The sequence below is a fragment of the Aotus nancymaae genome, unplaced genomic scaffold (genome assembly GCF_030222135.1).
Source record: "Aotus nancymaae isolate 86718 unplaced genomic scaffold, 86718_ANA_hifiasm-v0.15.2.pri h1tg000029l, whole genome shotgun sequence".
Taxonomy (NCBI): domain Eukaryota; kingdom Metazoa; phylum Chordata; class Mammalia; order Primates; family Aotidae; genus Aotus; species Aotus nancymaae.
In genome coordinates, this window is record NW_026988442.1 from 29,357,554 (window position 1) to 29,428,230 (window position 70,677).

Sequence of the window (70,677 nt, forward strand, 5' to 3'; positions counted from 1 at the left end):
CTAGGCAGGTGCTTGTCACTTTCCCGTCTGTGAAACGGCAGCAGCAGAAGCATCTTCCTGGTGGGGTGAAAAAAGTTGAACCTTGGGTTCCAGGCCCACCCTGAGCACAGGGCAGGGACTTGGTAAAAACAGGGGCATCTCTTCTCTTTCCTGAATGCCACTCCCCTCCCGTGAGACCTGGCTTAAGCCCCTCATGGCAGCTTCAGAAACAGAAGCCTTTTGGCCTCTGGGGCTGGCAAAAGGTCTCAGGGCCCAGAGAGGGCAGGCATTTCGTGTGGGATGAAAGGGGGACACGAGGCCACGTGACCTTGGTATACCATGCTATGCCCCCTCTGGGCCTCCAATGGCACAATCCGTGGGGGTCCCTTTCTCTCCAATGTGCAGCCTATAACGTAAGCCTCAGTTAGGTCTGGGAGTCTGTGGGAACAACGCCACCACCGCTGACAGTAGGGACACCCTTCATGGACTGCAGCTGGGAGAAGTGAAGGGATTCACCCAAGGTCACACAGTGTGGCAGGCCCGAGCGCCCCCCAACTCCACTCCCATCGCAGGGCCCAGGTGGGGCGGCGCAGCGAGGGGTAGGAGAAGACCCGGGTGTCCAAGCCGAGAGCAGGCGGCAGGTGCGGTGGGCGGGGCTGGGGCTGGGCGCCGTCGACCAGGGTCCAGCCCCCAGAGGAGCGCGCTCCTGCCCTGTCCCCCCACTCCCCGATCCCCGGGGTCCTCGTACTGGTGGTGGCTTAAGACGGGAGTCGTCACAGGCCTGGAGTCTCCTTTCTAGAGCCGGGGGACCTGGGGAGGGGGTGGGAGTTTAGGAGAGGAAGGGCCACGGGGATGGGTCGCTTATCCAGGAGCTAGAGCTGCCGCCTGGGTTCTCCAGGGATCGGCCTGGGCAGCGTCCCCCGGTCGGCCGTCGGGGCTCGGCTCGGCCCTCCTGAAACCTCCGCCTCCTCCAGCAGGGGGCGGGCCGCGGCCGCGTCTCGGGGGGTAAGGCGCTCGGGTTGCCCCCTCCTCGGATTCCCCCGCCTTCCAGGGCAGCCTCCAGCCCAGAGGGGCGGTCCGGGGGCGGGGTCGCGCCGCCCCCTCTCGCTCCCAATCCCGGGGCGGCGCAGCGAGGGTGGGCAGGGGGCGTGAGGCCGCCCCCCCGCGGCCCGGGGACCCCCGGAAAACGCGCTCCGGGTGCCCGGTTCCTCCGCTGCGCCCCGCCACCAGCCTCCCGGGGGTCTCGGGCCGCCGCGGCCGTGTCCTCCGCGTACCGGTGGCGGCGGCGGGAGGGGCCGGCGTGACGCACGGTTGCTACGGGCCGCCCTTATAAATAACCGGGCTCAGGAGAAACTTTAGCGAGTCAGAGCCGCGCACGGGACTGGGAAGGGGACCCACCCGAGGGTCCAGCCACCAGCCCTCGCACTAATAGCGGCCACCCCGGCAGCGGCGGCAGCAGCAGCGACGCAGCGGCGACAGCTCACAGCAGGGAGGCCGCGCCACCTGCGGGCCGGCCGGAGCGGGCAGCCCCAGGCCCCCTCCCCGGGCACCCGCGTTCATGCAACGCCTGGTGGCCTGGGACCCAGCATGTCTCCCCCTGCCGCCGCCGCCTGCCTTTAAATCCATGGAAGTGGCCAACTTCTACTACGAGGCGGACTGCTTGGCTGCTGCGTACGGCGGCAAGGCGGCCCCCGCGGCGCCCCCCGCGGCCAGACCCGGGCCGCGCCCCCCCGCCGGCGAGCTGGGCAGCATCGGCGACCACGAGCGCGCCATCGACTTCAGCCCGTACCTGGAGCCGCTGGGCGCGCCGCAGGCCCCGGCGCCCGCCACGGCCACGGACACCTTCGAGGCGGCTCCGCCCGCGCCCGCCCCCGCGCCCGCCTCCTCCGGGCAGCACCACGACTTCCTCTCCGACCTCTTCTCCGACGACTACGGGGGCAAGAACTGCAAGAAGCCGGCCGAGTACGGCTACGTGAGCCTGGGGCGCCTGGGGGCCGCCAAGGGCGCGCTGCACCCCGGCTGCTTCGCGCCCCTGCACCCGCCGCCCCCGCCGCCGCCGCCGCCGCCCGCCGAGCTCAAGGCGGAGCCGGGCTTCGAGCCCGCGGACTGCAAGCGGAAGGAGGAGGCCGGGGCGCCGGGCGGCGGCGCAGGCATGGCGGCAGGCTTCCCGTACGCGCTGCGCGCTTACCTCGGCTATCAGGCGGTGCCGAGCGGCAGCAGCGGGAGCCTCTCCACGTCCTCGTCGTCCAGCCCGCCCGGCACGCCGAGCCCCGCCGACGCCAAGGCGCCCCCGGCCGCCTGCTACGCGGGGGCCGCGCCAGCGCCCTCCCAGGTCAAGAGCAAGGCCAAGAAGACCGTGGACAAGCACAGCGACGAGTACAAGATCCGGCGCGAGCGCAACAACATCGCCGTGCGCAAGAGCCGCGACAAGGCCAAGATGCGCAACCTGGAGACGCAGCACAAGGTCCTGGAGCTCACGGCCGAGAACGAGCGGCTGCAGAAGAAGGTGGAGCAGCTGTCGCGCGAGCTCAGCACCCTGCGGAACTTGTTCAAGCAGCTGCCCGAGCCCTTGCTCGCCTCCTCCGGCCACTGCTAGCGCGGCCCCCGCGCGCGTCCCCCTGCCGGCCGGGGCCGAGACTCCGGGGAGCGCCCGCACCCGCGCCCCCGCCCCCGCCCCCGGCGGCGCCGGCAAAACTTTGGCACTGGGGCACTTGGCAGCGCGGGGAGCCCGTCGGTAATTTTAATATTTTATTATATATATATATCTATATTTTTGTCCAAATCAACCGCACATGCAGATGGGGCGCCCGCCCGTGGTGTTATTTAAAGAAGAAACGTCTATGTGTACAGATGAATGATAGACTCTCTGCCTCTCCCTCTGCCCCTCTCCAGGCGTCGGCGGGCGGGCCGGTTTCGAAGTTGATGCAATCGGTTTAAACATGGCTGAACGCGTGTGTACACGGGACTGACGCAACCCACGTGTAACTGTCAGCCGGGCCCTGAGTAATCGCTTAAAGATGTTCCTACGGGCTTGTTGCTGTTGATGTTTTGTTTTGTTTTGTTTTGTTTTTTGGTCTTTTTTTTTGTATTATAAAAATAATCTATTTCTATGACAAAGAGGCGTCTGTATATTTTGGGAATCTTTTCCGTTTCAAGCATTAAGTAAGAACACTTTTAATAAACTTTTTTTTGAGAATGGTTACAAAGCCTTTTGGGGGCAGTAATTGGCTTTTGTTTTTTTTTCTTTATTTTGGATTTGTAGGGTTTTGTTTTTGCGTTTCTGGTGTGTAGGGGGTTGTGTGTGGGGAAGCTGCTGTTATTTTTGGAGGTTTTGGTGGTTGGGTGGGGGTGTTGCAGCTGGTTTTTCTGCCTCTGCTACTCCTCCCCCCACCCACGGGGTCTGCTTGGAGGTGGGCTTCCAGCCCTGGGGGAAAGGGGAGAACAGTGATGGGTCAGGCTTTCAGGCTGACTCAGAGCCCCTGGGCGCTGGGACCGGTGGCTGGGAACCCTGCTTGAGAAGGGAGTCCAGGGCCTCTGGCTGGTCCGGAGTGTCAGGCTTGGGTTTGGAAGGGCTGGGACGTTTGTGACCCCTGTCCTGTGTTTGGGGACGGGTAGGCACGCCTGTGACTGTAGGAGGAGAGGGTTCAGGTCTTGGTCCGAGTCAGGGCAGATGCTTTTGGTAAGTGTAGTAGGGTGGGTTGTTTAAAACACAGTTTGTGTATACGTGTGTATTTTAAAGAGGGGAGCCTGGGTGTGTGGGTGAGTCTGTGTTTGTGTGTCCGTGGCCAGCAGGAGCGGAGAAGCCAGGCCAGGTGGAGGGAGGTGGGGGAGGGGTTCTCACACTTAGATTCCCTTTCCTTGGGATGGGAGGCTCATCACTTGCCCTTTTTGCCCAAACGTGGACGCTGAGCCCACCTTACCTGCTTGCTCAAGGTGGCTGAGCCCAGGCACGAACCTGGGGCTGCTAGCCCTGATTCCCTGGGACAGGTTCCTCTTCCCTGCCCCCTGATCCCTCTGCCTCTTCCAGCTTCTCCCTGCACCCCCACCCCCATCCAGACCCGGATGGCATTCCTGAGAGTTGAGGATGTAGATGGATGTGAATGGATGCATGTACAGCGTCCCACAGTGCCTGGCATGCAAGAGGTGTTATATAAGCGCTTGTTCTTGTTATTATTTTTTGCTGGGAAGCTGCTGGCATTTGGCACCCCAGTCTCCAGTGCAGCGCCAGTGTGGCCACTACTTGCCAGGGGCCGGCATCTGGTAAACACTGGACCTGCCCCATCCCATTTAGACCTCACAACAACCTTTGGGGAGGTGGGGACTGTTATGATGCCTGTTTTTAGAGTTGGGGAGCAGCTTTGGGCTGTCTGATCCCTATGGGCAAGACAAGGTTGGGGGTTGCGTTGCTCTGAGGAATTCAGGGGCGGCAGGGGTCGTAGATTAGCCTGCCAAGGGCCTGGGGCAGTCTGGGATCTCAGGAGCAGGTGCTGATACGGTGGTTCATGGTTTGAGAATGGGAAATGTGTTGCCCCTCCTTTTCCCTTTGAGGGGCTGGTTGTGCTTTCCCATGGGAGCCCGGGGCATGGGGAACAGACAGCAACACTCGTCCCCCACCATCGCAGGGCCGAGGATTCTGGCAAGCTCCACCTCCATAAAGCCAGTGTCTCCTGATGGTGGCTCGAGGGCTATGCAGATTGCTGGACACAGATAACCTCACTTCAACCTGGGGCCTGCAGTGTGGCCCTGACCACGTCTCCTCTCAGCCCTGCCCAACTGGACGCCTGGCCGGGCACGCCTTCAGAGCCTCGACGTCAGTCCAGTCCCAAGCCCCACTGTCTCAATGGTTTCCGTCAGTACCAGCGACAGGCACATTGGCTCAACCTCTAGGATTTACTTGTGAAGGCAGAGGCTGGGGAGCTGGACCTAGGGAAGGAGGGCCTTGGGGAGGGTCGAAACTTAGGAACAACTCTGAAATCCCTGCTCCCTCCTTTGTCATCGAGAGTTGGCTGGTGGCTGCTGCTCACCCAAATGAGGTGAGAGGGAAGCAGCGTGGTCAGAGTCATCCCCTTCCAACCCGTGTGCCCCGCAGCTTGTTTCCCCAGCGCTGTCTCGGAAGCAGCAGCCAGCCAGTTCTTCACACACATCTTGCTTTCATCTACATAAGCGCCCCATACAAGGTATTACACCCATTTCGAAAAGTGCAAATTGAGGTCCACAGAAGTGAGGCTTGTGCTCAAGGTGGGCTGGGCGGAGCAGGTTACAAAACTATTCGACTCCCAAGTCTGTGGGGAAAGTCTGGGGCTGGGAGCCTGGCTAGTGATCCCAGTTCCTGTTTCAAATCCCAGGCCTTTCTTGGAGGGCTCCTTGCCTGGCCTCAAGTTCAGGCACCCCAAGCCCCGGAACTGCAAACATCAGTTTCACAGTTTGGAAGCAACAGAAAGTGAATTTGAACCTGAGCCCTCAGGCTACCTCTAAAGAGGGCTGGGAAAAGGAGTTCACAGGCTGAGGGCTTTGCCAGTGGTCTGGGTGGCCTGGTGTCGGAACACTGTGGATGGAGCTGTGCCCAGAGGACTTGGGGAGGCGTCATAGTCGGGGCGACATCCACCCCATGGTTCAAGCTGCAAGGGCGAAGGGCTTGCAGGGAGGATCCAGTCCATTCAGACGTCTAGAAACAGGTGAGTGGGATGGGGTGAGGGGGGCCCAGGCTGCCAGGGATGAGCCTGGAGGAATCACCATAATACGGGTGTGAGACTAGATGTGCAAAGCACCACGCCAAGCCCTTGGCACAGGTGGAGTTGCTGGATCCTTAGATATTCGGGAGAAAGCCAGTCATGTTAACCACAGACCCACTTAGTGGGTTTGACCACTGAGGCTAGCTGGGAGGTGGGAGCCTGGAACCCCAACTAGTGTTTGCTCAGGATGAGAGAGTTCACGAAACAAGACACATTCACACCTCATAATCTCATGCAGTTGTCTCACAGCCTGGTGATTTTAGCAGGGAGATAAGTGGATGTCAGAAATGAAGGCTGGAGACACTGCTGGGTGCTGGCTGGGTGCTGACACTGTGCTCCTTGGTTAAATCAACTCATCAGCCTTTTGGAGGCTGTGGCTTTTGTTAACAGCATTTTCCTGCCGAACAAACCAGCTCAGAGAGGTGAACTGACCTGTCTAAGGTTGCACAGCCAATAATGGCAGAAGTTGGAGTAGGAGTGAGAAGGAGAACTCCTTCTGAACACCTGAAGAATATTCCCCTGCTGGCCAGGTGCAGCAGCTCATGCCTGTAATCCCAGCACTTCGGGAGGCTGAGGAGGGCAGATCATTTGAAGTCAAGAGTTTGAGACCAGCCTGGTCAAAATGATGAAACCCTGTCTCTACTAAAAAAAATACAAAAATTAGGGTGTGGTGGTGGGCGCCTGTAGTCCCAGCTACTCGGGAGGCTGAGACATGAGAATTGCTTGAATCACAGAGGCAGAGGTTGCAGTGAGCTGAGATCGCACCACTGCACTTCAGCCTCGGCGACAGAGTGTGTCTCTGTCTCAAAATAAAAAAAAAAAAAAACCAAGAACAATATTACCCTGCCTTCTGAGTCCTGTCCAGACCTCTCTGAGACCGTTTTGTCCTAGTTTCCCAGTTGTTTTATTGCCCATTTATATTTTTCATTTATTTGACATTTATTGAGCACTTGCTGTGTGCCAGGCCCCTTACTGGGTGTTGAGGACATCCTGTGGTGGCCAAGATGGAGGTGATAATTTTCAGGGAGACACAGATGCTAAGTACCCAGTGACTGGAACAAGATAATGGCACGTGGAGACAAGGCTCTATGGGAAGGAAAGTGGGGCAGAGGTGAGTGGGAGCCATCCTGCGAGGTGCCTCCTAGCAAGTGGCATCTGAGCAGAGAGCCCTGAGCCCGGGGAGTCAGGGTTAGGGCGGGCTGCGGTTTATCAGGTGCTTACTCTGTACCAGCTGCTGTCCTGCATGCTCTATCCTTAAAATCCCAACCATGTGGGAGCTACTTTTTTTTTTTTTGAGAGGAGTCTTGCTCTGTCACCCAGGCTGGAGTCAGTGGCATGATCTCAGCTCACTGCAAGCTCTGCTTCCTGGGTTCAAGCAATTTTCTTGCTTCAGCCTCCCGAGTAGCTGGGACTACAGGTGTGCGCTACCATGCCTGGCTAATTTTTGTATTTTTCATAGAGATGGGGTTTCACCATGTTAGCCAGGCTGGTCTCAAACTCCTGACCTCAAGTGATCTGCCCACCCCGGCCTCCCAAAGTGCTAGGATTACAGGCATGAGCCACCACACCTGGCCATGAGTGCCCCGGCCTCCCAAAGTGCTAGGATTACAGGCATGAGCCACCACACCTGGCCACAAGTGCTACTTATTACTCCCCTTCCCCAGATGGGGAAATTGAGGCATAGAGTGGTGAAGTCACCGGCCCAAGAGCTGCTGAGTGGACAATGTGAGGTGTGAATTCTCGCCTTGCATTTGAATCTGAGAGGCCTTCTCTGCCTCTTTTCCCCCATGGCCCTGAGCCTCTCCTTTGCTTTTTTCCTGTCCTGCCCTCACAGCCCCACCGGAGTTCTTTCTCAACTTGTCCAATCTCCTGGGGGGCCCATCATGGCGTCCCAGAAGTCTTCGCTTCTTGTGGGATTTTTGACTGTGCATTGGCCGGGCAGGGTAGTGAGGGAGGCCTGGGCTGGGCGGACCCAGGGGAGGCCAGAGTGGGCTGGGGAAGCCAGGGGCTTTCTGGGCTGGTGGTGTGAGCCCTCCCAGGTGTCTTCTGAGACAGAAAGGAAAGAGTTCCATTTTACAGAGAGGAGACCTGAGACTTCAAGAAGGGCCAGCTCCTGTCCCCAGGACTGCAAGGTTGGGATTTGAATCCAGGCCTGCCCAAGCCCCAAGCTCAGCCACTTTTCTGTCAGCTTGACTGCTCTGGGGCCAAGAGGTGGGCAGAGTGCACTTCCATACTTCTGAGGGGTAGGACAGTTGAGTAGGAAGGCTCTAGACTTCGTCCTTTGCTTGCAGGGTGACCTCGGGTGAGGCACTTGGCCTTGCTGAACCTGGGCATCCTCACCTGTGGCACGGATTACGTGTCAGCCGGTGTCGAGGGAGCGCCCACTGTGAGCCCAAGATGGTCCCTGCCCCTGGAGCTGTCATTCTGTGGAGACAGGCAGTGTGCAGCTAGCAAATCGGCAAGCTCATCGCAGATTGTGATCAAGGCCCTGAAGAAAATAAAGTGTGGGAAGTGTAGGAGGGTGACTGGGAAGGAACGCTTAGAGAGCCTTCCAGGCCGGGGGGCAGCACACGCGAGGGCCCGGAGGCAGCACCCAGCTCCGCCTGTGAGGGGAAGAGCCAGGAGGCAGCATGGCAGGAGCGGAGGCAGCAAGGGGAGGAGTAGGGGAGAGGAGGATGGGGGGCACAGGCTCCCTCATGCAGGGGGGAGTCGGGGAGAGGAGGTTGGGGGCACAGGCTCCCTCATGCAGGGGGGAGTGGGGGAGAGGAGGATGGGGGCACAGGCTCCCTCATGCAGGGGGGAGTGGGGGAGAGGAGGATGGGGTGGGCACAGGCTCCCTCATGCAGGGGGGAGTGGGGGAGAGGAGGATGGGGGCACAGGCTCCCTCATGCAGGGGGGAGTAGGGGAGAGGAGGATGGGGGCACAGGCTCCCTCATGCAGGGGGGAGTGGGGGAGAGGAGGATGGGGTGGGCACAGGCTCCCTCATGCAAGGGGGAGTGGGGGAGAGGAGGATGGGGGCACAGGCTCCCTCATGCAGGGGGGAGTGGGGGAGAGGAGGATGGGGTGGGCACAGGCTCCCTCATGTGGGGGGGGGGAGTGGGAGAGAGGAGGATGGGGTGGGTACAGGCTCCCTCATGCAGGGGGGGAGTGGGGGAGAGGAGGATGAGGTGGGCACAGGCTCCCTCATGCGGGGGGGGAGTGGGGGAGAGGAGGATGGGGTGGGTACAGGCTCCCTCATGCAGAGGGGAGTGGGGGAGAGGAGGATGGGGTGGGCACAGGCTCCCTCATGCAGGGGGGAGTGGGGGAGAGGAGGATGAGGTGGGTACAGGCTCCCTCATGCGGAGGGGAGTGAGGGAGAGGAGGATGGGGTGGGTACAGGCTCTCTCATGCAGGGGGGAGTGGGGGAGGGGAGGATGGGGGCACAGGCTCCCTCATGCAGAGGGGAGTGGAGGAGAGGAGGATGGGGTGGGCACAGGCTCCCTCATGTGGGGGGAGTGAGGGAGAGGAGGATGGGGTGGTTACAGGTTCCCTCATGCAGAGGAGAGTCGGGGAGAGGAGGATGGGGTGGGTACAGGCTCCCTCATGCAGGGGGGAGTGGGGGAGGGGAGGATGGGGGCACAGGCTCCCTCATACAGGGGGAGTTGGGGAGGGGAGGATGGGGACACAGACTCCCTCATGCAGGGGTGGAGTCGGGTAGAGGAGGATGTAAGTGGCATCTGAGCAGAGAGCTCTGAGCCCAGGGAGTCAGGGGTAGGGTGGGCTTCGGTTTATTGGGTGCTTACTCTGTACCAGCTGCTGTCCTGCATGCTTTATCCTTAAAATCCCAACCATGTGGGTGCTACTTTTTTTTTTTTTTGAGAGAAGTCTTGCTCTGTCACCCGGGCTGGAGTCAGTGGCATGATCCCAGCTCACTGCAAGCTCTGCTTCCTGGGTTCAAGCAATTTTCTTGCTTCAGCCTCTCAAGTAGCTGGGATCACAGGTGCGAAGGCTCCCTCACGCAGGGGGGAGTGGGGGAGAGAAGGATGGGGAAGGGGGCGGGGTAGGCCACATCTTTCATGCAGGGCATTGGAGGCTGCGTGGGCCGGGAGGTGGCTTTGAGGATAAGCGAGTGGGTCTGGCAGCCAGAAAGGCCTTGACAAGCCTGTGGAGGGAATGAAACAGGTCCCTGGGCCCTCAGGAAGAGGTAAAGTGCAGTGGGTGAAGGGCACAGGGAGGCCTGCCCGGGCCCAGGAGACCTTGTAGGCGAGGAGCCTGTGACCCAGGGCCTGGAGCCACGGGGAGCTGCTCATTGTGCAGGAATGAGGGGAGGGCTCACCAGGAGGGGAGCCGGAGGAGCCAGGGCTGGGAGCCAAGAGAGGGAGAGTTCTTCGGGAAGCCCTGACTGCAGGGGAGAGGGCACCAACCCGTGCTAGGAGAGAGGCGAGGCTGGAGATAGAGGGGCTTCGGGTGGGATTAGTGAGGGAGTGGGGGCAGGCAGGAGACAGGACCTCTGCTGGGTGTTTGCTTGTTATTTGATTTCCCAAGTAATGCGTGATTGTGATGGGAGGATCAGAGACTGCAGAGTATCAATAAAAGAAGGAAATAAAGAGCACTACTCAGAAAGAAACCTGTTAACGCTTGCTGTGTGGCTTTGGGCAAGGTACTTCACCTCTCTGTGCCTCCATTTTCTTGTTTGTTAAACGAGATAATTAATAGTACCTGCTTCATAAGGTTGTGGTGAAGCTTAAGTGAAATAATTCACACAACGAATTTAGAGCAGTGCCAGCACACAGTAGGTATTAGCCGTCATCATCATTAATAGCTTCATTAGCATTTTGGTGGGTTAGGAGCTCAGATGCTAGAATTAGGATACTGGCATACTAGTTCCGAATCCACCATTTTCATTTTCTTTTTTCTGAGATGGAGTCTTGCTCTGTCACCCAGGCTGGCGGGCAGTGGCATGATCTCGGCTCACTGCAACCTCTGCCTCCCAGGTTCAAACAATTCTCCTGCCTCAGCCTCCCGAGTACCTGAGATAACAGGTACCCACCACCACGCCCGGCTAATTTTTGTATTTTTAGTAGAGATGGGGTTTCACCATGTTGGCCAGGCTGGTCTTGAACTCCTGACCTCATGTCCGTCCGTGTCGGCCTCCCAAAGTGCTGGGATTACAGGCATGAGCCACCACACCCAGATGGAATCCACTATTTCCTAGCTTGGTAGTTTGAGGCAAGTAAATGTGTCTTGCTGGGCCTCAGTTCCCCCATCTGTAATAAGAAGATGCAAAGATTTGACAGGATAACTCACACAGGGTGAGTAGTTGTTAACTTCCAGAATTTTCATTCCATGTGTATTTTTCCTCACTGTGGCTGAAGTGGCTGATTCAATATTCGTTCCCCTACCCCTACTTACCAATGAAACCCTTCTGTTTTTGGGGGGCAAGTACCCGAGTAAGAGCAAGTGCTCACTAAGAGACTACAGTTTCCAGCTTCTCTTGCAGCTAGGGATGACCAGCGAGATTAAACAGAAGTGGTAGGTGGGGCTTCTGGGAAACCTCTTTAAAGGGGGTTGACTCAGCTGTGAGGCACTTCCCTTCTATGTTCCTTCTCTGCCACTCCCTAGCCCCTGCTTCTTTCTACTTCCTGCCTGGAATTCAGATGTGATGGCCAGAGCTCCAGGGGCCATCCTGAATCATGAGGCAAACTCTGAAGCATGGAAGCCACATACTGAGGGTGGTGAATCCAAAAGACAAAAGGCGCTGGGGTTCCTGATGGCAGTGCAACAGCCGCACCCATTTTTACCTGCATTGCTCTGGGCTTGTTTACATTAGAGAAAAAGAAATCTCTGCTTACTGAGGTCTCTGTGTCATGGGCTTCCTGTTGCTGGCAGCTGAATCTATTTCTAACTGATAGATTTGCCAGAACGGAATCAACCTGTGCGGGCTGTTTTGCGACCTGCATTTTTCAGTGATGCACCGGTGCTTCCTTGTTACTGACACTATTGTACATGAGCACAGAAACGAACGCTTTGCTCGGGAAAAATAATGTCCCTCAGATGCGATGGAAGGATTTCTTTTTATTCATTTTAATTACAGAAGTAATGCACAAAGACACCCTGTCATGAAAATATCCTGCCTGTCCTCAAGTGTCTTGCCCATGACTCTGAAATTTCAGTGTGCCTCAGCCCAGGCTTGAACCAAGCCCTTGAAATGGACAGAAATTTCTCTGCTGACGTCAGTGAGCTCCAAGTTTTGTAGCCCCAGCCTGCATATGTGATCCACTAAGGGGCCCCTCTGTTTGGAAACAGAGAGGGTCAGGCCCTGCTGCAGCTCACAGAGCCTGTTGGCAGCTGTGCTGAGACCAGATGCCCCGTGCCACCCTGAATAACCCTTCTGACCCACGCTGCCCGCCACCACCTGCTCCACCGAGGCTTTGGCCTGCCAGGGCTGGGAGGCACCTTTGCCAGCCTGCCTGGGGCCAGCCCAGCTGAGATTTCTGCGAGGTAAATCTGGAGGCCAGGGAGCCGGCCCGGGTGAGCTTTTATTTTTATAGCTGTCACCAGATCCCTGCCCTAGCCCTGGAGCCCTGGCAGGGACAGGGGTGGCCAAGGAGGAGGAAGCCTCCTCAGAAAGGCTGGTGGGTGGGAGGCAGCAGGCTGGGGTGGAGAGAGGACTGGGGCAGGTGCCAGGGCAGCCTGGGGCACCTGACTCCAGCCAGGCCTCAGTCCTCTCATGGCACATGGCACCAGCCATCAAGCTCGCCTGGCTGACCCTCTTGTGAGGTGATGAGGGACGAAGGGACAACAGGGACCCTTTCCTGCTTTTATTCTTGCAGGTCAGGTGCAGAATAATTATGCTTTCCGGTTCTTAGGACACGATTGCCACCAGTCCTCGCAAAGCCTGCGCTGCGCTTCAGCTTGTTTTCCTGCACATTATGCTTTTTCTGTCTTTCTTTCTTAGTGAAATACACACACACAGCGATGTGCAGCTAACACAGATGTACAGCTCTGTGAATTTTCCTGGTGTTGACCCACCAGTGTTCAGACCAAGAAGAGATCATTCCAACACCCCTGAAGCCCTCTGTGTCCCTTCTAGCCACCCCTCCCCCACACCTCAGGGTAGTCATTATTCCCATTTCTAAAGCAAGCATTAACTTTGCTTGTTCTATGCTTTATAGAAGTGGAATCACACAACAGGCACTGTTCGTGTCTGGCTTCTTTTATTCAGTATTATAACTAACATTCATTCAAGTGATTGTGTGTATCAGTATTTATTCCTTTTTATTACTGAGCAAAATGACATTCCATGGACACACTGCAATGGATTTACTCATTCGATCCCTCATGGACATTCAGGTTGTTGCCTGACTGAGATGAATATTTGACGGGACATGTCTTTTTTTTTGCTGTTTGTTTGTTTCTGAGACAGAGTTTTGCTCTGTCACACAGGCTGGAGTGCAATGGTACAATCTTGGCGCGCTGCAACCTCCGCCTCCTGGGTTCAAGCGATTCTCGTGCTCAGCCTCCTGAGTAGCTGGGATTACAGGCACCCACCACCATGGCTGGCTAAGTTTTTTATTTTTAGTAGAGATGGGGTTTTACCACGTTTGCCAGGCTGGTCTCAAACTCCTGACTTCAGGTGATCCACCCGCCTTGGCCTTCCAAACTGCTGGGATTACAGGTGTGAGCCACCACGCCCAGCGAGGGGACATGTCTTTTGATGAACATATTCACATATTTCACTTAGGAGTGGCTTGCTAAGTCATCAGAAATCCTCAAAGTATGTGTTTTAATTCCTGTTAATGGTATTCAAACTTATCTCTCATTCTGCTTTTTACCTTTTTACTGTGAATGTTTTAAAAAATTTTTAGTTTGAGAAATATCTAAAATTGGTAGAAAAGTTATAAATACAGTACAAAGAACATTTTCTCTTGAATTATTCAAGAATAAATTTCCGACCAGTTGCCCTATCGTCCCTTAATGTTTTGATACATAGCTTCTATGTACTGGGGAATTTTCCTAAATAGCCACAATATAACCATCATAATCAGGAAATTAACAGGATACACTATGAATGTCTATCAAGACCCAGTCAGGTTTCATCAGTTGCCCTGATAACGTTCAGTAAGGGAATCCAGTTTGGGATCACACTTTGTGTTTATTTTTAATTTAATTTTATTTTGAGACAGGGTCTCACTCTGCCACCCAGGCTGGAATACAGTGGTGTGATCGCAGCTCACTGCAGACTCAACCTTCTGGGCTCAGGTGATCCTCGCACCTCAGCCTCCTGAGTAGCTAGGACTACAGGGATGTATCCCCCTGCCTGGCAAATTTTTGTAAGTTTTGTAAAGATGGGGTTTCACTATGTTGCTCAGGCTGGTCTTGAACTCCTGGGTTCAAGCGATTCTCCCACCTTGGTTTCCCAAAGTGTTGGGATTACAGGCGTGAACCACCGAGCCCAGCCTACGTGCTGTGTTTAGTTGCCACATCTCTTTAGGTGCCTTTAAGGTACAACAGTTCCTTAGTCTTTCCTTAACCTTCATGACCTTAACACTTTTGAGGATACAGGCCAGCTGTTGCACAGCATTACAGCATGTCTTTCCCTGTGGGTTTGTCTGATGCTTCACTGTGGTGAGATTCAGGTTCTGCAACTCTGGCAGAAAAATCAAAGAAGTGGTGTTGTGTTCTCTTTGTCCTGCTGCTGATGGTGCACTCTTTGATCACTTGATTGAGGAGATATCTGCTAGACTTCACATCTGTAGAGTTACTTTCCCTACTCTTTGTAGTTAATAAGTATTTGAGGGGAGGCACCTCAAAACTGTGTGAATATCTTGAATGTCATCAGACTTTCAATTGAGTGGATTGTAGTATATCATGATCAACATTATTGCTGTTAATTTATTTATATGCTTAAATTGTCCCAGATTTAACTAACTTCTGTGTCACTGTCATTCTTTGAGCATTTCCTTACTTTCTGGCACAGTGAGGTACTATCAGCTTATCTGGTATTTTTCCTGCTCCAGCTCTGGAGTCAGCCATTTCTCCAAGGAGCCCGGGTTCCTTTTAGTGGAGAATGGTATTTAGGAGCCAAAATTTCAGGACAAAGTGCTCATTGCTGCTGGGGTGTCTCTCTACTCCCTGACTCACACTGTGGACAGAGTTAAGGACTATATACATGTATATATAGAGACACATATTTACATCTGTGTTATTTCTGTATCTATTATCTATCTATCTATCATCTGTTATCTATTTAGAAAAAATATTAGTTTACACTGATAACTTTAATTCCCATTCAGCATCACAGAGTTTATTCTAATTTTCTCTCTTTCCATATTTAAAACTCTCTTGTCCATTATTGAGAAAATTGGCTTCTACTATTCTTAATATATTTGCTTATTTGACACAACCCCTGTATGTAACCAGTTTGCTGTCACTGCCAACCCCCTGTTCCATGATTGGTCACCCTCCTCACCCTGTTTACCCACACTATGCCCTCTTCTTCTTCCTCCTTTTTTTTTTTTTTTTTTGTAACAGAGCCTCACTCTGTCACCAGGCTGGAGTACAGTGGTGTGATCTTGGCTCACTGCAACCTCCCCCTTCCGGGTTCAAGTGATTCTCCTGCCTCAGCCTCCCAAGTAGCTGGGACTACAGGTGTGGGCTACCACGCCTGGCTAATTTTTATATTTTTAGTAGAGATGGGGTTTCACTATGTTGGCCAGGATAGTCTCCATCTCTTGACCTTGTGATCTGCCTGCCTTGGCCTCCCAAAGTGCTGGGATTACAGGTGTGAGCCACCTTGTCCAGCCCTATGTCACCCTTCTTATGGATGACCTCAGATCAACGCCACCATGGCCTCTATACATTTTTCCTTTTAATTTGAATACATAATATGTGCTCCTTGTTCAAAATTCAAAAGGTGTGAATGGATTTGTAATGAAAAGTCTGTCTCCCTCCCTCTCTTGTCCCCACATTCCCAGGTCCCTCTCCCAGAGGTCACAGAAGTTTTCAGCAGCTTTCTCTTGTTTCAAATGGTCTATGTGAGTGCACACAAACACACACATATGATATTTATGCACACTATAGCACATTTTTCACACTGGCCCATGCTTTACTTTTCTCACTCAACAATGTATCTTGGAACTTGTTCATATCAGTACTATAGAGCTGCCACATTCCTTTTAATGGCTGTGTAATATTCCATTGCATGGATGTACCATAATTATTTAACCAGTCTCTTTCTGATGGGCGTTTAGGTTGTTTCCAGTCTTTTTCTATTTCACACAATGCTGCAACAGACAACCATATCAAATTTGGCAATCAAATAAAAAATCAGGTCACATTTTACATGAGTGCAGCATATATTTCTGGAAGAATATGCTTTAGAGATGCCTCCAGGTTGCTGTGTGTCCCTCTAATTCATTGCTTTTTATGCAGATGCATAACATTCCTCTGTATGTATCTGCCACATTTTAAGGAACCACTACCCTTGTGGTGGACACGGATGTTGCCTCTAAGTCCCCTACAGCCATAAACACTGTTCTGGCAAACATTGTTGAGTGTACCTCTGTCACAGGGTAGGTTGTCTATATACTGAAATAAAGTTTGGGGTGCAAGATGTTTGTTGGGGGTCAACATCTGAGAAAGGGAGGAGTGCAAGCAGGACTGGGCAGATGAAGTCACCCAGCAGCGATGCAGGCCTGCAGAGCCCGGAGCAGTCTTGGGAGCAATGAAGAGGGACTTGCCCATTGGAGTGCCCTGTGTTAGACCACAGGTTATGTCCCGTGTTGGTCTTTCAGGCTGCCCTGGGAAGGATGGCTGGGGCGAGATGGCTCTTTGCAGCTGGGGCAGCTGTTGGTGGCTGGAGGCCGTCACCTCATCATACACCCTGCAGCTGTTTCTCCCCAGAGGGGACCTAGGTGGCACGTCTTTGTGTTTACCAGCCCCCTAATGGTCTTCTCAGAGTGCCTCTGGGGTATTTACCCAGGAGCAGGATTGCAGGGTCTTCATGTCACTGATAGAGCCAGATATCCCTGGTCTTAGCCACCCCACAAGGATCAGAGATCTGCATTTTTGAGGTAGTGAGATAGTGATCAAGGGGTGAAATGAGGCTGACTCCCTAAGGCCCCTGACCTATCCCAGACAATTCCTTTTCATTGCCCCTTGCTCCTTCATGATCTCCCTACAGGGCTCATGAGTGGGATGGATGTGAGTCCACATCTCAGCTTTGTCACTTAGATGTTCGACCTGGAGTTAGTAAGCTCTTCTTTCTGAGCCTCAGTTTCCTCATCTATGCAACGGGTCTTGTCACACCCTTGACTTTTGTGCATTGTGGGTCTTTGTGGAGAGTAAGCCCTTGAAACATGAGAAACCATGTCCCAGGAACACAGCGTCACTTCCGCCCTATCCCGGTAAAGATATATCAGACGCAGAGCCTGAATCTAATCACGGGAAACACCCGAGAGATCTAAAGTGAGGAACACTATAAAATAGCTGGCCTGGATCCTCGAACACGTCAAGGTCATGGGGGTCAAGGAGAGACCGAGGAAGGAACTGTTTCAGGGTGAAAGAGCCTATATACAACTAAAGGAAGCTACATGCGATCCTGGGACATGATAGGGTCCCCATCACATGAGGGTCCCCGGGTCTTTGTGTTCCTAAGGCTGGAGCTTGGGCTACCTAAGGCTCAGGACTGGGGACAGTTCCCCTTAAGCAATGAGGAGAGAGGCTGACTCGGAGAGAACAGGGAGCTGGGCTGGGATTGTTATTCCCCAAGAAGAATTGCAGTTGGACTTTTGCTTCAGTGATGTTTAAAGGAAAAATGCTAATCTAGATGGGGACTGCCATCCATCCATTCATTCATTCATGTTCCTCTTAACAGCTTGTAACTTTGGACATGTGGCTTAATTTCTCGGTTCTTCAGTTTCCCTTTTACAAAATAAAGATGGTAACAAGTACCTATGAGTGCCTATCGCCTAGAGTGTGGAGAGGAGTAAAGGAGATGATGTGTGCAAAGTGCTTAGAATAGTGCCTGGCATATAGTAAATGCTCAATAAATATCAATTATCATCATCAGGAATCTCTTCAACAAATCACTTACTGGGAATCTGCAACTTGCCGGGGTTAGTTGTCATTCTCCATCTAGAACTAGAACCACAGGAAACCTTAGATTCCATAAAATCAGAGCCTAGCAAAGATGACAGGATCGTGGGGTGTCACTACCATGCCCAGCAATCTGGCTGCCAATGATGGTTTAAGATCCCACGTCCCCTACAAGTTGAGAACAAGGCCTCCTGACACCCCTGTGAGTGCCCCACACCTCAGTTCCCCAGATGTTGTGACAGCCTCAAACCCTCTTCAATGGCACTGATTTGAACCCTTGTGAACTCAGAAAAAACCAAGACTTGGGCGGCCAAACCCCATTTGTGCAATGTGGACTCCCTTCCTCAAGTCCTGGGTGATGCCCAGGTTCTCAGTCTGCCTTTTCTTTGCAGCCTGTTGGACCCTGGTAGAAAGTGGCAGCTGGGCCAGACATGGTGGCTCATACCTGTCATCCCAGCACTTTGGGAGGCTGAGGCAGGTGGATCACTGGAGGTCGGGAGTTCGAGACCAGCCTGGTCAACATGGTGAAACCCTGTCTCTACTAAAAATACAAAAATTAGCTGGGTGCGATGGCACATGCCTGTGATCCCAGCTACTCAGAAGGCTGAGGTAGAAGACTCTCTTGAACTCAGGAGGCAGAGGTTGCATGAGCCAAGATCACGCCATTGAACTTCAACCTGGGCAACAGAGTGAGACTCTGTCTCAAAAAAAAAAAAAAAGAAAAAAAAAAAAAGAAAAAGAAACTTCAGGATATCTTGTTTATATTTTGCCCCACTTTGTCTCCCCCCAACTTTATATTTTTTCTTTTGCCTGAATAATTTGAGATGCAGCTAGCTGTAGATGTGATGTCACTTTATCCCTAAATCCTCCAGGCGGGAGCCACCGCGCCCAGCCCATGCACACTATAGATTAATGTTGAAAGCATTATACTGAGAGAAAGAAGCCACGCACAAAAGATGACTTTCTGTGAGATTCCTCTGATACAAAGTTCAAGAAGAGGCAAGATGAATCCAGAAGGCGCAACAGTGGTTCCTTCTGTGGGGTAGAGAAGTCATTGCCTCCTCCGTTACCTGCAGTGGGAGCATGAGGAAGACTTCTGGGCTCTGCAAAATTCCTATGTATTGCCCCCGGTGGTAGTTCCACAAATTTATTCACATATAAGAATTCAGGCCGGGCATAGTGGCTCACACCTGTAACCCCAGCACTTTGGGAGGCCGAGGGAGGATTACTTGAGCCCAGGAGATCCAGACCAGCCTGGTAAATGGAGGGAGACACAGTCTCTACAAAGAATAAAAAATATTAGCTAGATATGATAGTGTAGGCCTGTAGTACCCAGTTACTCGGGAGGCTGAGGTGGGAGGATCGCTTGAACCCGGTAAGTCGAGGCTGCAGTGAGCCATGGTTGTGCCGCTGCACTCCAGCCTGGGTGACGGAGTGAGACCCTGTCTCTACAACAACAGCAAAGCGTCCATTGAGCCGTCTGTTTATGGACTTTACTGTACATATGTTAAACATCAGCGTCAAAGCAGAAACCTAAAATCAATGAACTGAAGCTATACATTGAACGTAGGAGAGTCAGGTGGGCAGGGAGTGGGGGTGAGAGGGAATAAATCAATACAGCCAGAGGGCAGCCTGTGTGGGCAATCATGAGAACATATTGTGAACTGAGGCATCGGATAACTTCACCCTGGACACCTGAGGCTCAAAAAGAAAAGCCAAAAAAAGACCCAAGAGTGCAGAGGGGGAGTGTACCTCGCCTGAGGTCACACAGCTGGTGGGTGGCAGAGGCAGGATTTGAACCTGGGTCTGAGGAACCGCAGTGTGTGCTCGTTACCCAGTGCTCTGGCCTGGACTCTCCAGGCTGGACAGCTCTGCTGTGCTCCCAGAGGCTCCCTAGGGCCTGGCAGGGGATGGTGAAACCACTGCTTGGCAAATACCATTGCAGCCCAGAGCTCACAGCTCCAAGTTGGGAGGGGAGTCAGTGGAGCAAAGGGTGGCTCCCATCCCTGGAGCTTTCCTCCCTGCCTGGGGTGGCTCTGCCACCCTCTGTCCACCTCCTGCCAGCCTTTGCCTTCCTTCCTGGGCCAGTGTGTGGGCTCTGGAGCCCTGCAGGGTTGGGTGTGAATCCCAGTTCTGCTTCTTTCTGGCTCTGCAACCTGGGGCGAGTGGCCCGCTTTATACCTCAGTTTCCATTTCCAGAGCCTGCCTCCGACAGCACTTACCTAATAGCACTGGTGAGCAGAGTCAAGGAGTCAAGTGTGTGCAGAGCTCAACACCACACCTGTATGTCCTGACTGTCCAGTAATGGCAGCTGCTATTGCCGTCCCTGATGTTATTACTACCTGGGAGAGGGGAGCCCCTGTTGCCCTAAGGCCTGACAAACACCAGCGTGTGAAAACTGGCATGAAGTGGAAAGTTCTAGAGAAAGGCGCTTTCTGACTGCCTGAAGGTTATCAGAAAACTTACTTTCTGGCCGGGAGCGGTGGCTCATACCTGTAATTCCAGCACTTTAGGAGGCCAAGGCGGGCGGATCACCTGAGGTCAGGAGTTCAAGACCACCTTGACCAACATGAAGAAACCGCATCTCTACTAAAAATACAAAAATTAGCCGGGCAGGGTGGCAGGCGCCTGTAATCCCAGCTACTCGGTAAGCTGAGGCAGAAGAATCACTTGAACCTGGGAGGCAGAGGTTGCGGTGAGCTGAGATCATGCTATTACACTCCAGCCTGGGCAACAAGAGTGAAACTCCATCTCAAAAATAAAAAATAAATTAAAAAAAAAAAGAAAACTTACTTTCTTTGCTGGTTTTTGTGAAAGCTCTTGGTAAGCTAGGGTAGAACGAGGTGGCTTCATGGGAGTACCATCTAGGCAATTTCACTGAGCTCCTTGTTCAGAAGGGCCCCCACTTGGTTTATTGGTCTGCTGTTGTCATCTTGAAATTCAGTTTGTTTTTGTTGTTGTTGTTGATGTTGTGTTTTTTTTTGAGAGAGGGTCTTGCTCTGCTGTCCAGGCTGGAGTGCAGTGGGGCGATCATGGCTCACTACAGCCTCAACCTCCCAAGCTCAAGTAATCCTCCTGTCTCAGCCTCTTGATTATCTGGGATTGCATGCACATGCCACCACGCCCAGATAATTTTTAATTATCTTTATTTTTTATTATTTTTTGAGACAGAATCTTGCTCTGTCGCCCAGGCTGGAGTGCAGTGGGGTGGTCTCTGCTCACTGCAACCTCGGCCTCCTGGGCTCAAGTGATTCTCTTGCCTCATCCTCCCAAGTAGCTAGGATTACAGGCGCCCACCACCACACCCAGCTTAATTTTTATATTTTTAGTATGGATGGGGTTTCACCAGCTTGGCCAGGCTTGGTCTTGAACTCCTGACCTCAAATGATCCATACACCTCGGCCTCCCAAAGTGCTGGAATTACAGGCATGAGCCACTGTGCCTGGCAATTTTTATTTTTATTTATTTATTTATTTAGAGACGGAGTTTTGCTCTTCTTGCCCAGGTTGGAGTGCAATGGCACAGGGTCTTGGCTCACTGCAACCTCCACCTCCCAGGTTCAAGCAATTCTCCTGCCTCAGCCTCCCAAGTAGCTGAGATTATGTACATGCGCCTGCCACCACGCCTGGCTAATTTTTTATATTTTTAGTAGAGACGGGGTTTCACCATGTTGGCCAGGCTAGTCTCAAACTCCTCACCTCAGGCAATCCACCCACCTTGGCCTCCCAAAGTGCTAGGATTAGAGGCATGAGCCACCGAACCCGGCCCTGGCAATTTTTAAAATTTTATTTTTTGTAGACTTGGGGGTCTCACTAGTGTTGCTCAGGCTGGTCTCAAACTCTTGGGCTCGAACAACCCTCCTGCCTCGGTGTCCCACAGTGTTAGTAGTACAGGCATGAGCTGCCACACCTGGCCTTGAAATTCTTAATGATTTGAGAACGAGGGCCCTGTGTCTTGATGTGGCCAGTCCCGGGCAGGACTGTGGCATCCGGCATGGTCACCCAGCACTTTCACCTGAGTTGTCTCCTGAGTGTTCAGGAACACTCTTTGAGGACAGTTGTCCCCATCGCTAACCTCACTGACCTCAGTTTCCTCACCTGGGAAATGGGAGGAAGTGCATTGCGCCAGGCCACAGAGAAACAAGGGTTGAGCATTGATCTTCTGTCTCTCAGATCCTATTAGTGGGAAACTTGGGCAAATAAGGGCTTGGCGTGCCTAGGTATGTGCCCCAGAGCACACAGTAGGTTATCAATAGATACAACTTGCTCTTTGATTCCCTGGCTGGCCTCTCTTTTTGCCTTAATTTTTTTTTTTTTTTTTTTTTTGAGAGGCAGTCTTGCTTTGTCGCTCAGGCTGGAGTGCAGTGGTGCGATCTCAATCTCGGCTCCCTGCAACCTCCGCCTCCCGGGTTCAAGCAATTCTCCTGCCTCAGCCTCCTGAGTAGCTGGGATTACAGACACGTGCCACCACGCCCAGCTAATTTTTGTATTTTTAGTAGAGACTGGGTTTCACCATGTTGGCCACGCTGGTCTTGAACTCCTGACCTCATGATCCACCTGCCTTGGCTTCCCAAAGTGCTAGGATTACAGGCGTGAGCCATAACACCCGGCCACTTTTTTTTAATTATTAATTTTTTTTTAAGGGACAGGGAGACAGAGCATTAGGGAAAAGAGCAAATAATACACACTGGGCTTAATACCTAGGTGATGGGTTGATAGGTTCAGCAAAGCACCGTGGCACACGTTTACCTATGTAACAATCCTGCACATCCTGCACGTGTACCCTGGAACTTAAAAAGAGACACAGTCTTCTACGTTGCCCAGGCTGGAGTACAGTGGTACAGTCGTAGATCTTTGCAGCCTCAAACTCCTGGGCTCAAGTGATCTTCCTGTTTGATCTCAAAGTGCTGGGATTACAGGTGTGAACCACCGTAGCTGGCAGTCTTTTTGCGTTTTTACTATGAAATTTTGATTTAAATTGATAATGGTCATACAGGCATCCATTCTCTTAATACATGATAACATTTCCAATCAAGCTGAAGTCGGTTCTGGACCGCCTGCCCAGGGCTGGCTCCTTTTCACCCTGTTAGGATGGTTTTGTAATTTTGGGGTTTGAACTTCCAGATCTTTGTGCATCCATTTCTTTCATCTCTGTGTGAATGTGGCTTTTCCTTCCTTCCTTTCTTTCTGTTATACCTTTTAAAATGTGAACTTTTTACAGAAGTATGAGCGGGGTACAGAAGATACATATTCACCACTCGAACATACCAGCATGAGCAGTACTTGGATCAAGAAACAGAACTTTTTTTTTTCTTTTTTTTGAGTCAGGGTCTCATTCTGTCGCCACAGACTGGAGTGCAGTGGTGCGATCTCAGCACCGCAACCTCTGCCTCCTAGGCTCAATCAATTCTCCTGCCTCAGCCTCCTGAGTGGCTGGGATTCACATCACTACCACCTGGCTGATTTTTGTATTTTCAGTAGAGATGGGGTTTCATCATGTTGGCCAGGCTGGTCTTGAACTCCTGACTTCAGATGATCCACCCGCCTTAGCCTCCCAAATTGCTGGGGTTACAGGCGTGAGCCACCACGCCCGGCCTGAAACAGAACATTTCTAATCACCGAAAAATCTTTCTGTCTAGGACAACTGCTCTCCTGACTTCTAACAGATTAGATTGTTTTGCCTGCTCTACAAGTTCCTATCAATGGAATCATTCAGGGCGCCTGCTTTTATGTCTGGCTTCTTTTGCTCAGCTAAATGTTTGAGGTTCCTCTGTGTTGTACCGCACAGCTGCATTCTTACCACCGTGTTGTGTTCCACTGTGTGAATATGCCGCAGTCCAGTCTACTGTTGGTGGACGGTGGGTTGTTTAAAGGTTTTGGTTGTCGTGAATAAAGCCGCCATGGACATTCTTGTGTGTGTCTTTTTTCTTTTTCTTTTTACCAGATGGGGTCCTGCTTCGTTGCCCAGGCTAGAGTGCAGTGGTGCTATCACAGCTCACTGCAGCCTTGAACTCCTGGGCTCAAGTGATCCTCTTGTCTCAGCCTCCCGAGTAGCTGGGATCACGGGTGTGAGCCACTGCACCCGGCTCTTGTTTGCGTCTTTTGGTGGGTGCCAGCTCTCGTTTCTGTCGAGTTTATACTGGGGGCATCATCACCGGACACAGCATTCATGTGTGTTGAGCTTTCCCATATTTCCAGTTTCCAAAGCATTTCACTCCTGTGTTCCATATTTCTGGCCCATCTCTCCTTTTTTTTTGAGACAGAGTCTTACTCTGTTCCCCAGGCTGCAGTGCAGTGGTGGGATCTCAGCTCACTGCAACCTCCACCTTCCAGGTTCAAGCGATTCTCCTGCCTCAGCCTCCTGAGTACCTGGGACTACAGGTATGTGCCACCACGTCAGGCTACTTTTTTTTTTTTTTTTTTTGTATTTTTAGTAGAGATGGGGTTTTGCCTTGGTAGCCAGACTGGTCTCGAACTCCTGACTTCAAGTGATTTGCCTGCCTTGGCCTCCCAAAGTGCTGGGATTATAGGCATGAGACACCATGCCTGGCCCCATCTCTATCCTTAATTTTGAGTATACCTGGAATGGTCAGTCTTTTTATTATGAGCTATTTGGGCATGTGTGTAGTAATATCTCATTGTGATTTCATTTGCATCTCTGGACGATTGTTATGTTTAACGCCTTGGTGATCTCACGCTCACAGCAGCCATCTCACTGGGACTTGTTCCTGTCCTTCCATGATGCTTTGCTTTTTTTTTTTTTTTTTTTTTTGAGATGGAGTCTTGCTCTGTCGCACAGGTTAGAGTGCCGTGGCACGATCTTGGCTCACTGCAACCTCCGCTTCCCAGGTTCAAGCAATTCTCCTGACTCAGCCTCCCAAGTAGCTGGGATTACAGGCACCCACCACCATACCCAGCTAATTTTTCTATTTTTAGTAGAGACAGGGTTTCATTGTGTTGGCCAGCTGGTCTTGAACTCCTGACCTCATGATCCGTCTGTCTTGGCCATGATGCTCTTGAGAGCCGTCCACATGGTGCATTTCCTGGTTTTCTCCTTTGGAAGGTGGCAAAATCTTCCCACTTGATGAGCATGTCTCCTGTGACTTCACCTCTGCCTCGTATTTCCAGTCTCTCTCTCACCTTGACTCCTTTCTGTAGGTGGGGACTCCATGATATCCACACACTTGGTGCCTGGTAAATAAACGGCTGGTAAATGGACTAATGGAAGCAAAAGAGAAGAAAGACCAAAAAACTCCTCCTCCCCCAAACCCCAGTTTGGTTAATTGGGGGGTTCCATTGAGGTGACTTCTGGTCAATTGGAGTTTGCTTGTGAAACCTGTAAAAACACGGACAATCAGCCGTAAGGTAGCAACCCGCACTGAGCCCAGCACTTTCCGGAGAATAATCACACCGTGATGCTACATGAATGTTGGGAGGATCTAGCTGGCCAGTGGGATCGGCTACCCCTCAGGCCTCGGATATTTTCCTGAGGGATACAGCAGAAAATAAGGCGGCCCCAAGCCCCATCTTCATGGTGGGTCCATTATTGGGGTGGGGGATACAGATGGTCCAATGATATGTGTTAGGGAGGAAAATAAAGATGGGGAGGGAGAGCTGGGCACTGTGGCTCATGCCTGTAATCCCAGAACTTTGGGAGGCCAAGGTGGGTGGATCACCTGAGTCAGGAGTTGAAGACCAGCCCAGCCAACAGGGTGAAACCTTGTCTCTACTAAAAATACAAAAATTAGCTGGGCGTGGTGGTGGGCACCTATAATCTCAGCTACTTGGGAGACTGAGGCAGGAGAATTAATTGAACCCGGGAGGTGGAGGTTGTGGTGAGTCGAGATCTCGCCATTGTACTCCAGACTGAGCGATAAAGTCAGACTCCACCTCAAAAAAAAAAAAGAAAAAAAGAAAAAAAAAGTGGGGTGGAGGGGAGAGAAGGAGTGTGAGTGTGTGTGTGCACATGTGCAGAGAGAGAGAGTCAAAGAGAGAGTGTGTAAGTGTGAGAAAGAGAAGGATGTTTCATTTAACCACAGAGATCAAGGAAGGCCTGGCTGAGGGAAGGTGCTCTTGGGCAGGGGGAGCCATGAGGCCTTTGGGGAAAGAGGGAATGACATGGCGAGCTCACAGGCCCTGATGGGACCATACTGTCTATGTTCACGGGACCTCAAGGAGGCTAGTGGGGAGGGGCTGTTGTGAGTGATGGCAAGAGAAGTAGGAAGGGAGCTGGGAGTGGTATATGTGTGCAGCGGTAGTGGGTGGGGTTCTGAGCAGGGCAGGGATGTGACCTGATTTATTTCTCCTAGGGTTACTGGAAAGTATGCAGCCTGTGGTCTGGTACACAGTAGGCACTCAATAAACAGCAGAGAGTATGTGTGGGTTTTGGATGAGTGACCTGCCAAGCTTTTTTTTTTTAGACAGGGTCTTGCTCTCTTGCTTAGGCTGGATGGAGTGCAGAGGCACAATCATAGTGCATTGAGGCCTCTACCTCCTGGGCTCAAGTGATCCTCCTGCCTCAGCCTCCAAAAGTGCTGGGATTACAGGTAGGAGACACCACACCTGGCTGGAGTGACCTGCTAAGTTTTAATGGGGTTCCTGGTAGGTTGGGTGATACCTGAGGGGATCTGTTTACATGAAACTCCCCCAATGAAGGGCTCAGTGACCCCAGATGAGCTGGAGTTGGGGAGGTGGAGGCCGCCTGCAGTGGGGCAGGGTGGGCAGGTGAGTGGGAGGAGGAACTGGTTGGGGTCAGTGACACAGTGTCCCAACTGGGAGGGCAGGTCTTTCTGGGCTCCCCCAAAGCTCCCCTCAATCCCTGTGCACCGTTCACAGGCAGGACCCCCATTTGGGCTCTGCTTGTGTGTGATTACAATCTGTGGTCTGTCTCTCCCGCAGGTGCTGAGTTCCCGGGATGGGACCCTATCTGTTGTATAGATGGTTGTGTCCTTAGCACTTAGAATGGCACTTGGCACACAGCAGGTGCTCAGTGACTACTGGGTAGAGGGTGAAGGGTGGGTGCTTGTGTCTACGAGCAGAGAGATGGGTAGAAAATGGATGGATGGTTCAATGGCTGGGTGATGCCAAGAGCAGTCCCAGGTGGAGGAGAGATGGATTGGCGGGTGGATAATTGGGTGGGTGGATGGATGAATGGACGAGTAGCTGACAGAAGCCTGGACCAGGGTGGGTAGAATTCAGTAGAAAACTTCTGGCCCAAGAGTTAGAAGACAGGGGTTCGAGTCTAGTCTTGCTACCTCGTAATTAACAAGGTCTGTGGAAACTTGGGCTTGTCTTAATGTCTTTCTTTGCCTGTTTCCCCCTTACTGGTTTTTGAACTTCATTGTTGCTTTTATTGTATTGGATAGCTCCCCTTTTATTCCACCCCCAGATGTTTCTGAAGCCAAATGGAGTGAAAGGGAGCTGCAGAGGAGATGGGGGCCGGAGGCCAGCCCTGGGAAGCCCCCAGGAGCCCTGCCTGCCAGGGGCACAGCTTGAAAACCCAACCTGACTGTTCACCATCTTTCCATAGCTCCCTCCTCTGAGTTTTTCTTCTCCAGGGTTCCTCCAGTGAAGCTTCTGCTTCCAGTGGTTTGGAGCAGGCCCAGAAATCTGCAGTGTTAACAAGCCGCCCCCATCACTCTGAGCTTATTTCTGGTTAAGATTCACTGACACCTTGTATGACTGCTGGACCCTACAGTTCAGCCGCACCATGTGTGTGCGCGTGTGCATGTGTGTGAGCACGTTTGCACACGTGTGGGGGACATGGGGGCGGGTGGATGGATGAAAGGACATTTTCTGTATTAAAACAAGACTAGAACAACCGCAGTGTTCATGAGCGGGGTTGGTTAGTGCAATGCCGGTGTGCTCCACTCCCTGGAAAGTCCTACGGGCATTAAAAATAAGGGAAAAGGTTCTGATAAGACAAGACAAGGCATTGTTACATGAAAGAGCAGGTGCACAGGACACCCATTGTTTCGCCACTTGTGTTAAAACATACATGCAAGAAGAGAAATGTGGGTATGCATGGACAATTCTGGAAGGACACACAAGAACTGAGACCAGGGTGGTCCCTGGGGAAGGAAACTGGGAGCGGGAGGGAGAAGGATGGCGTTCTCTGAATCCCTGCCAAAGTCCTAGGTTCACATTCTGCCTGTGATCAGCTGTGTGGCCCTAAGCTAGCGGTGGGCCCTCTCTGAGCCTGGTTTCCCCGTGTGCAAATGGAGCCGTGTTTCCAGCTCAGGGCTGGGCTGGCGTGGAGGGCCCAGACACTCCGCTCCTGTTTCCCAGGAGGCTTCTGGTCAGGCCTCACCTTCGAGCAGCCCCACTTGGCTGAGGGAGGGTGGGTCCGCAGGGAGGGGGTGGCCCAGTCCAGGGTGGGGCTGAGCTGGAAAAACCAGCAGGTTGGGAGCAGTCTGAGCAGGCACCATCCTCACTCCCCAGCCTGGAGGCTGCGGGGACACTCAATCCCACCCCACGCCCCTGGGAGGCTGGGACCAGAGAGAGAGAGAGAGAGAAAGAGACAGGTAATGAGAGAGATACAGAGAAAGGGAGAGACAAGAAAGGAAAGAGACAGAAGGAGACATACAGAGACAGATCCAGGCTGAGAGACAAAGATCCAGAGTCGGGAGGAAGAGGGGGTGGAGCTGGGGTGGGGGTGGGGGCGAGGTTGCCTCTGGCCAGGTGCCTGGGGCTGGCCGAGGCATGGGAGGACTGGTGAGGTGGGTGGGGGTGTCTGTGCACCCACTGGCCATGGGACAGGGGTGCAGGGTGCTGAAGCACCCCCATCAGGCCTCTCCCAGATCTCTGAGCTCCATCTGCAGGTCTGAGTGCTCCTAGGAACCAGCCAGGGCCTCTTACTCTTGTCCCTCCAGGTCTCCCTGGGGATGCGAACCTGGTGGCTGCCTCTCCGGGGGGCCTCCCAGAGCAGAGCTGGGAGGGCCTACAGTGCAATCGAGCTAATTGGCATTAGGTACTGAGATAATCGAAGCTTGGAATATTCTCTAGGAGGTCCTGGTGGGGCAGGCAGCCAGGGGGCCATGAGGGGGCCTGGGATTGGCCCAGTAGATCTGCTGGCTTCTAGAACCCTAAAGATAGGAGTGGAGAGACGTGGGAGGCCTGGCTCCTTGGGTCTTAGGGCTTCAGTCTCTCAGGCCTCTCCAGGACATCCTGTGTAGCAGCCAAACTGACCCACTGGACTCCATTCTGGACTTGTCCACCCAAGCCCCTGCCTGAGGCCTTCAGTGGCTCCCCATGGCCCTTAAACTAAAATCCAAGCACCTCACCTCAGCCTAGGGGAGTCTGGTGACTTACTCTTGCTCCTGCCTTGTCACTCTGACTTATTTCTCTTTCTGGAACATTCCACACTTGGCCCACCTCAGGACCTTTGCATATGCCGTGTCCCCTAGCATGCCCCGCTCCTCCAAGAGCTCTCAGGTCTCAGCTCCAGGTCACCTCACTGGGGAGGCCCCTGATTCCTGGCTCGCCTGGCCTCCCTGGATGCACCACGCAGCCCCCACCCTCTGCTTCCCAGGGCCCAGCGCGAGTGGCATTCCTCATTCAATGTCTGCGTCCTCCACGCATGGAGTGGCAGCTCTGTGAGGGCAGACTCCGGGTCTGCTTAGTCACCGTGGTGTCCCCTCGGACCTGACACACAGCAGACATTCCACCAGTGAGCCGCTGACCACCAAGGAAGTGGACTGGACGCTTCTTGCAGTGTGGACTCCTCCTACATTACGAAGGGAACTGGCTGAGCCCTGGGCTTTCCCCCGCCCCTCCCACAGCCCCAGCTGCAGCCCCATCAGCTCCTGTGTCCTCAGACTCCACTGGGTGGCCCCAGCTTTGATGTCGAAAGGATCACTGGCCAGAATCTGGTTGAGATTATCTCCTGGCTGGGCATGGCCCACATCTCTATGCAGGTCTGGGACCACAGGCTGCTGTATCAGGGTCCCCAGGAGTCCCACTGTGCCTGTCTTCGGCTGCAGATAACAGCATTGGCCCAAGGTGGCTTTGCCTCCTCTTTGCAAGTGCCCGCGCCGGGGACATGCTAGGTGGCCTCGGGCAAGTCCTCACCACTCTCTGGGTCTCCCGGTCACAGAGGGTGGGGTCCCACCCCACATGGGAGAGCAAAAACTGGGTGGAAATGGGGTCTTTGGCTGGGAGATGTTGAAGGAAAAATAACATCGCTTCTCCAGGAGGATGAAGTGAGAACGTGGTTGGTGACACATGAGGGGATTCCCACGCATCCCCAGCTGGCGGGGCAGAGAGAGTCCAGGGTGACCGACATGCCCCAAGGTCCCTGAATGCCTGAGGTTTACCAGTGTCCTGGGGCCCACTGAGGCAGGCGTGAAAGTGTCCTTGTAGCATGGTGGAAAGTGTTGGCAAGTGAGGCCTTGAGCCGTTTCTAGGGCACTGATCCCATGGCGCGTCAGTTTCCTCCCCGTGAAGCAGGCACAATAGGAGTTTCTACTTCACAGGGATACTGTCCTGAGTTCACAGAAGGCGACTGATCACTGCCAGTATGATCACCTCCTGAAGTCTCGCCTCACCCTGTCTCCACCTCTCTGTGCCTCCTGCCCCACCTGGCCTGGGTAATTAACCCAAGTGAGCGCAGCAGCCTCTGATGGGTCTCCTGCTCCCAGTCTCAGCCCTACATCTATTTTCCACGTGCTGCCAGACAGAGCCTAAAAAACGGGCTGCTGAGTGAGGTGGCTCATGCCTGTAATCCCAGCACTTTGGGAGGCTGAGGCAGGCAGGTCACCTGAGGCCAGGAGTTTGAGACCATCCTGGCCAAGATGGTGAAACCCCATTTCTCCTAAAAATACAAATATTAGCCGGGTGTGATGGTGCATGCCTGTAATCTCAGCTACTCAGGAGGGTGAGGCAGGAGAATCACTTGAACCCAGGAGGCGGAGGTTGCAGTGAACTGAGATTACGCCACTGCACTCCAGCCTGGGCAACAAAGCGATACCTTATCTAAACCAAAAAAAAAACAAAAAACATGAGCCAGGTCACGCTCCTCCCCTGCTCCACAGCCTCCAGGGCTCCTACTACCTTCAGAATAAAGATTGGCCTCCTTACCCTGACCCACAGGTGTGTGCAGTGGTGGCCCCTCCCCTGATCTCTGGCCACTCTCATTGTCACTCGCTCTGCTAGAGCCACTTTGGTTTTCTTTCCGTCGCACCCAGCTCCTGCCTGTCACGGGGACTTGGCGTACTGTGCTTCCTCTACCAGAATGCTTTCTTTTCTCCTCTTCACCTACCTAATGCCCAGATCTCAGATCAGGGGCATTCTGGTAGCAGGTGCTGTGGGGACCCCCGGAGCCTCTTTGGTGGGCCCTGCACCCACCTCCCTGCTGCCACACAGTGCTGACTGCTGTGCGCTCCCGGCTGGAGCCCTTTAAAGCTGGACTCCTGCCTCACTGAGCAGGAGCTGCCTCCCATCCCCCAAACAGAGGTGGACACAACCAGTGACCAATGAGACCAGGGGACAAAAGGCTCAGGCCTCTTACTTTGAGGTGGGACCAACGTGTGGTGTAATTCACGTCGCAGAGCTCCCCGGGGGATCGGGCCAAGTGAGACTCAGTGGAGGCCATATCCTGGCTTGCCCCTTGCTCCCCTTCTCCCAGAAGCAGGTCCTCAGTGAATCACGTGCATTCCAGTCCCCAAGTCAGGCTTCGCTTCTGGGCAACCTGAGCTGAGATGCCTTCCCTGTCCTCCCCGTCCGCTTTCTGGTCTCTTCTGCATGGATCTCTCCTTGCAGCCCTCACAGTGGCCGTGTTGTTATACTTGCTTGGATGATTGATTGAAGTCTGTCCCCTCCCCAGAATGTAAGGCAGGGATCATGTTCCTTCTATGTTCCCAGTGCCCATTGTGGGCGTGGCACATAGTAGGTGCTCAATACCTATTTGTTGAATGACTGAATAAATCATAGCAGGATGAGTCAGAGCTGGGGACGGGGCACTATCAAGGCACCAGGTTCTTCCCATCTCATGGTTCTGCCATTTCCAGCCAGCCCAGCTCCTCATGATGCCACGATGGCTGCCAAAGCTCCTGCCTTCTCTTCCTCATACAGCCAAGCAGGAAAGGCCTTCACATGTCCTGTTAAGAATGAAGAAACCCTTCCCAGAAGCCCTTAGCAGACTTCCCCATCTCACTGGCCACAGATGCGTTTCATGTACAGCCTCAGCCAACCGCTGCAAGGGGTTAGGGGGCCTAATCAGCATTTGCACCCCCGAGTGCTGTGGGTGGAGTCCACCTTCACCCACTGAGGGGGGGATCTGACTGCCCACGAGCTGTAGACCCCCGAACTGAGGTCATTTTGTGTATTCCTGGGGCTGTGGATCCCCCACCTGTCCTTCCACCCTGGGGAGCCCTTGGGTGGTGAAGGTGAGAAGGGAGTGGTGTCAGGTGAGGCTTTCAGGCAAATGAAGCTGCTGGACACTTCACCTCAGTAAACATTTACAGAACCAGGAATGCAGGGGAGGGGGTGGGCCCATCGGATGAGAGTGGGCAAGAGGCCACCTGGGCCAGAGGTGCCGATGGTGAGAGAGAGACACAGGGGTGAGATGGAGAGACACAGAGAGACACCCTGAATGAGCTGATGTGAGAGACACAGAGGGAAAGAGAGAGGCTGAGAGATAAAGAGGGGAGAGACCCAGAGACGGAGGCTTTGCCAGGCAGGCTTTGGCTTCAGGCTGGGAGCAGGCAGAGGCCCTCTTCCACTGGGCGTGTCGACCCCACCTTGTTCTCGTTGGCTGAATGTCCCAGGTGAGCCCCTTTTCCAATCTGGCCTTGGTTTCTCCTCTGTCAAATGGGGCTCATGGCCCCTTTTCCCAGGACTGTGTCCACACACTGGGTCTAGCATGGACCTGTGGCCTCCTGTGGCCCAGAAACAGCCTCATGTGGTGGGAGGGAATTGTCACCCCCAGTGGAAGGGGAAGCATGTGCCCAGGGTCACGGCAGGAGGGTGGGGGAGGGAACTGGGCCATGGAGTGCGTGTTTCTAAAGCCTGTGTCCTGTCTGTGCCCCACAGGACTGGTGTGGGGCCAGGAGGGATGAGGGTGGGGGTTGGGGTATCCCCGGGGGTGGTGCTGGCCGCCAGCTCTGTGTGCCACTAATGAGCGTTCTGATCATAAGAATGGCTGCTGGATTTTCAATGCTCCCCAGGTGCCAGGCACCAACCCAAAAGGGAGGTGCTACTTTATTTCTATGTAGCTCAGACTTGCCATTTTACAGAAGAGGAAACCTCATCTCAGCACGGCTCTGACTTCCTGACAACACGGTGTGGGCTCTGAGGTCGGAAAGGTCTGGGTCCGAGTCCCCACTCCGTCCCTGACAGGCTGGGGGACCTGGGCAGTCACTACCTCCTCCTGTCAGTTTCCTCCTTTGTAAAACGGGGAATAACTTTAAGGGTGACAGGGGGATTGGATGAGACGCTGCCCAGAGGGTTCTTAGCACAGGGCTAGGTAGGCAGGAAGTGCTGGGTAGGCAGGAAGCACTGGCTGGACGTTAATCGGGCCATTGGATACCAGCTTTTAAATAATTTAAAATAATTCCTTTAATGTCTCCCTTTTTGTTTTTTAAGGGAAAGAGCTGAGGTCCAGGGAGGGGAAGGGACTTGCCCAGGGTCCTCGGCCAAGTGGAGGGGCTGGGATTTGAACTCATGGTGCTCAGCCCTGGATGGCCTGTTTGTGGCTCAATCCTCGTGGGTTGAGAAAATGCCCATGGCCTGGCCTGATATCCCTCTGGACCGGCATCAGCGACAATCACCAGTTGGGGCAATTGCAAAATCCCTCACCCTTTGCCTGTCGATAAAGGGTGCCCATTGCAAAACTCAGCGGAGAAATTATTAAGGGTTGTGTCATCCTGTGGCCAGGCCTTGGGTGCCCCTTTCCTGCCCGGAAGGCTGGGTAGGGCAGACGGTTCACTCTCTCCCTCCATGGCTGTGACCCGAGAGAGACTGGGGTGGGAGTCAGCAGGGGGCTTGCAGGGAATTCGAAGATACAGTCCCCGGCCCTGGGCCTGTCGTTGCCCACGGTTCTTTGGAAATGGCAGCTCCATCCTTCCGGGTGCTCAGGCCCAAACCACGGGTTGTCCCTTCATTTCCTCTCCTGACCTGCATTTGGTAACTGGACGGGAAATCCTGTCAGCGCTACCTTTAAAATGCATCCAGAACCTGAGTAGGTTTTCCCCTCTGCTTCCACAGCTGCATTCAAGGCCACCATCCTCTCCCGCAGGGACTACTGTAGTGGCCTCCTTGCTGGTCTCACTGCTGTCACCATCACATCCCACTTTCTCCCTGCAGCCAAAGGGATGCTGTGAGATCCCGTCTCTCCTCTGTTTAGAACCTCCCACCGCTCCCGCTGTGGAGTAAAACCTGAGGTCTTTTCCAGGACCACAGGTCCCCACCTGATCTGGCCCCCACGGCCTTTCTGACCTCATTCTCCCTCCTCTCTCCCTTGCTCACCCGGCTCCAGCCACACCGGGCCCCACACTGGGCCCCACACCGGGCGTGATCTAACCAGGGCATTTGCGCTTGCTGTTCCTGCTGCCTGGAATGCTCTTGCTCCGGCTCCTTCACCCAGCTGGATTTGCTACTTTATTCAGCTCTCACTGCAGTGTCACCTCCTCAGGGAAGCCTTCCCTGGCTGCCTGCTAACCTGTGACCTCTGCCATCACTCCAACTCTTTTGTCTTTCTTCCCTACTTGCTGTCATATTATACGTTTGTTTGTTCAATGCCTTCTCTTTAGAATGTCACCTTCTGCAGTGCAGGGACTGCTCTCTGTGGCGATCACAATGCTTTCTGAGCGCTCAGCACAGGGTCCTGCACGCAGTAGATGCTCCACAAAGATGTGTTCCATCAGCGAATGGGTGGGCAGGAGGGGTGGCTGGCAGCCCAGATCATGCCTCGGCAAACCTCGAGGGTCCTTTCTCTGACTGATGGCTTGAGGCTGGTGCCCAGAAGCCTCTCTGGAGATGGCTTCCCTGACCACCCTGCCCAACTCACACCCATGCCCTCTAGTCCCGGTGCCCCTCACTTCCCACAGTCTCGACTTGTTTTGTTTCTGTATTAATCATGGGCCCCTCCTCCCCACAGAACGGAGCTCTCTGAGAACAGAGCATCCTCTGCCTGGCTCCAATGTCATCCCCCTGAGTGTCCGGTGGGGAGCCCGGCACCCAGTGGATGTGTTTCAAGGCAGGCTGATCGGGGTTTGCATCGGATGCCCCATCTGCAGGGCTAGTCCTGGCTGGGAAGGCCTTAGGAGGAGATGCTGTGCTCTGACCTGCAAAGTCAGGGGGGAGATGGGGCCTGCTTGGGCCTTAATTATAACACATCCCATAATGATACAGTGTTATAATAGGCACACAAAGTGTACTAATCTGATATTACATCTGGGTTTTGTACAATAGATACAATCGGCTGGCCGCAGTTTGCTAATTCATTCTCGACCTATCTCCACGCTCCGCCTAGATGACTATCGGCTTCCATAATTAAGTGGAAGGCAAGCTCTGTAGGCAATGCTCGCAGCCCCAGCACCAGCGAGTCCGGCCCGGCCCTCCCATAAGCTGGGATAATAGCTACTCCCACATGGGGCAAGGCTGGTCCTGCCTTCTTCATCCCAACCTCCTGTCCCCGGCTTGGGCGTGACAGGCTGCTCCAAGGCCTGGGAAGCCACAAATGCCAACCACCAAGGGCTCAAACTGGCGGCCTGTGGGCCGGGCCAGCCTGGAGATGAGTTGGGTTTGGCCTGCGTGGTGCTTCTGCTGAAAGTTAAAATGAGTTGCCAACTTTGAAAAATCAGAATGTTGTACACAAACATCCAGATTCCCGGCTTCTCTTGGGAAATGAGAAGATGCAGGGACTCGGGCTCATAGTCCTGGGTGCTGGGGCTGGGGAGTGGCTGGCTGTCCCCTCTAGACAGGACGTGATCACAGTTGCCTCTGTCTGTTTCACTTTTATGCCCCTGCCTGACTCCTATAGGTAATTGAGTTGTAATCCCTGCTCTGGGCTTTAAAAATCAGTTACCCCTTGGCAAGATGGGACATTGAGGCTCAGAAGAGGCAAGTGACAATGGTCATTGCACAGCAAGCTGGAACTCAGGTACAATCATTCAACAGGTCTTTATTGAGCTCCCACTGTATACTAAGCACTGGAGACAGAAAAGACCACAACAGACATAGTTCCTGGCTTCTGGGGGGTGACAGTCTGTTGCTCCACAGACATCCCATCTTTATTGCTGGAGGCAGTAGGATCTGTTAGAGACAGGTCCTTTATGATCCCTCAAAGCAGCTGGAAGCAGATTCCTCATACTTACTGGGGCCCGTCCAGGCCAGAGAATGGGCTCTGAAAGGTGCAAGGGGATGGAAGCAGCCATCTTGGAAGGAAGCTCTTGGCAAGAGTTCCTAAGAGAGGGGGATGCCCTTTAATTCCTTTAATGGAGCTCCTTTTTTTTTTTTTTTTTTTTTTTAAGGGAAAGAGCTGAGGTCCAGGGAGGGGAAGGGACTTGCCCAAGGTCCTCGTCCAAGTGGAGGGGCTGGTCACAATCATTCAACAGGTCTTTATTGAGCTCCCCAACCTGTGCTCCCAGAGAGAAGGAAGGGTGAGTGAGGTGGGCTCAGAGGCGTGGCGGGTGGGGGTGGTGAGGGACAGGAAGGGAACAGAGAAGCCACAGTGGTATCAGCTACATGAAGCATGAGGACTTTCCCATCCTAGTTGAACCAAAGGTGAATCAATTAGACCCTTCTAAGACAAGAAGTGGAGGGCAAGATGCTGAAATACCCAAGCTGCCCACCTACTAGTTCAGGAGAAAGGGCTTTGCTCAGCCAGCCTGTGAGGGTTTGTCCTCTTGCTTTTCCACTCCACTGCACCACCTCTGGCCTGGAGGAGAAAGTGCAGCCTGGAACCTCTGTCCCCAATGCCTCAATGCTGGACCCAGCTTGGGCCATTGCAGCTGGGCTGGCCTCCCAGGAGCCCCATCTGAAGAGCATCAAGCAGCCCTCATGCTCCGTGGCCAGCTCCCCACTGGCGCAGGGGGGATGAATAACAGTCCCAGCCATCATGTGCATTTGCTAAAAATAAACTGACATACTTTTGCATTGGGAAACAATGTGGATTCCAAACATTCTCAAAGGGCAGAGAGGGGAAAAAAAGGAAGAATGGAAATCAAGTTTTCGAGCTTAGCAATTAATTAGTGCCTGTAAACAAATGACTCATGATCTTTCCTGGCTATTTTTCTTTCCATTTTGCGTGGATTTTCGCAGAGACTCAGGGAAGAATGCCAAGTGAGCTAAGCTGATAGGCAAGACAGGGCCCAGATGGGACCCTCTGGAGGGGGCGTTGGCCGGTTGAAGAGTGTGAGGAAGAGTGTCAGGTGGAAGGAACACCATGTGCGATGGCTCTGAGAACTAAAAGATCTTGGCACATCCAGGGAACACTGAGGAAGCCCATGTGGCTGAAGTAGAATGGGTGAAGGGGTGAGGCCAGGTAGATTCATGGGACTTGGAACACACAGAGACCCTTAGTGGTGTATGAAGGCATTTAGATTTGATCTGGAAGACAGTGCGAGCCATGAGAGGGTTTTAAACCAGGAAAGAACATCATCTGATTTATATAATGGTGTCATTTAAAAAATAGATAATCAGGCCTGGCACGGTGGCTCACACTTGTAATCCCAGCACTTTGGGAGGCTGAGGCGGTGGATCACCTGAGGTCAGGAGTTCAAGACCAGCCTGGCCAACATGGCGAAACCCTGTCTCTATGAAAAACGCAAAAATTAGCCAGGCATGGTGGCACATACCTGTAATCCCAGCTACTCGGGCGGCTGAGGCAGGATCATTGCTTGAAGCCGGGAGGCAAGGTTGTGATGAGTGGAGATCGAGCCACTGCACTCAAGCCTGGGCAACAGAGCAAGACTCTGTCTCAAAAAAAAAAAAAAGATCAGAAAAATATATTCTCCATGTTCTCTGTTGTTTAGATGCTTCTGATACTTAGATTTCCCTAACAAATGATTATCTAGTGATTACATTTCTTAGGGGTTTACACATGTAACGTCTGTTTCCTCTCCCTAGAACATCAGCCCCACGATAACAGGGACCTTGTCAGTCTTGTTTACATCTGTGTTCTCAGTGCCTAGACCACTGCTTCGCACATAGCAGGAGCTCAGTAAGTGCTTTTCAAGCAAATGAGCACTCTGTGCAAGGTCAGAGGCCTCATTCCACCTCACAGGGCAGGGAGGTCTTCCAAGCCCAGTCTGGATGGTCCCCAGGAGAGGCAGGTTTTATTTAATTCAAAATAAGAAGTTGTTGGTCAGGTGCAGTGGCTCACGCCTGTAATCCCAGCACTTTGGGAGGCTGAAGTGGGTGGATCACGAGGTCAGAAGTTCGAGACCAGCCTGGCCAACACAGTAAAACCCTGTCTCTACTAAAAATACAAAAATTAGCTGGGTGTGGTGGTGCACACCTGTAGTCCCAGCTATTTGGGAGGTTGAGGCAAGAGAATTGCTTGAACCCGGGATGTGGAGGTTGCAGTGAGCTGAGACCATGCCATTGCACTGCAGCCTGGGTGACAGAGTGAGACTCTCTCAAAAAAAGAAAAAGAAGTTTTATGGTTGGAACATGGATTCTGCAAGAAATTAAATTTCCTGGTAATGAAGGCATTCCAGCAGGGCTCATGCTCTCAGTCCCACAATAGCCCCCTCTGATTTAAGACAGTCTCTGTGCTGCTCATAGACTCTACTCAATGACCTATGAGGTTGGCATGTGGTTATGCCCATTGTGCAGACAGAGAAACTGAGGCCAGGGAGCGGTGACATGCCCAAGGTCACAAGGTAACAAGTGAAAGAGCCTGGCTTGGAATCCAGGTCTGACTAGAAAGTCTGTGTTCTCAAGTCCTTCTCTGAGCCACTGACCTGGGTTCCAATGCCTGCTCCATCACTTAGATGCCATGTGACCTGGGGCAAGTCACTTTGCTTTTCTGAGACTCAGTGTTTTGCTCCATTTCATGGGAATGCAGACCCTTGCCTCTCAGGGCTGCTGGGGGTGGCAGGGAGGTCTGAGCTGGCACACAGATGTTTGAATCACGTGCATCCCTCTTTTCCCTGCTGATCTCCTTCCTGGGTCCTTCTGCCACTGGCCCCCTTCTTGGGCTGCTGGCCCCACCTTAGGCCAGAAGCTCCTTGGAGTCCACTCTCCGGCCGCCCCTCCTCCGCCCACTGGGTGTTGAGTCACACACGCCATGAGCTTCTTGCCCTCCGCCTGTGTTTTCTTCCTCCTTTTCTTGGTAAAACCACTGCCTTTTCTGATTGCTAAAGCTCCTCCTAGGGATCAGGTGGGTGGCAGGGGAGACCCCCTCATCCCACAGAGCCGTCTCCACCGCTTCCCCATACCTCCCACTCTCACCACGCCAGGCTGAGGTCACTGAGCACGAGGCCTGGATGGCAGACACAGTCAAGGTTGGGGGTTTAATTAATCATCAGGGTGCAGGCAGGGCTCTGGCTGGTCCAGGGTCCCCTGTCTGGGGATAGGCTGGTGGACAGACCAGGAGAGGTCAAAGGAAATATTCTGGGAATTATGCTGCCTGCAGCCCATGGCAAACGTAAACATGGAAAAGCCCAGCTGAGTGCTAAGGGGTTGTGCATGAATGGGGACAAGGGTGGCAGAGGCAGGAGTGGGTCTTGGGAGGCTTCATGGAGGAGGTGTGTCTGGAGCCAGGTTTGTAAACGGGAGATGAAGGACCTCCCCTGGGCTTGAATCTCGGCTCTGCCCCTTTCTCCCTGTGTGAACTTGGTCAGGTTCATGACCCTCTCTGAACCTTAGTTTTTTCGTTTTGACAATGGAGATGATTGGCTGGGCGCAGTGGCTCACACCTATAATCCCAGCACTTTGGGAGGCCGAGGTGGGCAGATCACCTGAGGCCGGGAGTTCGAGACCAGCCTGGCCAACATGGTGAAACCCTGTTTCTACTAAATACAAAAATTAGCTGGATGTGGTGACGCACGCCTGTAGTCCCAGCTACTCGGGAGGCTGAGCACAAGAATCGCTCCAACCTGGGAGGCAGAGTGCAGTGAGCCGAGATAACTCCATTGCACTCTAGCCTGAGTGATAGACTGAGACTCCATCTCAAAAAAAAAAAAAAGAAAAGAAAAGAAAAGAAAAGGGAGATGATACTATGAGCATCCCCTGCCAGAGTGTACTGATGACTTAGTGAGATGACACAGATGAAGTGTACGGAGCAGGGCCTGGCATGTAGCTGGTGTACAATACACGCCCCCTATTTTCATTCTTACTAGTGGCATAGTGGAAAGCACTGGAATTTCAGCTTCAGACAGACCTGGGTGCAAATTTCAGTTTCTGCATCTCTCTGTTCTCCAGCAAACTCCTCGCCTGTTTGAGCCTTGGTGTCCTCACCTGGACTTGGAGATGGTTTCACTTCATGAGGTTTGTGATGAGGATGAGGCATGAAATTCCTGCAGATTGCTTGGCACAGGGCTGGGCACACAGGAGGCACTGGCTAAGCAGTGGCCGGCATCCACGGGCCTGTGGCCCACTGGTTAAAGGAAGGGTTTGCAGATCAGGCAGACCGGGGTCTGAGTCCTGGCTCTGCCCCCATGGGCTGCCGTGGGGATTATACAGAGCCCTAGATGCAAAGTGCCCAGTTTGGTGCCTGGCACCTACCGCGTGTGTGGGCAGTGGGAATAAGATCAGGACCTTTGTGACTCTGAAGACCAGTGTTAGGCCACCCCGACATCCTGGGTGGGAAGGTGACTTTCTTCCATTGAAAGGTGGGGAAGGTTCTGGCTCTTTCACGGTAAGAAAATAGGCTCAGAGAGGCGAGATCAGTAGCCTGAGGTGGGCACCTGGGTCTGCTTGGCTCTAGAGCTTGTCTTTCTAAAAGGGGGATCTCTGGGTTGGGGCTGTCCCATGGGACCCCCTTGAGTGTCACTGTGCATGCTGCTGGAACAGCCTTTTATTTTTTTAAGATGACCTCACTGTCGCCCAGGCTGGAGCACAGTGGTGCAACCACAGCTCCCTGCCTTCTCAACCGCCTGGGCTGAAGTGACCCTCCTATCTCAGCCTCCCAAGTAGCTGGGACTACACACCTGCATCATCCACCTGGCTCATCTTTAATTTTATTTTTCTGTAGAGACAGGGTCTTGCTATGCTGCCCAGGCTGGTCTCAATCAGTAATCCTCCTGCCTCGGCCTCCCCCAGTGCTAGGATTACAAGTGTGAGCCACCACACCCTGCCTGGAACAGCCTTTTAGTGGCTAATGAAAGCAGGTGACACATACCATGAAGACCGCAACCCTTAGCATGAGGTTCTGGGAACTAGCAGTGTTCAGGGCCCACCACCCCAGACTAGGGAGTGACTCTGTATGTATGGGAGGTGGCTTGGGGGTCTTGGGGTTGGGGCAGACCCCAAGAGGCCTGGCCTGGGCCTTTTTGTCTCCATCCAACCAGCCCCATAGCACTCTGTCCAGCTGTTCATTTATTGTTACTATCGGGCGCTTTGAGGCATTTCTTCCAACTGTCCAGAATCCACACCTCCTTCCTACGTGTGGAGAATTTTCTGCTCTACAAGGCAGATGTTCTATCTCCCACAAAGGAGGCTGTGAATACGAGCCTCAGATTCTGCCCCTGCGGCCAGTGCATGGATGTTTGGCTTGGCCATCCAGGTGTGCTGTCCTGGGTCCCCGGGGAGTCCATTCAGGGTCCATCCAGAGGCCTTCATTTATGCAGGTCACATCCTCCCCTGCTCAGAATCCTCCCATGGCTCCCCATTGCCCTTAGGATAAGACCCCCACTCCTGCCTGTGTCCCACAAGGTTTGATGGGCAGGAGTTGGGGTCTTACCCTGAAGGTACCTGCTTCAGAGTCTGTGCGTTTGGTGTTTCTTCTTTTACTAGATCTCATTTCACAGGTGAGGAAATGGGGCTGGAGGAGGGGCAGAGGAAACAGGGCGCGGCGGAAGGAGAATTCCAGCTGAGGTCGGGCTGGCCTTGTGGGAATCACAATCCACACCAGAGACTGCCTCCTCCAGGAAGACAAAACAGACCCCCTTCGGAGGTCTCACTTCTGCTCAGCCTGACTTAGGTATTCTCTTGGGCATTTGAGTGGGTGTGTGTAGAGATGACATTGCCCCCACAGAGGTGGAAATTAATTCTTGTGGGGTAAAAAACATTATCTTAATGTTTTTACGTATAAAGCAAAGATAGGCTGGGCGCAGTGGCTCATGCTTGTAATCCCAGCACTTTGGGAGGCCAAGGCGGGTGGATCATTTGAGGTCAGGAGTTCAAGACCAGCCTGGCCAGTATGGTGAAACCCTGTCTTTACTAAAAATACAAAAATTAGAGCTACTGCACTCCAGTCTGTGTGATAGAGTAAGACCCTATCTCAAAAATAAAAAAATAGATAAAATAAAAATAAAGCAAAGAAATATATGCAAAACACAAACAGATATACAGTATATCTGTGGCATTAACATTTCATAAGGGGACAATTAGGAAGAAAAGGTTCTACAAATACTCTGTAGGGGGCAGTTTAAAAAATTGAGCCAGGTGTAGCGGGTCATGACTGTAATCCCAGAACTTTTGGGAGGCAAAGGTGGGAGGATCGCTTGAGCCCAGGAGATGGAGACCAGCCTGAGCAACAGGGGGAGACCCCATCTCTACAAAAAATTTAAAAAGTTAGCCGGGCATGGTGGTGCATGCCTGTGGTCCCAACTACTCAAAACTCAGGAGGCTGAGGTCGGATGATCGCTTGAGCCCAGGAAATCGAGGCTGCAGTGAGCAGAGACCATGCCACTGCACTCCAGCCTGTGAGACAGAGACCCTCAAAAAACAAAAAAATAAACACATAAATAAATAGAGAGAAACCCTGGTTTAACTCAACGCAGTTCAGCTCAGTTTTAAACAACTTGATTTGAATCTACTCAATGCCTCAACTGAATTCAACTCAAAAGAACTCCACTCCCCATGAACAGAACTCCACTCACTGTGTTGAGCTGAACTCGACGCAGTTTAATGCATCTCCACGCAACCCTCCTCAGCTCTGTTTGACACAACCCAGCTCATCAGAGCAACTGACACCACCTGTCCCGAGGATGCACTCTGGCCTCCTCACTGTGCTCCAGGAGGCCCTGCGGGACCTGCCCCAGCCTCCCCTGCCTCCCTGGCCTCACCTCCCATGACTTTGCCTTCTCGTCCCTGCACACCCCTCCGCTCAGCAGAGCGCAGTTCAGGTGAAAACTCACCTCAACCTGACTCAACTCAACCCAACTAACTCCGCTGAACTCACTGCACCTCCACTCAGCTCAGCTGGCCTCAGTTCACCTCCGCGCCACTCACGGCAATCCCACCCACCTCACTTCAGCTCACGTCAATCCTGCTCCGTGGAATGCTCAGCTCAGCCCCACCCAGCTCCTCAACACACCTCATCTCAACTTTTACAACAAGTTTTTATTTATTCATTATCTTTTTAGAGATAGGGTCTTGCTCTGTCGCCCAGGTTCAAGTGCCATGGTGAGACCTAGCTCACTGCAGCCTTGACTTCCTGGGCTCAAGCAATCCTCCTGCCTCAGCTTCCTGAGTAGCTGAGACTACAGGTGCATGCCACCATGCCTGGCTATTTTTAAAATTTTATTTTTTGTAGAGATAGGATCTCACTATGTTGTCCAGGCTTGTCTCAAACTCTTGGCGTCAAGTGATTCTCCTGCCTTGGCCTTCTCCCACAGTGCTGGGATTACAGGCTTGAGCCACTGCACCTGGCTAAAGTCAGTTTAAGTCAACGGGATTCACTCAACTCTCCTCGACTGCCTCAACTCACTGTAGACACTCACTCTCATCGACACCTGCCTTCCCCAGACACCCTCCAAGCCTTGCAGAAAAGGAGTTGGCCTTCTCATGTGTTCCCAGTCTAGCTGGGGACCCTGACATGTCCTTTTAGCAGGTGCTGTCATGGGGGAAGCACAGGGCACAGAATGAGCAGCCTGCGACAGCCCCGGAAAGTCCCAGATGGCACCCCACAGAAAGAAGTCAGCGCAGGCAGAACAGTGGGGGGAAGGGTGTCCTGGGCAGAGGGAACAGCACGTGCAAAGTGGCCAAGGCAGGGTGGATGGAACCCTTTGGGCTCCAGAGGTTGCTCCAGCTGGAGGGAGGAGTGGGGGATGAGGATGGTGTAAGGGTGGCCAGGGGGACATGCCGAATCCCCCAGGGAGGACCTAGCCTGGATGCGGGGAGTACACTGCAGTACTGAGCAGAGGTGAAGTGTCATTTTAAACACTTCCCTGGCTGCTGGGGGATGCACAGAGCTGAGAGGGGAGACTGGACTTTTTGGGTAGGGACAGGGCCTAGAAATCCAGCGCTGGGGGGTTGGTTGGGGGCAGACAGGTGGGGAGCTTAAGGAGAGAGTTCAGGAAATTAACCAGAAAAATGACCAGAAATTGAGCACTTATTCTGGTCCAGGCCTTGTTTCCTTGTCTTACAGGTAATAACAAACTTAATCCTCATGACGATTCCATGAGGTGGGTATTAATATTGACCCTATTTTGTAGATGAGGTAACTGAGGCCCAGAGGGGCCAAGACGTTTGCCCAAGGCACCCAGCTCCTAAGGAGCAGAGCTAGGACCTGAACATAGGCTTTGGTGCTCCAGAGGCCTCAGGGGTAGCCAGGCATCCTATACAAAATGCCCCTGGGAGGTGCCTCCCGGAGGCCGATCCCTGCCTCCCAGCACACAGTAGGTGCTCAGGGCCTTCTTTCTCTGTGTTTGGGGATTTAAATCATCATCTCCACCTGATTTGGGAGTGTCCTTCCACTAGTCAAAGGGAGAAATTGAGGCCAAAGGACGCACAGTGACGAATCCAGGATTTGAGCTTCAGGTCGGAACATATTCTACAGACAGGCAGGTGGTATCATCAATGTCTGACCTTGAGATTTTTGAGAAAGAGTCTTGCTTTGTCACTCAGGCTGTAGTACAGTGGTGCGATCTCAGCTCACTGCAACTTCCGCCTCCCGGGTTCAAGTGATTCTCTTGCCTCAGCCTCCCAAGTAGCTGGGACTACAGGCACGCACTACCATGCCTGGCTAATTTTTGTATTTTTCGTAGAGGCTGGTTTTCACCATGATGGCCAGGTTGGTCTCAAACTTCTGGCCTGAAGTGATCTGCGTGCCTCGGCCTCCCAAAGTGCTGGACAGTGGGGTACAGCAGGGAACAAGGATTGCAGGTGGGAGCCACCACCCGGCCGCCACTGGGATTTTGATTTGGCGTGTGTGCATTGAAGGGCCCTGCACGCTGCTCTGGGGAGAGGATTCCACCCTCATCCTTCCAGTGCTGAGGATTCTCCTGTGGCTGCCCTCTGTCCCTGCAATCTGGGCTCCTCACTGTGACCCAAGGGGCCCTGCTCGATCTGCCCCTGCCTCCCCGGTCTCACCTCCCATGCCTCTGGCTTCTTGCCCCTGCACCCACCTCCTCCAGCATCAGTTTCGCACCCCAGGACCTTTGCACATGCTGTCCCTCTGCCTGGAGCACTCTCCTCATGATAGCCCCGTATCCCCTGGGGGTCCTCACACTTCCTCAATGTGGCCTCCCTAAGCACCTGAGCTGGAGCACCTCAGTTCTTAGGTATCACGTCACCCCATTGTTTTGCTTTCGTTTTTTAATATTCTGCTTCCTTGCTGGAACTTTCCTGTCTATTTCCTGCCTCCTGCAGGGGACAGAGCTACTCCAGGTAGGATCCTTGTAGGTCTTGTTTCCTGCTGTATCCCACAGTCCAGCACACAGTAGGTGTTTAATAAACATTCCTGGAATGAATGAATGAATGAATGAATGAGTGAGTGAAGGAATGGATGGAGTTTAAGAACGTAGGTGCTGGGAGGAGGACAGGCAGGTCTGGGCTCAGGCTGGGGCTGAGGCCTCCTCTCCCGGGTCTCCCTGATGGAGGAGGGGCCTCTGCCAGGGCAGGAGGGTGGGTGTAGGGGCAGCAGGCAGGGCTGGGCGAGGCTTCTCTGCTCCACTGTTTTCATCCTCTGGGTAATTATGGGCTCAGACACTCCTCGATGCCTTCCCAGAATAATAGCCGGGCCTGTTATCAGCGGCATCTCTGGGACCTTCTCACAAACAGTCATTAATCAAGTCTCGCTGCCACCCTGCCCTCCCTCTCAGTGGAAACCAAGGCACAGAGAGGTAAGGCCACTTTCCTAGTGCCACACAGCTGATGCAGGGAGGATGAGCTGTTTTTCCCTGAACGCTATGGTGCAGGGTGGGGGCCGCTTCTCCCCGTTCCACATGGGGGAAGTCTCTGAGCCTGCCATGACTGGGGGGCCTTGCCCCCAGTTTCAGGCCCCCAGTCCTCCTTGAGGCCTCAGAGGCCTCCCAAGGTGGCCTCTTAATCACTGCCGGTTAATTAAGGAGGTTAAGCATCTCCCCGAGGCCCAGGCAGGCCTGCCCAGGAGAGAGGTGGCGGGACCTGGACCGCATCTCACATCGAGGGCCCTGCTCCCCAGCCTGGTCTGGCACGGGCATTGTGTCTCTGTGGTGCATATCGCCAGACCTGGGGGACTCTGGGGGAGGCGTGGGGCCTCCAATGGGGCCGTAGAGTTCCATTGCTGGGGCAGTGCCCCCTCCCCTTCTTCGGGGGTGTGTGGGAGGTGCTGGCATCATTTAATGAGGCCTCCGCGGCTGCCAAGGAGAGCTGGAGGAGTTGAAACAGGTTCTGGGTGAGGTGAGTTTCGTGGGCTGGGCAGAATCCGTGGCTCTGTGCCATGTGGGCGCTCCCCAAGGAGGTGGGGGGCAGGTGTGGGACCCCCACCTGGCCCCTGTGTCCAGCCCTCTGCCCTGATGGGTGGGAGCAAAGGAAGCTTGGGAGGGGATTGTGGAGATGACAGAGGATGACAGACAGGAATGGAGGTTCACATCCAACCCTCCTGGGGCCCCACCGCCAGCCTGTGGGGACCACACGAAGACCCACCATGCTGGCAGCATCAGGGGCTGCGGAGCCATTGCTAATCTGTGCTCTGACACACACCTGGGCCTCTGTCTTCTGATCTGAGAACTCAGGGTGGTTGGAAGGGATAATCTCGGGCTCAGGGCTTTAGTTTCAGAATGACCCATCCAGCAGAGCTGCCTGACTTGCTGTGCGGCCTTGAGCAGGCCGCTTTCTTCCTCTGGGTAGAGCTGTGGCGGTGGGGTGGACGCAGCGATCCTCGGTCTCTGCTGAGGTTGCCAGTGCTTCGTGAGGGGCACCTGGTCTGCTTTCTCAGGATGCAAGGAAGTCATTCAGTGCAGGTCTCCTGGGGAAGCTCTGAGGCTCTGGATTCAGGGCAGGGAGGCTTAGGAGGAAGCTCCCCACGGCTGGGATGTGGGTCCTGGGGTCTGGAGGGCAGCTCTTCCGTGTTGCTGAACCCTCGGGGCCACTGCGGGTTCAGGTGAGGCTGGATCAAGGCAGGACCCAGAGCCCATGGGGGCCCCATGGGTTCTTTGTCTTTCCCCCTTTTTTTTCAAGTGACTTTCATGGATATATAATTTATATATAGCACAATTCACCCCTTTGTGATGTGCAGTTCTGTGAATCTTGAGAAACGTATACAGTTGTATATCCACCAACACAATCAAGATGCAGAATATTTCCATCACATCGGAAAGTTCTCTGGTGCCTCCTTGTTATCAATCCCTTTCCTACTCCCAGCCCCTGGCAACCACCTATCTCCTCCAACTTTTTATTCTGAAAAATTTCAGACTTAGAGAAAAATGCAAAAACTTCACAATGAGCCTCCAAGTGTCCCTTCCCCCAGGATCCCCTACTGCAAACACCTGGCCCTATGTGCATTTTTTTTTTTTTTTTGAGACCGAGTTTTGCTCTTGTTGCCCAGGCTGGAGTGCAATGGCGCGATCTCGGCTCACTGCAACCTCCGCCTCCTGGGTTCAAGTGATTGTTCTGCTTCAGCCTCCTGAATAGCTAGGATAACAGGCCCCTGCCAGCATGCCTGGCTAATTTTTGTATATTTAGTAGAGATGGAGTTTCACCATGTTGGCCAGGCTGGTCTTGAACTTCTGACCTCATGCAATCCATCTGCCTCGGCCGCCCAAAGTGCTGGGATCACAGGCGTGAGCCACCACACCCGGCCTCTCTGTGTGATTTTTGCTGAGCTGTTTGAGCGTAAGTTGCAGGCATCCTTGCCCTTCATCCTAATTGCTTCAGCCTGCATCTCTGAAGGACGAGGGTGTTCTCAACACAACCATAGTGCCGTGCTCACATGTGAGAAATTTAGCATCGAGTCAGTCACATTAGCTAGTCTCCGGGCCATGTTCAAATGACTGGGACTGCTCCAGAGTGTCCTTTATAACTGTTTAAATCTGTTTTTCTTTTTAAAATTTTATTCTTTATTTTTTCTGGGACCAAGGGTTAGGCCCTGCATTTGGTGGCACCTCTCTTTGGTGTCCTTATATCTGGAACATGAAACATCCTCCTTGTTCTTGCTCGACTCTTTAAAAACTACTCATGGTTTCCTACACCAGGAGCTGGGAGGGGAATTCCCCGGGGATGTGAGTGCCAGGAAAGGGTGGGTGCCGACTTGGGATATGGATGTTCTTAGCGTTTTTTCTTAGAAGTCTTGTTTAAAAGTAAAGTGGCAGCAGAAGAGAAAGACATTCGGATTCATTGGCTCAACTTTTTTTTTAGATGGAGTTTCGCTCTTGTTGCCAGGCTGGAATGCAGTGGCGTGATCTCCCCTCACCACAACCTCCACCTCTCAGGTTCAAGCAATTCTCCTGCCTCAGCCTCCCAAGTAGCTGGGACTACAGGCATGCGCCACCACGCCCGGCTAATTTTGTATTTTTAGTAGAGACAGGGTTTCTCCATGTTGGTCAGGCTGGTATCGAATTCCCGACCTCAGGTGATCTGCCCACCTCCGCCTCCCAAAGTGCTGGGATTACAGGTATGAGCCACTGCGCCTGGCCTGGCTCAACTTCTAATAATGCTGAAAAGTCAAAGCAAAAAGAGACATATGCAGTTTGCAGTAGAGAGGGATCTCTAACCCTGTAGTTGCAGTTCCAATCCCAGCTCTGCCTCTCCTTGGCTGTGAGCCCTTGGTCGGGACGCTTCACTCCTAGAGCCTCTGCTTCCTCATCTGTGAGGTGAGGATAACAGCCGTCTCTCTGCCTTGCCCTGTTGTTGTGAGGAAATGAATCAATGCATACAGTGTGTGAACGGCAGCAACTTCATTTGCTAATTTGATGATAGCGTTTTTAGACATTTCTCTCTATTCTTACGGATATACGTGGGATATACTTGTGGAGATATCTCATGGATATATGTGAATAATGCATATATCTCATGGATATGTATGTAGGAAAATGCTTGTGACGAATTGAGAGAAAAGCAAGTGACCTAATTTACACAGATCACCTTCTTTTCTATCAATTCGTCACAAGCATTTTCCTACATCCACAGATGGAGCACTTGTGCATCATGTAAAAATTGTAACTTTAACTCATTTTTGTCCATGGATAATACCATGTGGCGCCAAATAGCAAAGGTACAAGCGTGCAGTGAAAGCCAGCCTCCGTCCTGCGCTTCCTTACCCTCTCCGCTCCCCACCGTGCTGGTCTTTTGTGTTGCTTTTCAGAAGGGCTCTGTGAACATGCAGGCAAATGCATGTCTTTTCTTTTCTTTTCTTTTTTTATTTTTTGAGACAGAGTCTCATTCTGTCACCCAGGTTGGAGTGCAATGGCATGGTCTCAGCTCACTGCAACCTCTGCCTTCCAGGTTCAAGCGATTCTCCCACCTCAGCCTCTGGAGTAGCTGGGATTACAGGCAAGTGCCATTACACCCGGCTAATTTTTGTATTTTTAGTAGATACGGGGTTTCACTACATTGGCCAGGCTGGTCTTGAACTCCTGACCTCATGATCTGCCTGCCTTGGCCTCATGAAGGGGATTACAGGCAAGAGCCACCGCGCCCGGCCATTTTCTTTGTTTCCTTACTGATATCAGAGGACTCTACACACTAGTTCTGTGCTTTGTGATTTTCACCAACCGTAGGTCTCGATGATGTCAGTGCATAGAGAGCAACCTCCTTTTTCAAGGCTGCGTGGCATTCCGTGGTGGACATAGACCAGGATTTAGAGAACCAGTTTCTTAGTGATGGTGGCATGCAGGCTTTTGCCATGACAAATTGCAACAGAGAGGCTGGTGGAAAGCTTTCTGTGTCCTTGTGCAAGTATATCCATAGGATATGTCCTAGAAGTGGAATTGCTGGGTCAAAAGTCATCTAATTTTGAATTTTTCCCTACCATAGTTTTTATTTTATTTATGATTATTATTTTTGAGACAGGGTGTCACTCTGTCGCCCAGGCTGGAATGCAGTGGCAAGATCTTGGCTCACTGCAACCTCAACCTCCTGGGCTCAAGCCTTCTTCCCACCTCAGCTTCCCGAGTAGCTGGACTACAGGTGTGTACCATCACACCCAGCCCAGTTTTGTATTTTTTGTAGAGATGGGGTTTTGGCATGTTGCCCAGGCTGGTCTTGAACTCCTGAGCTCATGCAATCTGCCCACCTCAGCCTTCCCAAGTGCTGGGATTACAGGCATGCGCCACTGCGCCCAGCTGCCACCATCATTTGTAACGGCTGCACAGATCCTAGTGTATTAAACAGTGCCCTATTGGTGGACATTTAGGTGGTTTCAACTTGCCCTTCATGTAAACAATGCTACAATGAACATCTTTGTGCAGCCGCCTTTGTGTGCAGGGCAGTCAGCTTATGGGGAATTCCCGGGATCAACAGGAAGCACCGAGAAGGGGAAACTGAACCTCCGGGGCCGGCATGGCCCCAAGGCCTGTAGGTATGGACGGTGGCTAGACTGGCTGGAGGCTCCCCGGCCCTCCCTGTCCCTGGGGTGGCCAAAGGGTCCTAGAGCAGTGGACTCCTCTAGATCCTCACTGCTCAGGGTGTGGCCTCGAAGCCATAGCATTGACCCCACTTGGGAGTCTGTTAGAAATGCAGGGTCTGGTCCCTCCCACCCCAAAGCCCTGTTAAATCAGGATCAACCTTTTCTTTTCTTTTCTTTTCTCTTTTCTTTTCTCCCTTCCTTCCTTCCTTCCTTTCTTCCTTCCTTCTTCCCTCCCTCCCTCCTTCCTTCCTTCCTTCGACGGAGTCTCACTCTGTTGCCCAGGCTGGAGTGCAGTGGTGTGATCTCTGCTCACCGCAACCTCCGCATCCTGGGTTCAAGCAGTTTTCCTGCCTCAGTCTTCCGAGTAACTGGGACACAATTACACATCACCGTGCCCAGCTAATTTTTATATTTTTAGTAGAGACGGAGTTTTGCCATGTTGGCCAGGCTGGTCCTGATCTCAAGTGATCCACCTGCCTTGACCTCTCAAAGTGCTGGAATTACAGGCATGAGCCACCATGCCAGGCCTAGGATTGACATTTTTACAAGTCCCCAAGGGATTTACCAGCACCACTGAAATTGAGAGGAGCTGTCCTAAAACAAACCTAGACACCCCAAGACTGGAGAGAATGGCTCAGCCTTGGGTCTGGGGCAGGCCTGAGGTCACACCTGGCTTCATGCCTGCTGGCTGTGTGATGAAAGTCATGCTGGGCAACCTCTCTGTGCCTCGGTTTCCTCATCTTTAAAACAAGGAATGAGAGGATCCCTCCTCCCACAGGTGGTCGTGAGAATCAGGTGTGAGCATTCACAGAAAAGCGTTGAGCACCTGCGCTCAGCAAATGCTCAGCCAGCCCTGTGGTTTTGGGGTCATGGAGGCTGGCGTTCTGGAAGGAGACGTGGGAGTCGGATCTGTCTGAGCTTTGGTTTCTGCTGTCTCCATCTCCGTCTGTCCCCGTCATTCTCCCCGTGTCTCTTCAGCGCCGTCCGTCTCTTCGCATCCGCCTGTTACTCTCTGTTCAGCCACTGCGCCCTCCTCGGTCTTGGCCTCCTTCCTCGTGTCTCTGAGGTCTTTGCTTTCATCTCCACCTGGCCACTGGAACTCGGCAAGCCTCTGTGAAAATGCTAAATGTGGGAAGAAAAGGAGCTTACTACAAGGATAAAACTGCAAACTAAAAATGAACAATACTAGAAAAGCAAAATTATAATTTATAAAAACTCAAAAACAGTAACAAAAATTATGTTTTCGGTGGGTGGTGGGGCCTTTCCAGACCGTTTGGTGGGCAGCGGCTCAGGGCTGCAGGTCTATGGGGCCCTGCTGGGGGTTTCTTCTCTTTCTTGGTTTTTTTTTTTTTTTTTTTTTTTTTTTTTTTGAGACAGTCTCATTCTGTCTCCCATGCTGGAGTGCAATAGTGTGATCTCAGCTCACTTCAACCTCTGACTCCCAGGTTCAAGTGATTCTCCTGCTTCAGCCTCCTGAGTAGCTGGGACTACAGGCACACACCACCATACCTGGCTAATTTTTATGTTTTTAGTAGAGACAGGGTTTCACCATGTTGGCCAGGCTGGTCTTGAACTCCTGACCTCAAGTGATCCACCTGCCTCAGCCTCCCAAAGTGCTGGGATTACGGGTGTAAGGCCTGGGTGGGCCTATTTACACTGGGGATGGGGGCGGGAATCTGGGAGGACGACTCTGGCCTGAATATAGAGACTAGAATGGTGAGAAGGAGCTGGGCCTGGGAGTAGCTGGGAGAAGGGCATTCCAGGCAGAGGGAACTGGAATTGCAAAGGCCCTGAGGTAAAGACAAACTTGGGAGCCAGTCATGATTGGGAGATCTTGGAGAAGAAAAAGATCTCAGGAGAAAGACAGCCTTTCTTTGCTGAGTGTCTCAAGCAAGTTACTTGCTCTAAGTCTGTAGCTTCCCCTGTGTAAAATGAGAATGTTAAAGACACAATCCCAAGTGATGAGTGACTTTTAACTCCAGTGGTGGGCCAGAATTTCTATACTAGAGGGGCTTAGGGGATGGCTGGGCTATGGGGTGATTTGTCTTGAAATTGTGGGCTTAGCAGCACCACTCATTCTACTTGGATTACTTGGGTGGCTTTGGGGGTGATGATGGAGATTATCTGTGGTTGTAAGCGTTGCCCCAATTTCCCCATGGCCGAGCCCCCGATTTCAGGAGTTAATAGCCTACAGCACTCGGCACGGTGCCTGGCACAGAGCAAGTCGACAGGAATGGGGAGGGCATTCCAGGTGGGAGGAGAGACGTGGAGACGGGAATGTTTAAGGTGTGTTGGGGAAGAGTGAGGAGACCAGCCTGGCGGGTGGGGAGGGGTGAGTGAGAGGCTGGAAAGACAGGTTGAGCCCAGGAGGGGACCTCCAGTGGCATGCAGCAGGAAGGTGGCCTCAGCCGGGAGGCAGGAGCAGCCACTGTGAGCTCGGGAGCAGGAGAAGCCATGGGAATGGGTTTTGTTTCTGGTTTGATTCTCAATATTTTAAATATTTTACATATTAAAAAAAGTTTAAAAGATAAGAACAGAAGCCACCATGCAGCTAACACTCAACTTCATGGAAACTTACATTCTTCCATGTTCTGTTCTTTTCTTCCTTAAAAGGAAACACCCCAATATAGAGGACCCCCTCATATCCCTGCCCAGAGGGATCTCTCTAAGAAGTCACTGCAACCTGTGAGCCGAGATTGCGCCACCACACTCCAGCCCGGGCAACAGAGCAAGGCTCCTTCTCAAAAAGAAAAAACCGACAACACTGCAACCTGGATTTGATGCTCACGATTCCCACGTGTCTTCATCCTTCACCTGTTGGCTTGAGGGAGGTATAAACTGGTTTGAGGAAGGTATCCATCTGGTTTGATGGAGGTGTAAAAATTTCACACAGTAAAACACACAAATCTTTTTTTTTTTTTGAGATGGAGTCTCACCCTGTTGCCCAGGCTGGAGTGCAATGGCACACTCTCAGCTCATTGCAACCTCCAACTCCTGCGTTCAGCGATTCTCCTGCCTCAGCCTCCTGAGTAGCTGGGACTACGGGCGCATGTCACCAGGTCCAGCTAATTTTTTGTACATTTAGTAGAGATAGCATTTCACTGTGTTAGCCAGGATGGTCTCGATCTCCTTACCTTGAAACACACAAATCTTAATTGTAGTTTGATGGCCATGGGATCACAGCAGATCAAGATGTAGAATGTTCCTGGCCTCCAGGGGCTCCCCTCAAAGGTGATACTGGTCTGATTCCTGTCACCCTCGACTGGTTTTGCCTATTCTAGAACTTCATGTAAGTGAGCCCATTCAGTCTGTGCTCTTGTTTCAGGCACTTTCACTTAACCTCATCCAACGAGGTCTGCCCACGTTTTGTGTCTCTTTTCGCGGCTGTGGAGTATTCCATTGTTTAACTAGACCACAGTTTGTTGAATCACCCCACTGTCCATGGAGATGGGGATCGCTTCCAGGTTCCACCATTTTGCACAGTGCTGCTGTGAACCTTCCCTTACGTATCCCACGGTAGACATAAGCAGGCACTGCTCTTCGTCTGTGTCCAGGAGTGGAATTGCTAGATGACGAGATATGCATGTTCAGTTTTTGTAGCTATGGCCAGTTTCCCAAAGTGGTTGTACCATATCTTTAGACTTTTAACACACACACACACACACACACACTCATACACACACACTCACACACACACGGAATCCCTGAGGGATTCGGGGGCGCTGCTTTGGTTGTGGGTGGGATTGTACAGATGGCGTCACTTGTACATTTGCTTCTGCAACCTGGTTTTTTTCCGCCCAATGTTCTGTTCTGGAGCTCCGTCCCTGTTGGCGGAGTGGATCGGGTGCCTCTGTTGGTTGTCCCCGTGGCCTCTGCCAAGGGGACAGACCACAGTGATCCTCCTCAGGCTCCTGCTCACGGACATTTAGCTTATTTCCGACTGGGACTCTCTTTCTGGCTCTTCAGGAGTATCTGTTATGTGTTGGGTGAGGCCAGCCAGGACGGGCCAAGGGGCGGGGTGGACACTGGGTCTATCATGGTGGGAGATGGGGACGAGGGGCTGGTGGCATAGATGGATTCAAGGAACATTTAGGGGACTTGGTTGTGGTGGGGGAAGAAAGAACAAGACAGGGACCTTGGGGTCCAGGACCCCAGGTTTAAATCCCTGCTCCCACCTCCTAGCTGTGTGACCTTGGGTATCTGGCTTTGCTGCATGGAGCCTCACTTTCCTCATCTGTAATTTGGGGACATTAACCCTGCCTGATAGGATGGTTGTGAGGTTGAGTGAGCACAGACATTCAGTAGACCTGGACAGGGTTCGAACCCCTTTATTAACTGATTGACCCTGGGTAAATTGCTTCACCTGAACTTCAGTTACCTCATCTGTAAAATGGGGATAATAATAGTACCTGCCTCCCAGCAATTTCCTGATGATGAAATGAGATTCTGGACATAAAGCACTTACCAGATGCTCAGTACCTGGTGGCCTCTTGCTATTATTATCACTGTTGTGGTTCACTTCTCTGCCTTTCCCACCAGAAGGTGGGTGGCTGAACAGCAGGAATTGGTCTTTTGTGCCCACCTTCCTCCTGTGGCTCCCAACAGGACAGAGGTGAGGGTCGTCTGCATCCCGGGTGTAGACCCGGAGCGAGTCCTGCCCAGCTGGGAACCTCAGTTCTCTCCTGTAACATGGGGCTCATGGCAGTGCCTACCCGACCAGGCGGCTTCCCACAGGGCGCACGATCTTGCGGGGGAGAAGAGCCAGTCAGGAGGGATCTGTGAAGCGGAGACGTTTTCCTAGCAATGTTGTGGCTGGTACCATCTGGGGGGTCCTCCCAGAGATGAGGGGTGTTGGGCTGAGCCCCTGAGGGAGGGAGACATGGTGTGGGGGTGGAAGAAGGGAGAAGAGGGATGATTGTTGATCTGCTGACCTCCCGAGGGCAAGTTTCAGCTGCAGGGATGCCCGAGCCCCTTGCTGCAGCGGGGATGCTTGGGCCACAGCGAGAGGGAGGCTGGAGTCCCGGGTTCGCAACTTGCCGCCCATGCCTTTGTGCCATGTGACCCTGGGTGCCTGTTGCTCCTTCCCTGTGACTTGAGATCTCAGACTTGCTCCCTCTTCTGCTGGGTTTCCCGGCCCCCGCAGACCCCCTGGCCTGGCCCCTCTGCCCTCATGGAGGCTGAGGCCAGGGCCCAGGGCCAGGGCTGCGCACCTTGACAACCCGCCCACGCCGGGCACAAAGGCCCATTGTTCAGGCCCACGTTGGCGGGGAAGCGGGCGGGGAGCAGCCGCCTTTCACCCAACCCGCTTGTGGTCGGCAGGGACTGAGGAGCGATTCACGGAGGCCCCCGCCCCCTGTCTGGGCACATAGCCAGGCCGCCTCCCTGGCAGGCACCCTTGCCAAGCTGGGCCTGTGCCACCCTAAGCTGGGCCTCAGTTTCCCCAGCTGAGAAAAGGGAAACAGAGCAGCTCTGATAGCAGGGCAGAGCTTGCTGCTTGGCCTCACTGCCTTGAGATCCACGGGGCTGTGGCTTCCCTGGGCACAGATCGGCTGCCCCTGCTATGCCGGAGAGACCCCTGGACCTGGGGCTTTGGGGCCTGACAAGTCTAGGGTTTGAATTCCTGCTGGATGATTTTGGGCGAGTGTTCAGCTCATGAGCCTTAGTTCTCCCATCTGTAAAAGGGGGCTTGGAGTCTATGACCCTCAGAGGTAAAATGAGAGAAATGACACCTCAGCATAGCATTCATTTAATCATTCATTCATTCATTCATTCCAAAAGATGTACTGGGCGTCAACTCCGTACAGGACTAGCTATGGAATGTTCAGGGTCCCGTGCAAAATTAAACATGAGGGTCCTTGTTCAAAATTAATAATTTAAAGAGGTAACAGCGTTAATCCAAGCATGGGCCGTGCGTGAAGGCATGCATTGTAGGTCTCTGAAGCCCACCCTGCCTGTGTGCCAGCTGTTATTCCAGGCAACAGGACCAGGCATTGGGGACGTAGTAATGAGACAGGAAAACATTCTGCTCTTATGGAGCTCATAACCTGGCAGGGGGACCTGGAGTCCTTGGACCTTCCCAAGGCCAGGTGCCCCAGAAGCCTGTCCCTCCTGGGCCCGCTGACTGGGCCAGCGGGGTGAGTGGAGGCACCCAAGCTTTCTTCAAGGCCCTGAGGTCAGTGACCCCCACATCTGGCTGGGGAGCCACAGTAATAATGGCTTATATTTGCCTAAGACTCTGCCCGGGCTGATCCAGGCCTTTCTTGGATGAACTCAGCATTTCCATGGCAATCCTATGAGGAAGACGAGGAAGCACGGCTTGCCCCTTGTACAGATGGAGAAACTGAGGTTCAGGTTCACTGGCCCATTCAGCCAGCAAATGGCCGAAGCAGGATTTGAACCCAGGCTGGCTGGTGCCAGGGTCTTCATCTCCCCATCCGTCCTCTGCAAATGGGAACAGCAGTGAGGGAGGTGCTTTGTGCCGGCAACCGAGGCCCTGCTGGGGATTGAGGCTGGAAGGGTGCGAGCGTGCTGGTGGCCCGCCAGCTGCCACCTGGGTTGGCCCTGCTGTGCGGCCCTGAGTCACAGCACTGTGTCCTGGGAAGCTGGCTGTGCTCCGGGCACCCGTGGGGCCTGACTCACAGCAGAGCACACCCTGCCTTCCTGTTCACCTCCCACCTGGGCTCAGGGACAGGCAGGCCCTCTCAGCAGGTTCCTAGGCCGGAAGCCACATCTCTGTCCACAGTCAGGGACAAGAGAGAGGCACCTGTGTGTGGCTCCAGAAGTACATTTCTGCTTCCTCTCACTGAGCCCAAACCCATCCTTCCACGCTTCCCTTAGGGTGGATTAACTGGCAGGTAAAGTACTGAGCTCCCCATCACTGAGAGCATTCAAAGTAGGATAGCCTGTCAGGGGTGCTGAGGAGTGTTCCTGAATCAGGTAGGGCCTGCCGCTGGAGTATGTGACTTCCAATGCCCTGAACATGTGCTCACGTGCTAATTTTTGAATAGCTCCCATGAGCAAACGCTACAAAATCCAAAAGGAGAAAGGAGTATGGAATGAAAGGCAAGTCTCCGCTCTCCCCTTCCACCAGCCTCTGACTTCTCCTCCTCAGAGGCAGCCACTGTTAACCTGCTATTCCGGCCAGAGCTAGTTTATGTACATACAAACAAATATCTACATTGTCCTTGCCTCCCCAGCCATTCCACACAAATGGTAGCCAATATGTTTCTTACATATTCTGCTCCTCAGTTTTTTAAGGTATTGACAACTTATCCTGGAGACTGTTCTAGATCAGCACACAGAGCGGCCTCGTTCTTCTCACCCAGCCACATGCTATTCTGCCCCTTCCCCTTTAAAATCTAGAATTCATTTGATTGAAGGAATTTTCAACCTGAATTCTACTCATTGGGATCTGCACTGTCCTTTGCTCTCCTCATGGCCTCAGAAAATTTTCAAAATTTGGCTGGAGACTGTAAGCTCTTTTCTTCACATCTGTGGGGATTTCTGTGTTCTGTTTTTAGGTGAGTAAGACGGGGAGATTTTCATATGCCAGGCAGGCACTGGTAATCCATGGGTGAGACCCACAGGCATCAGCTCATCTGCCGATAGTGTGGCCAGGTTGTGGGAGGAGCATGTGGTGCCAGGAAGCCCGGAAGAAAGGGCTTCCTGTGTGTGTCTAAGTGAGGGGTTAGTGACGACTCCTCAGAGGAGGGGCTATTTGGGCAGGGCCTTGAGGATGCATAGGAGTTCCTATGAGGAGAAGTATGGAGATGGGCTTGCCAGACAGAGGAAACTGCATGATGAGCAAAACTACCCGGTTACTGAACACCTCCTAAGTGCCAGGCACTGTACTACCTACTTGACAAGTCACTGCTGCCTTTCAACTCTTGACAATTGTAGGTTATTACCAGCCCCATTTTCCAGATAGGTTAGTTGAGGTTCAGAAAAGCCCAGTAACTTGCTCACAGCAACACAGCTACAAATATCGAAGCCTGGATTTGAACTCAGGGAACTTGGGCTCTTGGCCGTTCTACTATTCCACAAGGGTCAAAGGGATAGATGGTGAGGTCCCAAATGCTAGACCTTGACCTTCTGACCTTCCCAGCTCAGGTCCTGCCCCTGCTTAGCGGCCTTTAGTGGTTTCCCATTGCCCGAGGACTCACTGGCCTGAGCCGCCCTCTCCCTCCAGCCAGGGTGGGCACCTGGGGCAGCATCAGCCTTTCTGGATCTGCCTGGGTGTGCTGGGTGCTGCAGGAATCCGACTCTCTGGGAGGAGCCACTCGTGGTACTGATGGAGGCTGGGAGCAATTAGGAGGGCATGCACCCTGGCCTGTCCCCACTGACCCGTTTTGGATGTGGTTGGAGATGGAACTGGCCCTCTACGCTTTGTCCTCTGGAGGTCTAGGGACTGTCCTAAGGGCGCTGCTGGCTGGCACTTTGGCCCAGCCCCTCTGGCTTCCTGGTTGTGAGCAGCCTCTGGACCCAGAGAGCTGTTCCCCCGTGGACACTGTTGGGCACTGGGCCTGGGGCTTTTTAAACCCCACGGATTCTGCAAGGTGGGAATTCATCACTCCATTTGGCAGATGAAAGAAATGGAGGTTCAGAAAGGTGAAACCACTTGTCCAAGGCCACAGAGTGAGGAAAGGGCAGAGCCAGGACAGGAATCCAGACCCTGAGTTTGACTCATAGCCACTCTCCACTCCTGCCTCTGTGCAAGAGGATTTTCCACCCTGTCTGCTGCTTGACAGGGGCTTAATCCACCTCTCTCTCTCCTGGGCTTTAGGAAAGGGACAGTGAGCCCATTGCCATGGGGGACAGCGGAGCTTGGATGCTGCACCCAGGACTGAAAGGGGGACTTGTGGGCGGCCTCTGCCTCCCCCGCCCAGCGTCAAGACACAGGCCCAGATTCCCTCCTGGCTTCTCCCTGAAGGGAGAGAGAATAATAGTCGGTTCAAATGTCAGGCCTGCTCTGTGCTGGTGGGGAGACTGGTTAGGCAGGTCTGCGGGAGGGATGGAGAGGAAATTATTAATAATTGCAAAGCAACCTGCCATACTGCAGGCCTTGAGCTGTGTCTGCGTTTGTCTTTGGAGGTGGAGAGTTGGGGGTGCTGATCCTGGGGACCCAGCCGGGGGTGGGGGCAGCCTGGGGACCAGGTGCAGCTTCCCAGAGCCTGTGTGGGTGAGGGAGATGATGGGGACACAGAGTCAGCTGCCCCGCTAGCTGGGACACATCCCGGCCTCCCCACCTTCCACTGACTTGGGGAAGGAAGGATCTGTCAACATTCAGGGAAGGGAGGAAAGAGCCTACTATGTCCCTTCAGGAAGTGTCTCAGGTGATGGATTTAATCCTCACAACAACCAGATGAGGTTGGCCTTGCTATTATTATCTCCAGTTGACAGTCGGGGAAACTGAGGCACAGAGGGGCTAAGTCCAGGATTTGAACCCAGGAGGTCTGAGTGTAGCTGGACAGTCCTTTGCTAGTATCTCCCCTTTGCTGGGGTGGGAGGATCCCCATCCTCTGGGAATGGCCCCACCCACACCCAGAACATCACCTCGATCCCTGCTGCCATCCCTTGGAGGACAGGAGTTGGTGTGAAGCCTCTCTGAGCCTCCGTTTTCTCATCTGTGGAATGGGAACTAGAGTTCCTCCCTCCAGGGTCAGAAGGCAGCTAGCTGGCAAGGAGAGCGGGTAAGGAGGTGAAGGGTCAGTTTACTGCCCGCTGCCTCCCCCTCCCTTCCAGAACCGGCCCCCCGTGACTGTCCCTTCATCAAGACCCTTTCTCTCCTCCCTTCTCCAGCACCCACGGCGAGGTCTGACCAACAGCCGCAACCATAGTGGCGCTTTTCCGAGTCTTCCTTGAGCCCCCTGTGTGCTTAACGCAGAGCTGATCGCCTCCCCGGGGCTTTGGAAAATCCGCTCTGAAACGTCTTGTGAGTGATCAGTTTACACTTTAACAGGAAAATGAGTTGAATGGTGGAACCCAAGGCAGGGTTTTGGGGAATGGACAGTGGGAGCTCTGGGAGCCTGGAGTCAGCCTCTGGGCTTGGGGCGAGTATGGCTGAGGCATGCCCGGATCGCGTGCCATCCAGCCCCAGGACCAGCCGCATCTGTGGGGTACCTCCAGGGCGTCCCCCTCCTTGGCCTGCCCTGATGGTCTGATAACACCTAGCCTCGGAGGAGGAGGCAGCCGTAATTACAGGCCTTAGTGGTGGCGGGCAGGCGAGTCATGAGGTGGGGGTGACTCAGACGATTGCTCCACGGGCAGGGTGGAGGCGGGGGCCACCCATCTGCCCCTCACCCAGCTGGCCTGAGATGGGTCTGGGCACCCAGGGAGCAGCCCGGCCAGGGTCCCACCCTTGGGCTTGTGACCCAGGCCCCTGTGCCACTTGGCATCTGTGAGGCTTGGCATTGCATCGGACCTGGGACTGGCTGGGTTTTCCCCTTTCTTAGTCCCAGGCATTGGCTTCTGGGAAGTAGGAATCAGTGCTCAGAGGCACCAATGGGAGGATCATCAGGACTGACGGAGAGAGCCACAGGCTCGGGGCACAAGACCGGGAACCCCAGACCATGGAGGGAGAGAGCCTCGGACATGTGCAGACTCAGAACCAGCAGATGGCGGTTTCTAGAACCAAATATTTTCAGGTTCAAGGATTCAGGGATTAGCAGATCTGTAGAATCATCGATTTATAAGACTGCAGAACTGGTTGCAATTGGTTCCAGAGAATTCATGTATCCATTGAGTCAGAGATTTTAAAAAATCACAGCAGTTGATGAGTTCGGGAGTAAATTACCTTGGTGTCTTCAACTTGCTCCCACATGGATCAGACAAAAAAGCGCCCCCGCCCGAAGCAGAAATACGCATCTTTCTCGTTTTACTTAGCTGGAGGGTAAGCCTGCAGAGTGAAGAATTAACAAGGCGATCATTGTGCAGTGATTTGACTTTCTATGGGCTTAAAATTTGTCAAAATAAAAAACCAGGGAAAAGTAATGAAGAAAATGAAATGTGGGTCAGGCATGGTGGCTCACATAATCCCAGCACTTTGGGAGGCTGAGGTGGGAGGATCGCTTGAGCCCAGGAGTTTGAGACCAGCCTAAGCAATATAGTGGGACCCTGTTTCTATGGGGAGAAAAAAGAAAAAGAAAAAGAAATGTGAATATCAACCAGGACATTAAAACTTATGCAACTTGGTAATCTATCATATTATGACTTTCTAAATCTATACATCTGTTATTGTCTTCATTCACTCATTGTGTATTTTATTTACACACTTTTGCAGGGAACCTACACGGTCACAGGAGAAACTGCTCTAAGGCTTCACAAATATTAACTCGTTTAATTCCTATGACATTTCTAGGGGCATTATGAAGAGTAACTCATTGAATTCTTACAACTTGAGGTATGTGCTATTATGATGCATATTTTACAGATAAGGAAACTGAGGCACTGAGAGGTGGAGTAACTTGCTCAAATGGTGCTCACCGTGTTATTAAGCCTCTACTGTGTACCAGGTGCTGTGCCAGACAGAGCAGTGAACAGGACAGACGCTGTCCACACCCTGGGGGAGCTTGGCAGGGGAGACAGATGATAAACAGGAACGATTGCAAGTTCAAAGCAGAAAATCAGCCTGCCGCTTTGATGGAAGCAGGGGGAATGGGGTCCCCAAGATTGAGCGAACAGGTGGGGCTCTTCTGAGAAGTTGGCCTTTGGGCTGAGACCTGAAGGATGAGGAGGACCCTGGACTTAAGAGACTTGACTGTCATTTGCCTGGGCTGTGCCCTCTGCCTTGACTGCCCTCCCCCTACTGGCTTCTCTATGCCAACCTTGCCCTCGCTGGTCCAGGTCTGGCTGGGCAGCACCTCCTCTGGAGGTGGGAGGTGAATTGGGGGCTGCCCCAGCCCCAGAGGGAATCTGTCTTCCCCCAGTCTTTTCTCTCCTCCTGGTTCCCAGAGCAAACCTTAAATAAGGGAAGCCTCTATGTGAATCAGCAGCACCCCCTGTGCCAGGCACTGTGCTGGGCTCTCACCCAACCCCGAGTGGGGAGCACAGTTTTCTCCTGGGGAGGAGATGGAGGCTCAGAGAGGTTAAGAGTCTTGCCCAAGGATGCACAGCTAACAAATGTTCAAAGGAAAATCCGCACTCAGGACTACAGGCTGCCTTTCGGTGACTGGTTTATCCTGGGTTACCTGGGGGCCTCTCAAGGGCAGGTGTGGGTACTGGAGTCAGCTCTGTCCCAGCATTGCCCAGCCCTGGGCCTGGCCTGCATGGAATGATTTTCCCTTCACTAGGCTGACAGCATGAGACAGGAAGGACTAGGCCAGGGCCCTGGGAGCTAGCTCTACCCCAAGGGGAAGGTGGGCATGGGCCTGAGCCCCTGTGCTCCCAGACAGACCCTGTTTTGGCTCCCACCCTCTGTCTCCCTTCTTCCCTGGCCCAAGCTGGCATGGTGCCTTGCCTGGCTCCCTTAGGCTGCTCTGCTTAGGGCTGAGAGATGCAGGGGAGCAGACCCCTATCCCCAACAGACAACAACCTCTGGGGCCACTGAGCAGATGGGGAAACTGAGTCTCAGCTGAATCAGGCCTGACACAGTGGGGGCAGGGTCAGGGTCCAGGAGCCTTATGGGTTCCCGAGCACAGGCACAGAGGCAGGAGGCATGTGCACATGGACACGCTTGCTGTGCACACGGGGCTGATGTGGGCCGGTGAGGACGCGCCATTGATCCAGATGGCATTGGGAACACAGCGGCCCACACATGCCCACATGCACACACGTGCATAAACAGCCATGAGTGCCTTCCTGGTTTAAATCCCACTCTACTTCTTAGCCTTGCTGAGATATGGCACCTCCCTGGGCCTCAGTGTTCAGATCTAGGAAATGGGGGCATAGATTGAAGCCTGGCTAGGCTGGAGCCTGTGTTAGCTGCCCTGGCCCTTCTTCTGCACAGGGCCTGGGAATCTGTCCTGGAGGTCTGAGGACAGGGTTCAGTGCTCTGGTCTTCCCCGTGTCGCAGTGGACATTGGGAGCCCCATTGGGGCAAGTGGCTTGTGTCACTCACCCCTGGGCTGGCCCGGACTCTGCTCCCCAAGCTGGTTCCTGGCACTGACTGGCATAAGGCCAGGCTGCCTGGGTACTCAGCTCCCATGCTGGCCGCAGGGGCTCCACCAGGCGGTGGGACAGAGAGGTGTCTAGAAAGTTCTGCCTAAGACAAGGGGTGCCTGTGTGCATGAGGGGCAGGCTCCACTCAGCTCACCTCCCCGTGACTCTCCTACTGGGGAACTTATTGGGGTGGGAGGAGCCCAACACCAGTGTCCCCAAGCTGGATTCAAGGACAGCTAGACGCTCTGCGGCTCTGAGGCCTGGGAGCCATGGTCTTCTTATGCGCAAAATGAAGAGCATCAAGCCCCCTGCCCCAGGGACGAAACTACAGTATAGTGGCTGGCACACAGTAGGTACTCAACAAATGCTAGCTGTCTAGCTGCAGACTACAGTTGCAGTTTCTTTCAGTCATCCACTCATTTTATTTATTTATTTATTTATTTATTTGAGACAGAGTTTTGCTCTGTCACCCAGGCTGGAGTGTAGTGGTGCCATCATGGCTCATTGCAGCCTTGACCTCCCAGGCTCAAGCAATCCTCCCACCTTAGCCTCCCAAGTAGCTGGAACTACAGGCATGTGCCATCACACCTGGCTAATTTTTCACGTGCGAAATCCTGTCTCTACAAAAAATACTCCTGGGCTCAAGCGATCCACCCTCCTCGGCCTCCCTAAGTGCTGGGATTACAGGCATGAGCTACTGTGCTCAGCCCCGTCATTGATTTAACCTGTATTTATTGAGACCCTACTGTGTGTCATGCCCTGGGGGTAGTGTTGGGATCCATCACAGAACAAAGCAGACAGAATCCCTGCCTTCCCAGAGCTGACGGTCTAGTGGGAGAGATGGGGCTTGTACGAGTAAACAGAGTCATTTGAGATTGTGGTAAAGGAAATGAAGCAGAGAGCTGGGATGAGGGGTGACCAGGGACTTCTTTCAGCAGGACAGCCAAGGAGGGCCTCCAAGAAGCAGCCATGAGCTAAGAGAAAGGTGCTGGGGGTGGGTGGAGGAGTGCTAAAGGTAAGGCCCTGAGGTGGGAACTAGCTAGGTGGGTCAAAGGACAGTAGGGAGGCCACTGTGGCTGGGACAGGGAGAGTGAAAGGGAGAGGGGTGGAGAGAAGGGGAGGGAGTGGACCCTGCAGGGCTCTGAAGGCAGGAGCAAGGAATTTGAATTTCATTCCAAGGGTAATTATTATAAACAAAGACCAAAGTTATGAATGACTACAAGACACAAAATGCAGACTCACTGTGATTCACTTCCAGCCCAGAACTTGGGCACTTAAGATCGGGAAACTTACAGAAAAGCACCTGCGCATACACCTCCTCTGTGGCTAGTTTTGTTTATTTTTTGTAGAGATGGGGTCTCAGTGTGTTGCCCAGGCTGGTCTTGAACTCCTGGGCTCAAGTGATCCTCCTACTTTAGCCTCAAGTGCTGGGATTACAGATGTGAACCACTGTGCCAGGCTACGGCTTTTGTTTGAAACAGAAATACAAAGGTAACGGTCTTTGCCATTTGTTGAATGTGATTTCAGAGCGTTATATACAAATGCGAGTTTGTTAGTTGCAAATGCAGCCACTGTCTCTGACTTCAGTGCTGGTTGTGAGAGCGAGGTGAGCTGGGGACGGGCATGATGTCACCAGCCCCGATTTCAACAGCACAATGCCAACTGGGGAAGGCTCAGGAGATCAGCTGGTTCACTCTACTGACTCCCAGATGAGGAAACTGAGGTCCAGACGAGCGGAAGTGAGCGGCCAAAGGTGACACTGTGAGTCAGAGGCAGATGCAAGGCTTGAACCCAGGTCCCCTGACTCCTAACCCAGACTTTCTGAGAAATGGGTGTCTTGCCATGTGCTACCCCTTTGCCCTTTCCTCCCAGACAGTGTCAGCTGTCCTTGGGGCCAGGAGGGAGACATGGAGGCCTAGGGGTTTTGGGTGGACGCTACCATAGGGCCTCTCCTCTGAGGCACCACTGGCCTGTTAAACCGGACAGTGCTTTGAGGCGGAGGCCGCCCTGTGCGAGGCCTTCGGGCCATTTTTCAGACAGGATATGAACTTGGAGACCAGGGCCCAGGAATGCTTCTTGAGGTGATAGAACTGGAAAAGATGGAGGGAAGAAAGAAATGTGACCCAGATTGAGTAATGTTGCCTGATGGTTTAACCCCACAATGGCAATTGCTATGTGTTGGTGCAAACAACAGGGGTCTACAGGATGAATTAGCCAAACGACAACTCCGGTGTCAGGCGACCGGGTGCATTGGCTGAAGACACAATTCCACCGCAAAACGGGCTTTGCAAAGGGCCATGTCCCGTCCACTCCGCGATGAAACCACCGTGGTCTGGAAACCTGAGATCAGGACTCATAGAATGACCGATGGAATGACAGAGACCAGATTTGGAAGATGTTCCAACCAGGTGTGAATAAGTCATTCTGTGAATTATGAGAGTGTGGGTAAAAACACACTCACTAGAAAAAAAAATCCAGTTGTTTAGACTGTATTTTTATTTATTTATCTGTTTATTTTTATTTTTTTGAGACAGAATCTCGCTCTGTTGCCCAGGCTGTAGTGCAGTGGTGCAATCACAGCTCACTGCAACCTCTGCCTCCTGGGTACAAGCAATTCTCCTGCCTTAGCCTCTTGAGTAGCTGGACTATAGGTGTAGTGCCACCACGCCTGGCTAAGTTTTGTATTTTTAGTAGAGACGGGGTTTCACCATGTTGGCCAGACTGGTCTCGAACTCCTGACCTCAGGTTATCTATCTGCCTTAACCTCCTAAAGTGTTGGAATTACAGGTGTGCGCCATCGTGCTTGACCAAGATAGTCTTTATTTCTTCTGAGATGGAGTCTCACTCTGTCGTCCAGGCTGGAGTGCAGTGGTGTGATCTTGGCTCACTGCAAACTCCACCTCCCAAGTTCAAGTGATTCTCCTGCCTCAGTCTCCCGAATAGCTGGGATTACAGGAATGAGCCACCACGCCCAGCCAATTTTTGTATTATTAGTAGAGATGGCATCTCACCATGTTGACCAGGCTGGTCTTGAACTCCTGACTCAAGTGATCCACCTGCCTCGGCCTCCCAAAGTGCTGGGATTACAGGTGTGAGCCACCGCGCCTGGCTGATAGACTTTATTCTTAAAAGAAGTTTTAGATGTACAGAAAAATGGAAAAAATCGTACATTATGACCAGTTTCTCCTATTACTCATATCTCAAATTAATTTGGTACATTTGTTACAATCTTTTAAGTTTTTTGAGACAGAATCTTCCTCTGTTGCTGAGGTTGGAGTGGCACAATCACAGTTCACTGCAGCCTTGAACTCCTGGACTCAAGCAATCCTCCCACCTTAGCCTCCCAACTGGCATGGGCCACTATGCTCAGCTAACTTTTGTATTTTTTTTTGTAAAGACAGGGTCTTGCTATGTTGTCCAGGCTGGTCTTGAATTCCTGGCTTCAAGGGATCCTGAGTGCTGGGATTACAGACATGAGCCACTGTACCCCACTTTTATTTACAATTAATGTTCCAACGTTGATACATCAGCATGAGCTGGAGTCCATAGCTTATTCAGACTGCCTTAATTTTTCCCTAATGTTCTTCTGTCCCTGGATCCCATCCAGGGTATCACATGACATTTAATTGTCATGTTCCTTTAGGCCCCTCTTGTCATAACAATTTCTCAGGCTTTCCTTGTTTTTGATGACCTTGACGGTTTTGAGGAGTTCTGGTCAGGGATTTTGTAGGATGGTCCTCTAGTGGAATTTGATGTTTTTCGTATAATTACATTAGGGTTATAGGTTTGGGGGAAGAAGATCTCAGAGGTAAAATGCCGTTTTTATCGCAGCATATCAAGGGTACACACTGTCAACATGACTTCAGCTGATAATGCTGACCTTGATCACCTAGCCTGGGTGGCGTCTGTCAAGCTTCTCCACCGTCAAGTTGCTCTTTTTTCCTTTTTCCACGCTGCACTCTTTGGAAAGAATCACTGTGGGCAGCCCACGCCTGAGGTGTGGGGAGTCACGCTCCCCTCTTTTCCCATGGAGCATCTGTGTAAATTATCTGGAATTCTTCTGCATGAGAGATTTGCCTTTTCATTCCTATTCATTTATTCAATATTTTATTTATATCAGTACAGACTCATGGGTATGTGCTTTATTTATACTTTGGGTTATAATCCAAGATTCCTTTTCTTATTTTCTTGCTCAAATTGTTCTAACTTTGGCCATTGGGAGCTCTTTCAACTGGCTCTGCGCCTCTTCCACGGACCCCTATCAGTGTAGTTTTTTTGAAGTCCTTTTGTATTTTCTGGCACTATATATTTTCTTCTTCTGCCTTAGAATCAAATCGGCCATTTATCTAAGGAGCCCTGGTTCCTTTTATTAGAGAATGGTATTAGAAACCAAGATCTGGATGGCAGGTGTGCTCACAGCTGCTGGGATGTCATTTCTTTTAGGCCTTTTCAGCTGACAGAGCAAAGAAATATATGTGTGTGTACTAACCTGTCTATATTCACATAGTTGTCAATATTTCCATGTGTCATCATCTATATTCATATTTAGCTAAACATGGGTTCATATTGATGTCTCCAGAATCCATTATATGTAATTTATTTAATTAAAATAAATTTTAATTTTTTTAAATATAGGGTCTTGCTTTCTTACCCAGGCTGGAGTGCAGTGGTATGATCACGGCTCACTGCAGCCTCCAACTCCTAGGTTCAAGTGATCCTCCCACCTCAGCCTCCTGAATAGCTAGTACTACAGGCAAGCACCACCACATCTGGCTAATTTTTAAATATTTTTGTAGAGATGGAGTCTCCCTATGTTGCCCAGGCTGGTTTCTAACTCGTCACCTCAGGTGATCCTTCTGCCTTGGCCTCCCAAAGTCCTGGGATTACAAGTATAAGCCACTATGGCTAGCCTATAATATGATTTGAAATAGTGGTGTGACACAGAATTCATAACCTTATTTGTTGCTACCTGAACGCTTATCATCTGACAAGTACTTTCTAAGTGCTCGCCACACATTATCTCATTTGGACTGCATCACAGCTCTAGACACTGGCTCTCTGTTCATCCACATTTTACAGATGAGGAAATGGAGACACAGATAAGTTAAATATCTTGCCCAAAGTTTCTCATCTAGTAAGTGGTGAAGTAGAATTCAAACCCAGTCTCATGTCAAACATTAAAATGTATCTACATTTTGCATTAAATAGAATTCATATACAGCTAAGAAAAAAGGTCACCTTATGATTGACGGTTGATGTAGTATTATAATCACAATATTTCGCTTCAATGTTGTGATTTCCCTGGGAGCCAGTAAATTTGTGTTTTAATTCTCAAAGTTTTCTGCCTGAGGCTGTGTTGTTGCGAATGGCCAGTGGATGAAAGAGCTCTTATGCTGTTCCCAGTCTGTCCAGCCCACATGTTGACTCATCCTGAGTCCCTCCCTCCAGGTAGCCCTCATGGGAAATTCACAAGGAAGCAGGGTCTTCTGGGGAAAATGTCCCAGGCAGCTCAGATCCCCGGAGGGTCAATGGGGGAGGGACAGGATGTATAGGTGGAGGAAGGGGGGAAACGGCCTTAGTGCTCTGCCCCCCAGGTGTTCCCAGTGTGAATCTGGTCTAACCTGCTGTGCTGCTTCTTGGACTAAGCCTGCCCTGACCCCAAGAGTGGCCTGTGGGTGACCCAACCAAAGGCCCCTCCTGCTTCTCTTCATGCAAAGCCCCCTCCTCTCAAGCCCCAGGTCCAGCCTCTTCCACCTCCTCCAGGAAGCCTTCTCTGTCTACTGCACTCTTAATATCTTAATAATATCCTTGTTCCCCGAAATCTCAATCCTAGACCAAAGGTCTCACATTAGCAGCCCTCAGGTGTACTTTTTTTTTTTTTTTTTTTTTTTCTGAGATGGAGTTTTGTTCTTGTTGCCCAGGCTGGGGTGCAATGGCATGATCTCAGCTCACCACAACCTCCTCCTCCCAGGTTCAAGGGATTCTCCTGCCTCAGCCTCCCAAGTAGCTGGGATTACAGGCATGCACCACCATGCCTGGCTAATTTTGTATTTTTAGTAGAGATGGGGTTTCTCCATGTTGGTCAGGCTGGTCTCGAATTCTGACCTCAGGTGATCTGCCCACCTCGGTCTCCCAAAGTGCTGGGATTACAGGTGTGAGCCACCGCGCCCGGCCCAGATGTGCTTTGCTTTTTAGGCCTGGATTGTGTTTTCTAAAATTTTGATTTGACTCCTAGCATTGAAAAACAACAGATTTCACCTAAAAATGTGAACACCCAGCCTCTCTTACAAACGTGGGAAGCCTGGCGTCCCCTGGTCCTCAGTCCTTCTGGTGAGCCCAGTCCCGTGCCTGGCATACAGCCTGGAGGCACCAGGCACAGCCTGCTTGGAAAACTGACTTCAGAAGCAGGCAGGCCCGATTTGCCCCTTCCTGGCCATGGGACCTGGGAAAAAATGCTTCTTGTGCAGCCTCAATTTCCCCATTTGGAAAAAGGACTTGAAACAAAATCTCCTTCAAGGGGTTGTTGGGAAGAAGATGTGGACTGACACGTGGAGCAGGCTTAGCGCAGGCCGAGCACTCAGAAGCCTGGATCCATGACGGTTCCTTTTCTTGTTCCCCCGCATCTTTTTTTTTTGAAATGGAGTCTTGCTCTGTTGCCCAGGCTGGAGTGCAATGGCACGATCTTGGCTCACTGCAACCTCCGCCTCCTGGGTTCAAGCGATTCTCCTGCCTCAGTCTCCTGAGTTGCTGGGACTATAGAAGTGTGCCACCATGCCCGGCTAATTTTTTGTATTTTTAGTAGAGACAGGGTTTCACCGTGTTAGCCAGGATGGTCTCAAACTCCTGACCTTGTGATCCGCCCACCTCAGCCTCCCAAAGTGCTGGGATTACAGGCGTGAGCCACCGCGTCTGGCCT

At 52.5% G+C, this 70,677-nt stretch overlaps 1 protein-coding gene across 1 annotated transcript; it reads left to right on the forward strand.

Annotated features, from left to right (window-relative positions):
* The first annotated feature begins 1,087 nt into the window (after positions 1 to 1,087).
* CEBPB (CCAAT enhancer binding protein beta) lies at positions 1,088 to 3,190 on the forward strand. The gene has a single exon (XM_021669123.2). The coding sequence runs from the start codon at positions 1,538 to 1,540 to the stop codon at positions 2,573 to 2,575; it is 1,038 nt and encodes a 345-aa protein (XP_021524798.2). The 5' UTR covers positions 1,088 to 1,537; the 3' UTR covers positions 2,576 to 3,190.
* Positions 3,191 to 70,677: the final 67,487 nt, after the last annotated feature.

Coding starts and splice junctions, on each gene's coding strand:
- CEBPB (XM_021669123.2), top strand. CDS start 1,538: ATGCAACGCCTGGTGGCCTGGGACCCAGCATGTCTCCCCCTGCCGCCG.